The sequence below is a fragment of the Paroedura picta genome, chromosome 8, assembly GCF_049243985.1.
Source record: "Paroedura picta isolate Pp20150507F chromosome 8, Ppicta_v3.0, whole genome shotgun sequence".
NCBI lineage: Eukaryota > Metazoa > Chordata > Lepidosauria > Squamata > Gekkonidae > Paroedura > Paroedura picta.
Window position 1 is genome coordinate 4043159 of NC_135376.1, and position 60044 is coordinate 4103202.

Consider the following 60044-nt stretch of genomic DNA (forward strand, 5'->3'; position numbering starts at 1 on the left):
TGTTGTCAGCCGCTGCAAGCTCGCTGGCCAAAAGCAACAGCCTATAAATATAAACAAACAAACAAACAAACAAACAAAACATCACCAACCAGTTACTAAAACAGACCACGAGAGGGGACAAAGACAACTTTGGCTATCGAAAGTCCAGACTCCGGAAATTTAATGGCTCTCTAAGCGCGAATCCAAGTTGTTCAGAATTACATGGCTGCCCTCTGAACCGATTGTCTCGAGGGGGACAGCTCTGTCCCGCCTGCAGACCCGCGTCATGCTGGGAGATCTCCAGGCCTCACCTGGAGGTTGCCAACCCTCCTCCCTCCCTGCTGTGACACCTGACCGAGGCATCCTTCACAGGGGCTCCTTTTGCACTCTTGTTTACTGCAAGCCGAGCAGCTCATTCCCTCCTGGCACTGGGGGGGGGGGTGTATGTAGGGAAGGAAGGGATAGAGTTGCCACCTCTTGTCTCCCGGACAGGCTGCTATTTTGTCCCTTCCCCCCACCCCAGGCCAAACACCTGCCGCTGTCCATTGGCATTCCGGCCTCAGAGCCTCCGCGTGGACTTCCGTCCATTTTTCGGCAGAGACGCTCTGAGACGGAGGGCAGGGACGCGGCTCCAGCGACGTGGGGGCCGACATGTGGTTCACCCTGATCTGGGCCTTCGCCCTCCCAGGTAAGGATGCGGCTCGATTCTCTGAGCACCTGCGGGGACTCACAGGGGAGAAAAGCCCAGCAGTCGCTCCCTGCCAAGAGCAGAGCTGAACGTGGACTGCAAGTCCCACTCCCAAATTCCTGAGGCTTGAATCCCCATCGCCTTGGAAACTCCCTCCTCTGATTTGAGCATTTATTGTCAAATGCAAGGCGAGCAGGGTGCTGCAGGCGTTCCGCATTTACTCGGAGGCCCTCTTTTCTCCGGCACGAAAACGGAAACCGCAGCTGAGCCGGGGGTTGCTGCAGGCGGTCGCCCTGTTGGTCAGGAGCAGCAGAACAAAGTTTGAGTCCAAGCTTGTCTCTTGAAAAAAAAAACCCTCTGTTGCTCTTCGAGGTGACGCTGGAATCAGACTTGGGTCTGCGAGAAAAATCGCGGCAGGGCCAGAACTTCCACGTATCGCCGCTCGATTCTTCGGGTCTCTTGCATCAGGGCACCACGCCGGTCTGAAACGTCGGGAGAAAGCTTGAGTTTGGTGGTGTCGTTCAGACCGATCGAGTTTAATTCGAGGGAGAAGCTTTGTGCCGAGACTCAAGAGAAAGGAAAGAGTCCGGTTTGGGCGTTGACATCAGGAATCTTTTGGGATTCCACCTTTTCTGCTCAGCAGCAAAAAGGGGGTGGGGGCTCATCATGGGATGTGTCAATGCCCACTGTGACTGGTGGGGCACGCCGGCATCTTGGTCGTGCCGAAGAATATTGATGCAACTGCAGCAGCTGTGCCATGGATCCAATAAGGTGCACTTGCCTGGAGTGTATTTATTTATGTGTATCCACGAAAGCCCTCCCAGGGTTCATCAGAGCAGGTACAATGGGAACCCCGAAGGCCCCTGGCCCGAATTGCCAGTTCTGAGTTGAGAAATCCCTGGAGGGTGGGGAAGGATGTTAGTAGGGTACAATTCTGTGTAATCCACTCTCCCAAACAGCTGTCTTCTCCCTATCAACCCATATTAATTACTTCCAAAACATTCTCTTCTTAACAGCTTTGTCCACGCCTTGCAAACAGAGGGTGGGGGCTCCCCTGATGCAGTCCACCCGTCTCCTGTTGAGTCTTCCTCTTTTCCCGCTGCCTTTGACTTCTCCTAGCATTATTGTCTTTGCCTATGAATTAACATCCCCCAAAACACCCTTATCGCCACCAGCCTGGCTCAGGTCTTGCAAATGGAGGGCCCTTGGGGCATCCTTCAGGGAGACCCTCCATCCCCTTTTCCTGCCGCCTTCTGCTTCTCCTAGTAGTCCAGGTGAAGGAGTCCACCTGGTCTTCGACCATCTGTCACGAACCGTAGGCTGGTCCGGCTGGCCAGAAGGGACCCCCGCGTGGAGAACTGCTCCAAAGACTGTGGTGCAAAGAAGCCAGTTTCTATTGAAGGCATAGCAGGACAAAGCATGGCAGGAAGAGGGACATTGACAGAGACAAGCACAGATGGCCCCCTAGGGTCTATATATAGGAGGGATAGTTTAAGCGGGAGATATAGTTCCCATAGAGGAGGCTTTTGATCTAAAAGGCGAGAATTCCAGAGACATCCAGTCTGCTTTCTCTGCCATTCCTGGCATGAAATTTCCAACCCTTACTATGTGAACCAAGGATGAGGACAGGGCCTAGTCTGCATACAGTAGATAATGCACTTTCAATGTGCTTTCGCGGCTGGATTTTCCTGTGCGGAACAGGAAAATCTACTTCTAAAGTGCATTGAAAGTGCATTATCTCTTGTGTGCAGACTAGGCCTAGATAAGGGAGAGCTCTTTGCAGCGGGGGAGAGAGTCTCTACAGGTCATAAACCGTGGGATGGAGAAGGAAGGTACAGAAAAATGAAAGGAATGTAGGGCTTAGGGAGGGTTGAAGGACCTCCAGGCTCGTTAAACCTCTAAGTCAGGGGTAGTCAAACTGCGGCCCTCCAGATGTCCATGGACTACAATTCCCAGGAGCCCCTGCCAGCATGCTGGCAGGGGCTCCTGGGAATTGTAGTCCATGGACATCTGGAGGGCCGCAGTTTGACTACCCCTGCTCTAAGTTAACACTCCCGAGGAGACTGGCAGGGTGATTGACACCTGTAGCATCACTGAATTCTGCCTCTTATGAGACAGTCATCCCAGGAACTTAAATCTGCTGTGTTATCTACTGATTGATTTCCCATCTCTGGGATGAGCAATTCCTGGAGCTTAGGGGGATGGAGCCTGGGGAGGGAAGGGCTTGGGGGGCGGGTGGGGGGGACCTCAGGGGGGTACAGTGCCATAGAGTCCAACCTCCAGAGTGGCCATTTTCTCCAAGGGAAATGATCTCTGTGGGCTGAAGATCCATTGTAATTATGAGAGACCTCAAGCAGCACTGCTTTTTCTCCATCCCCTTGGCTGCTCTAGTGGCAGCTGCCCCTAATCTTCGGAACTCCCTGCCACTGGGTTTGCATTGCTCTTCCTTGCTGCCCGCCTTCTAGCATCAGCTGAACGGGACTGAAACAACACAACAACAACAGCAACAACAAAACCCCTCACAGGGTCTTTTTAATCAAGTTCACGTTGGAGAAATAATTTCTTGGCTACAGAGATCTGTTCCTCTGGAGAAAATGGCTCTGGGGGGCGACATAATCTGCTGAAGATACTCCCCTCCCCAAATCTGGCCCTCCCCAGGCTCCATTCCCCAAATCTCCAAGAATCTTCCAATCCAAAGTTGGCAATTCCACCCTGCCTCCTCGCACCCTCAGCTCCGTCTTGTCTCCTGACCTCTCCAGGCATCCTGGCCGCAAACATGGAGGAGACCCTCATTAAGCATCTCTTCGAGGAGAGAGGCTACAACAAGGACCTGCGGCCGGTGGCCTCCAGGGACGAGAGCCTCACCATCTACCTGGCGCTGACCCTCTCCAACTTGGTGTCCTTGGTGAGTTCTCGGACGGGCCGAAAAGGGTCCCTCAGCCCTCACGGGGTGGGCCTCGCGCAGGCCCCAAAGAAAGGCCGCCGACCTCTGGTGAATCACCAGCCAAATACAGCTACCGTGCAGGTGCTTCCTGATGCCCTGTTACAAACTCTAGATTTGCTTCCATTTTGGGGGGGGGATGAAAAACGTATTTCAGGACAGCGGTATCCGTTTCACAATCAAAGCTCCGTATTTGAATATAAATCCTGATCCACTGGTACAAGGTCAGACAAGCCAGCACAGTGAATGCCGCATTTTCAAAACGTTCTTCATCAGCAAGAGCAGTTTCCAAATTCAAAACATTCTTGCAGACGTGTGCGGCATGTTATAGAGATTTGGGTCGGACAGAGAAATGTCGGAGGTATTTGGGGTTGTTCCCTATGAAGAGTTCTGTATTTGCAGTTGGACATTACTATTCCTGATGAAGAACATTTCAGATCAGAGCAGCGTTAACCACTGGCTTGTCTGATATTGTAGCCCTGTATCAGTATTATGTTCAAGGTAGGGACCAAGCCTGTTGCATTCAGGAATACAACAGGTGCTAGATTTGGGGTGGGTGGGGGTGGAATAATTCTGCATATGGCCTCTCCCTCCCCCCAGGACCTGGAAAGGCTTCAGGCAGCTGTTAGAGAATTCACCGGCAGGGGTAGCTCTCACACGGAAGGGATCTGCAGCCTCTGAGCCTCGGAGGGATGTGGAAGGAGGAGGGGGTGGTCAGGGGTGGGGGACGGAAGGTGATTGGCTGGCCGCTGGACAGACAGGCAAGCCAGTTGGAGGAGGAGGCACTCAGGGGCGGGACAACGGCCCTGAGTGGGTGTTAACCGCTGAGTGGCACTTAAGACATGAGACTAGCTCCTCCTCCAAGGCCTTACCAGAAATATTATGTGGAACAGATACACTGTATTGATTGTTAAACAGATACCACTGTTTTGGAAAACTGTACATCGTGTCTCACTTCATGGCCAACCAGTTCCTCTGAACAGGGCAGAGAGGCCGAGGCCTTCCTAGGAACCTCAGAAGAGCCTTGCTGGATCAGACCAGGGGTCCCTCCAGTCCAACATCCTGTCTCACTTAGTGGCTAACCAGTTCCTCTGGAGGGCCAACAACACAGCATGGAGGCCAAGGCCTTTCCCTGATGTTGCCTCCTGGTTCTGGGATTCCGAGGCTTAGTGCCCCTGAATGTGGAGGTTCCCCTTAGAATCCATGGCTAGTAGCCACTGATAAGATTGATCCTCCACAAATGTATTGAATCCCCTTTTCAAGCTGTCCATTCCCGTGGGCATCACTAGATAACCATCTGCTTCAGATTGTCGACCACCTTATAGTCCCCATTCTTACATCACATGAGTGCCTTTAAATATTAGACCACTGAAGAAGTCCCCAAGGGGGGTTGAAACGTGTTTGATTACCTGGTCTTTTATCCATGCGTCAAAAGGTTTCGGATTGGTGCAACAGTGCGTGATAGACCTTGATGTTTTTAAGTTTTATGCGTGCACGTGTATTGAAATAAATATTTGCATTTTACTATTTCATACTTACTCGGCTGCTGCTCAACCTTTCAGGTTCCTAGGCAGCACGGTGTGTGCAGTCACATAATGGCCGCTAACCCTGCTGCTGCAGGAGCCAGCCACAAAATGGCCGCCATGACTGTCCGTCATTCCCACGGGGAAGAAGCTGAGTTGGTGGCTGCTTCTGTAGCAACATTGCTACAGATCTTCACTGCCAATCAAGTCTTCAGTGCCCAATCAGGAGTCTTGCTGGGCAAAAGCCTCTGCTGGCCCTGCCCATTTCTAAAAACGCTTGACCCTCCAGGGCAGGTATTAAGGGCCACTGTCAATCCCATATTGATGACATTTCTCCAGGCGATAAATCTTCTCTAACAGCCCGTGCACCGAATACCGTAAGACGAACATGGGACTGCTGATCTTTCCCATCCCATGTGTTTCCACGCTGGTTTCTGAGATTCTGAATTTAATCGGCTGCCTTTCTATTCTGTTCCAGAAAGAGGCGGATGAAACGCTGACCAGCTGTGTATGGATTGAACACGTGAGTAAAACCGTCCGCCTCTTAGGGCAACTTTGACTTAGTCATCCGTTTTTCAATAGCAGGGGGTGATAAAGTAGTATTAAAAAAATAAAGCTCAAAAGGCTGAAAGAAGTTTCTCGCTCCTAAATTTTGGGGGCTGGCTACTAGAGCCAAAGAAAATCAAGGCCCTGGGTTAGAGAATCAGACTGAGAGCTGGGAGACCCAGGTTCAAATGCCAACACTGTCACAAAAACAGAATGACTTTCAGCAAGTGTAGCTCAGTTTACCTGCTGTTGAGCCAGGTTGGGAGAGCGGTTAGGAGTGGCAGCTTCTAATCTGGCGAGCTGGGCTTGATTACCCACTCCTGCATCCAGCCGGGTGACCTTGGGCCAGTCACAGTCCTGTTAGAGCTCTTCTCACAGAGAAGTTTTTTCAGAACTCTCTCAAGTCTACCTACCTCACAGGGTGTTTGTATAAAAAAACCTCTTCTGCTTCTACTTCTTTTCCTCCATATGCAGGGTGACCTTGGGCCAGTCACAGTTCTCTCAGAGCTCTCTAAGCCCCACCTATCTCACAGAGTGTCTATTGTGGGGAGAGGAAGGGAAGGCGATTTGTAAGTTGCTTTGAAATGCCTTTGGGCAGAGAAAAGTGGGGTATAAAAACCCAGCTCTTGTCTTTTTCTTCACCCCTACTAGATGATGGTTGTGAGGATAAAAGGAGGTGGTTGTGAGGCTAAAATGGAAACGGGAGAGGCATCTGATCCCCTCCCTCCTCCCAGGTTTGCTGAAGGAAGGGGAGGGACAGAGAGATGGCAGGTGACATAAAATCTGGGCTGGCCTCTCTTTGGCTATCCACAGGGGTGGACTGACTACAGGCTGCAGTGGAACAAGACCGAATTTGGAGGCATCGATATCCTGCGCCTCCCGGCAGACATGTTGTGGGTGCCTCAAATTGTCTTGGAGAACAAGTGAGTCCCAGCCAATGCCACTTCCTAGAGGGGCCAATGTTTCTCTTTTGCCAGACCCTGCTCCTTATGTCATTAACAGTGTTGGATCCTTTGCTTTAGGATGCTTTAGGATGCTTTGGGCTGATCCTGCGTTGAGCAGGGGGTTGGACTAGATGGCCTGTGTGGCCCCTTCCCACTCTAGGATTCTAGGAGTCTATGATTCTATCTGCAGACGGTAGTTTCTCCGTGGAGGCCAGGCTGCTCCCTGGGAGCAATGGGGCCCTGGGAACTTTTCCCAGTTAAATCGAAGGTCCAGTTTGCTCAGTGTCTATAAGGAGAAAAATATCCAGACTGAACTAGGCCTTGGAGGGTGAAGATTCTCTGGGCTAAGTGCAGTCCTGGAATGCATCAGCAGAGGCATCCCATCAAAATTGCAAAATTTCCTAGTCCTGCTGTATATCGTATTGGCCAGACTGTACCTGGAGTCCTGTGTGCAGTTCTGGAAGCCTCACCTCAGAAAGAAGGTGCAGAGGAGAGGGAAGAGGAGAATCCAGGGCCTGGGGGACCCCCTGTGAGGAAAGGCTGAGAGACTGGGGAATGTTCATCCTGGAGAACAGGAGGCTGAGAGGGGACAGGATGGCTGCCTTTAAGTATTTGAAAGGTTGCCATTTGCAGGGAAAGGTTCTTGTTGGCAGCAGAGGACAAGACTTGCAATAATGGGTTTAAACTACATGTAGAATGGTACCAGCTAGATATTAGGGGGAAGAATATTGACAGTCTGAGTAGCTCAGCAGCGGAAGGGGCTGCCTGAGGAGGTGGGGAGCTCCCCCTCACTGGCGGTCTTCAAGCAGCGGCTGGACAGATCCTTCTCCTGGATGCTGGAGGCTGAACCTGCCCTGAGCAGGGGGTGGGACTAGATAGCCTGCATGGCCCCTTCCCACTCTGGGATTCTATGAGTCTAGTTCAGCAGTGGAAGGGGCTGCATGAAGAGGTGGGGAGCTCCCCCTCACTGGTGGTCTTTAAGCAGCGGCTGATCCTTTTCCTGGATGCTGGAGGCTGAACCTGCCCTGAGCAGGGGGTGGGACTAGATAGCCTGCATGGCCCCTTCCCACTCTGGGATTCTATGAGTCTAGTTCAGCAGGGGAATGGGCTGCCTCAGGAGGTGGGGAGCTCCCCCTCACTGGTGGTCTTTAAGCAGCGGCTGATCCTTTTCCTGGATGCTTGAAGCTGATCCTGCACTGAGCAGGGGGTGGGACTAGATGGACTGTATGTACCCTTCCAACTCTATGATTCTATCATTCCTAACTAATTCATATAAAGGCAAGATTCTCTGGGCTGAACTAGGCCTTATATAGATGAGCTGAACTAAGCCCTCTAAAATTGGGGATTGGGGATTGGGGATGGAGGGGGGGCTCCGACATATTGCTGGGTTGTTGGTTTCTGTATCGGTAGTTCTTGTCCATTTTAATGGGTACACCTGTAACCTGCAACGAGCCTGCTTGGTAGTGGTGGGTGACAAACAACAACAATGACGACGACAACAATAAGAATAACAATATACTCTGGGCTGAAATAGGTCCTATAAGTGTGAGATTCTCCAGGCTGAAACGGGCCCTATAAATATAAGCATGCCTGGGTTGAACATGGCTCACTCCTTGCCAGTGTGTTCTTGTCTCCCTCTGCAGCAATGATGGTGAATTCCAAATCACCTACAGCTGCAACACTCTGGTCTACGACACGGGCTACGTGTTCTGGCTCCCACCCGCCATCTTCCGAAGTGCCTGCCCCATCAACGTCAACTTCTTTCCCTTCGACTGGCAAAACTGCACCTTGAGGTTCAGGTGAGGAATTGCCACCTGCCCTGTCTTCTTATCTAATGCTTGGGGGGGGGCATCTCTCCACACATAGAGATTCCAGCAGGGCAAAGATCACAGGAGGGTAATCTCTACTTTTATTTGTCCTTTCCTGAGGATTTTCTGCATTCTTATTCCTTCACATCACCCACTCTTCAGAATCTCAGGCAGAGTTGTTTCCCACCCCTTCTTCCTAACTGGAGATGCCGGGGATCGAACCTGGGGCCTTCTGCGTGCTGGGCAGGTGCTGTGCCAGTGAGCCACAGCCCCTTCCCAGAAGACGGACAGTTACCAGTCTTCCCGGAAGTGGTTTTGGGGCTGGCGCTCACCGAATTTTTCCCTCCCCTTTTGCAGCTCGCTGATGTACAACGCGAAAGAGATCTCCTTGGAGCTCATGATGAAGAAAGATGACGAGACCAAGAAAAATTACGTGGTGGAATGGATCATCATTGACCCCGAGGGCTTCACAGGTATCTCTCCCTGCGGCATGGAACGTGGAGGAGCGGGGAATCTGGCTGCATGCGGAGGAGCAGGGAATCAAGCCCGGCTCACCAGATTAGAAGGGGCCGCTTTTGACCAATACACGTCCCTGCAAAGGGTCTTCAGCAGGCTACAATGGGAGAGTCTGCCCTTCAAACATCGTCTTGAAGGGAAGGGACCTCGGTCATGTGGTGGTCAGTTGTAATTCCCAGAAATCTCCAGGCCCCTCTTGGAGACTGCAAAACACCAGGGGGTTCCACAGTGTGGGTCGAAATAACACAGACCTTCTCAACCAGCGGTTCATGAAACAGCAGGGCTTCTTGACAGCCCTGGAAGGGCTCCCCAAATGGGGGAGAGTAAATTAATTTATATATATATATTTTAAAATTGTTAAACATTTATCAGGTGATATGACCATATATGGTCATGTCGACTCCTGCTCCCTAAATGGCCAATACTGAACATAAAGGAAAAGAAATAATAATAATAATAATAATTATTATTATTATTATTATTATTATTATTATATTATATTATATTATATATTATAATTATAATTAATAATAATTATTATTATTATATAATATATTCTATAAATATATAATAATAATGATAATGGTAACAATAATAATAATAATTATTATTATTATTAAGGTCAGTCACTTTGAAAAACTTAAGCCATCAGAACGAGGTGCCAGGTATTCAATAAACCCATTTTCCCAATCTTCTTCATTGATTGCTTGCTGTTCTGGAATACAAATATCATTCCCCATCAAATACTGTTTTATGTCTAAGGCATAAAAAGATTATAATCAACAGTAAGCCGTTTAAGCAATTTAAAGTGTACCTTTAAAAAAATTTGTTGCACATTTATCGGTTGATATGACCATATGGGCCTGGAGGGGGTGGGGAGGGGAGGGGTCCCAGGTGGGCGTGTCCACAGCTCTGCTTCCCACTTTTGTTTAATAGTTGGCTTCCCACCCATATTCTCCACCATCGGCTCACTTCTGAGGTTTCTCGAAGCCTTAAACCAGGGGTGGTCAAACTGCGGCCCTCCAGATGTCCGTGGACTACAATTCCAGGGAATTGTAGTCCATGGACATCTGGAGGGCCGCAGTTTGACTGCCCCTGCCTTAAACTATGTTTTAAGGGTTTCTCAATGATAAAAAAGTCGATAAAGGCTGCAATAGACGAAGAATCACGGTGCTAGAGAGGCCTGTAGAATCAATCCATATATACTCCACACACACGATCTTTTAAAACAAAAATATTATATTAAAAAATTTTTGGGGAGGAGTTTTAGTCACAAGGCACAGAAAGTGATTATGAATGACGTTTTGCCTTAAGAGGAAAGGGAAGGTGATTGTAAGCCGCTTTGAGACTCCTTCAGGAAGAGAAAAGCGGCATATAAGAACCAACTCTTCTTCTTTAGTAATCTCAGGGCTCTCTCAGCCTCACCCACCTCACAGGGTGTCTGTTGTGGGGAGAGGAAAGGGAAGGCGACTGTAAGCCACTGTGAGACTCCTTCGGGTAGAGAAAAGCGGCATATAAGAACCAACTCTTCTTCTTCTTCTTCTTCAACGCTGCGCTGTCATGCACACAAAGATGTGGTACGCTTTGTTTTGCCAGGCTTCTGCGTCTTCTGTGGACTCGAGGAACTACTGTGATATTTTTATGTCTTTATTTTTCAGTTTATACCCCGCCTCTCTCAGCGTGCTGGCTTGGGGCTGTCTCTGATACTTATATGCCTGTTTATAAAACACACATTTATATACATGTTTCTAAAACATTCATAATGAATACTACAAATATAAAATATTAAATCCATACAATCTTAAAGACAACCATTCCAGCTGTTTTGCTAATTGGTTGATTAGGAGTGTTCAATCCTTGCTTTCGGTGGGGAGGGAGGATATTGTAAAGGGAGCCCAGCTGATGATGATGTTCATTGGCCCAACCAAATGCCTTGTGGAAGAGGTCTGTTTTACAGGCCCTGCGGAGCTGACCTTACTCTATCAGGGCCCTTGGCTCCTCTGGGAGCTCATTCCACAGGGGCCAGGACTGAAAAGGCCCTGGCCCTGGTTGAAGCCAGATCTTTTAGACCAGGGAAGACCAGTTTGTGATGTGAAGTCCTTCCTTCTGGGTACCAGTGAGACATTGTTCCTGTCTGGGGGCAACCAATGTTTTACGACACAGTCTTTGGAACTGAAATTGTATTTTATCATTCTTCACATAGTTTATTGTGACAGTCCTTGAGTCCGCTGATTGGTATTGCTAAATTGCTCTCTGGGAGAACGTATTCAGAGAGGCAGTGCCTCAGATAATGAACATACGACAGAGGGTCAGTTGTAGAGCTACGAAGACAACCTGCTCACGCTGCCTCACTCCCACAATTTTCTCTGTCTCCCCCTTTCTCTGTCTCCCTTTCTCTCTGTCTCCCCTTCTCTGTCTCTGTCTCTGTCTCTCTCTTTCTCTCTCCTTCCCAGAGAACGGCGAATGGGAGATCGTCCACCGGCCTGCCCGCAAAAACATTGACCCGAACTTCCCTCCTGAGAGCAACAAGCACCAGGACATCACGTTCTACCTCATCATCAAGCGCAAGCCCCTCTTCTACATCATCAACATCGTCACGCCCTGCGTCCTCATTGCCTTCATGACCATCCTGGTCTTTTACCTGCCGGCCGACAGTGAGCAAAACGGCTTCCCTGCTGCTCCCGGAAGCACCGCACCCCCTTTACCTTCCATTCCCCTGTCTGTCAGGCCCAAACGGCAGATTCGGGTTTTTGCCAAGTTGGTTTCTTGTGGCTATGCAGGTGGCCTGTTGCCATGCAGGTGACCCACCCCCACGCAGGTGACTCGTGGCCACACAGATGACCCACGGCCACATGGGGAGACTGTGGCCACATGGGTGACCCATGGCCACACTGTTGACCCATGGCCACATGGGTGACCTACAGCCACACAACAGGTGACCCATGGCCACACCGATAAACTGTGGCCACATAGGTGACCCGCATCCACACACGTGATCCATGGCCACATGGGTGCCCCACGGCCACACAGGCTACCTACAGCCATGCAGGTGACCCATGGCCTCACAGCAGCCATGGAGAACAGCTTTAAAAATAATAGAGCTCAGATGAGCTTGGAAAGTCGCTGCACGCGGGGAAAGACGGAAAGGCAAACTCCAGCCTTTCCTCCCAAGTTGTTTTCTGGGGCGTAAACACCGGGAGAGGGCACAGGATACTCAAGATACTCAAGATACCCAAGAATTCCAGGGGATCCCCAGGTCCCACTGGAGGCTGGCATCCCTAAACAACTCAGAGGTGGCCAGCTTACCAAAGGCTAATACCCACCTGAAACTGGTCATCCACCTAATGGGTTGAATATCATGAGCAGCAGGCAGGAGTGGTTTAAGGATTCGAGGGCCCCGCAGCACCAGAGCCGGTTTAACGATTTGCAACACCCTAGCAGAGTACAACTGCAGCAGGAACAGCCAGATTGGGGGCAGAGAAGCCCTCCCCCTTTGGAAAGGGGTGTCACATCGAGCGGACTTATAGAGGGAAAGGGAGGGAAGGAAAGAGACTATGGCCCTGATCCATGGGGGAGGCACTGTGCGGGGCACCTAGAAACATGGGGCCCATAGCATGCTCTACATGGATCAAGCGGCCCTGGTGGCAGGCCAGGTTTGGCATCCTGAAAGCGTTTCTGTCCTTCTGTGCCTTCCAGGTGGGGAGAAGGTCACGCTGGCCATCTCGGTGCTGCTGGCCCAGTCCGTCTTCCTGCTGCTCATCTCGCAGCGCCTGCCGGCCACCTCCCTAGCGATCCCGCTCATCGGCAAGTGAGTCTCCCTCCGCCGGGCCTCAGCCAGCCAGCTGCCACTCTCGGGGCCGGGGCAGGGATCAAGAGCGGCCAGAACTTAGGAAACACAGAGATCTGGGAAAGGGCAGGAAAGCAAAGAGGAGAGGGGTGTTTCCAAAGGACCCAAAATGGCAGGCCTGGCAAAAAACCCAAATGCACGCATTTCTGCACCGAACGGCCCCAAATTGGACCCCGTTAGACCCCGCTTGGAAATCCTAGGGATTCCTTTGCGGCAGGGCAAGGGAGGGGCAAATTCGAGCCTGAAACGGAAGAAGTGGGTTTCAGTGCAGAAACGAGCAAAAAGGTGCAAATCTGAAGGATATCACTAGTGTGGAAACAGGCATGGAGATATTTTTTTTCCTTCTGCAAAACGACTAGAGGTCAAGGGCATCCAGTGAAACTGGTGGGCAGTAGGTTCAAGATGGAAACAAGGAAATGCTACTACACAAAGAGAGTGAGTGTAATGTGGAATTTGCTGGCAGAGGATGCCACAGTGTAGTTCAAATGGGCTTAGATAGGTTCATGATGAATAAGTGTACCAATGGCTCCTAGCCGTGGTGGCTGAGGGGAACCTCCACATTCAGAGGCAGTCAACCTCTGAATCCCTGAGCCAGGAGGCAACGTCAGGGGAAGGGGTCATCCTCTATGATCTGCTGTTGGCTGGCAAGAGAAGCTGGGTGGCCACTGTGTGAGACAGGAGGCTGGGCTTTTCTGATGTTTTATGAAGGCCTCAGTGTCTGTGTCCTGTTGTTGGTCCTCCAAAGGAACTGGTTGGTCACCGTGTAAGACAGGCGGCTGGACTAGATGACCTCTGGTCTTACCCAGCAGGTCTCTTCTGAGGTTCTTATGAAGGTCTCAGCTTCTCTGCCCTGTTATTGACCCTCCAGAAGAATTGGTTGGCCCCTGTGTGAGACAGGAGGCTGGACTAGAGGGACCCTCCCTGGTCTGATCCAGCAGGACTCATATTTATATGAAGGCCTCAGCCTCTATGCCCTGTGATTGGAGGCTGGAGGAAGGAGGCTGGACTAGAAGGACTACAGGTCTGATCCAGCAGGGTTCTTCTGATGTCCTTTAACTGGAGATGCTGGGGATTGAACCTGCAACCTCTTGCATGCCAAGGAGATGTTCTGCCACTGAGCCAGAGCCCCTCCACCACTGAAACATGTCCCTTTCCCCCCTGGCAGGTTCCTGCTCTTCGTCATGTTGCTGGTGACTGCCGTCGTGGTGGCCTGTGTGGTGGAGCTCAACATCCACTTCCGCACGCCCAGCACCCACATCCTTTCTGACTGGACCAAAGAGGTGAGCCCTGAAGGTCAGACGGAAGGGAATGGATCGAATGGGAGCCCCAGAAGAGTGGACTGGGGCAGGCTCACATGGGGAGGGCGAAAGCAGCTGTGCTGCAAGGAAGGAACACACTCAAATCTCATCTAAAGGTCTGTGGGAATTCTTGGAGATCTCCAGGTCCCACCTTGAAGCTGGCAACCCTGTCAACCACTGTGAGACAGACCTTCCCCTTAAGCCAGCCTTTCTCAGCTTTTTTACCATTGAGAAGCCCCTGAATCATTCTACAGGCTTCAAAAAACCCCAGAATTGGCGAAATTGTGTAGAATATGGCTGGAAAGCAGAGCTGTGGACACGCCCACCCGGGGACCCTCCCCTTCCCACCCCCTCCTGGCCCATCATTGGTCAATTGGAGTGGGCCTGAATCTCCAGGAGCTTCCCTATCTGGATCCAGCAAACATACACCTCTGGCCCCTGCTGGTGGCCAGCAGGGATCTGGCAACCTTACACTTCCTGGCTCTGGGATCCAGAGGTTTAGTGCCTCGGAATGTGGAGGTTCCCCACAGTCGCCAAGCCTAGAAGAAGAAGAAGAAGAGTTGGTTCTTATATGCCGCTTTTCCCTACCCGAAGGAGGCTCAAAGCGGCTTACAGTTGCCTTCCCTTTCCTCTCCCCACAACAGACACCCTGTGAGGGAGGGGAGACTGAGAGAGCCCTGAGATTACTGAAGAAGAAGAGTTGGTTCTTATATGCCGCTTTTCCCTACCCGAAGGAGGCTCAAAGCGGCTTCCATTCACCTTCCCTTTCCTCTCCCCACAACAGACACCCTGTGAGGTGGGTGAGGCTGAGAGAGCCCTGATATCACTGCTCGGTCAGAGCAGTTTTATCAGCGCCTAGTAGCTATCGATAGACTTATCCTGCATGAATCTGTCTAATCACCTGTTTATTTATTCCCGTGGCCACCAGGCGCCCACGTTGGAATCCCTCCCTATGTCAAGTGATCCCCCAGTAACCCTTTCCCTGCCCTGCAGCTGTTCCTGGAGACCCTGCCGCGCCTCTTGCGCATGTCCCAGCCGTCCGAGAGCGAGCCGGAGGCGAAGGAAGGCCTGCTGATCCGGCGCAGCAGCTCCGTCGGCTACATCATCAAGGCTGAGGAATACTTCACCGTCAAGTCCCGCAGCGAGCTCATGTTTGAGAAGCAGTCTGAGAGGCATGGGCTGGCCAGTCGAGTCACCCCTGCAAGTGAGTTTTTGGAGTGCCTCTCAACCGGCCTGGGACAGGTGGGAGGGGGAGAGGCACTCTGTTTTCCAGCAAGCTCCACCCCGTCTTGTGCTATGAGTCGCAAAGAGCCCGATAGAGCTGTTTGTCCAATTCGCCAAATTGCTATTTTGCCGAATCGCCGAATCGTCAAATCAACGAATCAGACAAATGTGATTCGGACATTTAAAGCAGAGGCCTGTGTCTATTGGGACTGGATTTGGCTGATTCAGGTACTTTTCGGCTTATCCGAACCAAATCGCACATTACACCAAATGGGACCACTGTTCTCATTGGGCGCAGACCACCTGGGAAGATCGAAGTGAGCTTTCACACATTATTTAATTTGTCTACTGCCCCTCCCAGATGGGCTCGGGGAAGTTCACAACAGTACAATCCCACACATCATTATCAAGATGACAATAACAAAAATCCAATATGAAAATACAGGTTAAAACCCCCATCCCGGCTCCCCTCGCCTGCTTAACTCCCTCCGCCTGCAACCCCAGGGTGGAGATGAAAACGGTATAAATACATAAATAGGGAGGCCATGGGGGAAAGGAATGGGGGAGAACTGTAAGCTTCAAACAGCCTTGGCTTCAACCATTGGCCAGGCAGAAGACCCTGTGGAACTTTGACATTTCCATCAGAGGTGGTTGCCTTGCTTGCCATAGCAACCCAAGTCCTAACCAGGCAGGTCCTGTTTAGCTTCCAATATCTGATGAGGTCAGGCTAGCCTGAGCCATCTAGGTCAGGGCTCTCTAGCCAGAACTTTTTGACCTTTCCTTCTTCCAAGAGCTCAGGGCTCCTGTATCCTCACAACACTTCCTGTGTTCTGAGGATACTTCCTGTATCCTCACAACAGTCCTGTTGGGTAGGTCGAGTGATGGTGACTGCCCCAAAGTACCCCCAGAGAACATTCCTGTTTCTGTAGATCTCCCAACCATGGCCTGATGCTGCAGCCCCTCTCCTCTGTCCTCTAGGACCAGACCCCCACAGTGCAGGGGACGTTCAGGAGCAGCTCTACAATGAGATGAAGCCAGCCATTGCTGGGGCCAATTTTATTGTGAAGCACACGCGGGACAAGAACGACTACAACGAGGTGGGTGGGCCTGTGAGGTGCACGGTGCGCCTTGACGGGTCTCATTTGGATTTCAGATGACGGCAACCAAAACTGACAAAGCAGCTTTGACAACGCGAGGAAAATAAAATATCCCTCCCCCCCAGACACAGACAGAAATGTTTAAATATGCAAAGAGGGTGGAGCCCCAGAATACGAGTTATACGATAGTTTTATGATGAATAGAAACAACTATGTATCGTAAGAGGAGGGAGTCCTAACTGCCTGGCTGCCTAACTGTTGCCTGCAGTCATTCTGCCTTTGTCCTGTTTGGACTGATCCTGCGTTGAGCAGGGGGTTGGACTAGATGGCCTGTATGTCCCCTTCCAGCTCTATGATTCTATGATTCTATGAGGCATACAAGCAGGAGGGGAAACCGTGTGGTTCAATTAATTTGCCGTTACAGAAGAATTCCTGTGTTCCTGTTCCTACCAGAGGTTAACATTAAACACAAAGAGACATTCTTGTCTTCAGAGACTTTGATTTAATCAAAACAAGACTAGACTCCCAGGTAAAGTCTAGTTTCGCTGTGTGACTTCTTCAGCTTTGACTCGCAGGTGATGTCTAGTTTCGTTGTGAGACTTCTTCAGCTTTGACTCGCAGGTGATGTCTAGTTTCGCTGTGTGACTTCTTCAGCTTTGACTCGCAGGTGATGTCTAGTTTCGCTGTGAGACTTCTTCAGCTTTGTAATAATAATTGCACACGACCAATAAATTCAAACAGAGCACAAGGTCTGTGTTGTGCTCTGAAGACAAGAACGTTTCTTCTTTGTCCACTGCTTCTCTATGTTTGATTCAAGACCCTTTGAGTTTGCTGCCCCGGAGGGAAGTGGGCAGCAGGAAACGAACCACCAGGCACCACCAGGTATTGGGAAGGTCAATGTGATTTGTGGCTGCCTTATCGGACATGTCCAAGGTCAAGGGAAGGTCGGAAGTCTTTAAGCCTCTTCTGATTCTGTTTCTCCCCCGTGCAGGAGAAAGACAACTGGAACCGCATTGCTCGAACAGTGGACCGCCTCTGTCTCTTCTTGATCACACCTGTCCTGAGTCTGGGCACCTTGTGGATTTTCTTGATGGGATCCTACAACTACCCTCCCCCCTTGCCTTTCGAGGGGGTGTCATTCGACTTCCGGGAAGAACACAAACACTTTGTCTAGACCTGGCTCCCCTTGCGACTTGCTGGGAGGGCCGTGGCCCCCACTCACTAACATCCTTTCATCTTCTTACCTGAGCAGGGGGCTGGGCAACGGAGGGGAGAGCAAATCTGCTCTCGCTTCCCCCAGTCACCCCCTACCTTCCAGCATGCAGGATTTCTAAATTATTTCTGTGTCTGTCTCATAACTTATGGCGTAATAAACACTGTCTTTCCCAGATAATGGCTCCCATAATATATTTACACACAGAACTGTTTTCTACTGAATCAGACCCTTGGTCCATCAAAGTTAAGTATTGCCTACTCAGGCTGGCAGCCGTTCTCCAGGGTCACATCCTCTATTGCCTGGTTTTATCTGGAGATGCCAGGGATTGAACCTGGGGCTTTCTGCATGCGAAGCAGAGCTTCCACCACTAAGCCATACCCCCACCTGCAAATATCTGGGGTCAGGGGAAGTAGGGGGATGTACAGGAGAGTAGGTTGTTAAGGCTGGCCAGCTCTGTGTTGGGAAATTCCGGCTGTTTTGGAGGGTCCAGACTGGGGATGGTGGTGTTTTTTTGGGGGGGAAGGAGTTCAGCCGTTATGGCAGGTCAGAGTCTGCCCTCCAAAGCCACCGTTTTCTCTGGGTGAGCTGATCATTATGGTCTGTAGATCAGTTGTCATTTTGAGAGAACCACAGGCCTCGTCTGGAGTAACCCCCAGTTACAATTTACATGCCTGGCTGTTCCAGAAGAGAGAGGGCTATTTCGGGAGCACCCTCTCCACACACAATTTGAAAACGCCTCTGGTGAAAGAGCTCCTTAAGTTCAAGAAAGCCTCCTGAGATGGGAGGAAGATGCTGTTCTTTCAGAAAGCTAATTCCAGGAGAAGGAGAAGGAGAAGGAGAAGGAGAAGGAGAAGGAGGAGGAGGAGGAGGAGGAGGAGGAGGAGGAGGAGGAGGAGGAGGAGGAGGGGGTGGGGGAGGAGGAGGAGGAGGAGGAGAAGGAGAAGGAGAAGGAGAAGGAGAAGGAGAGGAAGAAGAAGAAGAAGAAGAATATGAAGAAAAGAGAGGAGGATAGATAGGTCAGTAGGATATGTAGGTAGGTAGGTAGATGAGAGACAGACAGACAAGTTGCACAGTTCACATTGGTGGTAGAAAGTCTCAGGCCAACTCTAGTGACCCCTGATGGGGTCTTCATGGCAGGAGACGTTTCCAAGGTGGCTAGCCATTGCCTGCCTCTGTGTAGCAATCCAGGGCTTCCTCAGTGGTCTCCCGTCCAATCTGGCTAGCTTGGCCCGTCCTGCTCCAGACCCACTTGTTGTTACCCTACATCAGGCTTTCTCAACCAGGGTTTTGCCATAGCCCCTTGTAAGTCCCTTCCTGGACTGTGGGAGTGTCCTGGTGATGTCACATCCAGTGGGAGTGTCTGGGTGATGTCACTTCTAGTGACGTATGACTTCCGGGGGCGTGGTGGGAAGGTGTAGCCTGCTGACATCACTTCTGGGGGTTTCTCAACGCCTGAAGAATGTTTCAGGGGCTTCTGGATGGTAAAAATCCTGCCCTACATATTATACCTGCATTGGATCTTAAAGCACCGGTAGGTAGGAGGACAAAGTTTCCACGACTACCCTTAGAACTGATTTCAAGGAATCCTGTGGATTTTTCCGGAAACGTCTACACGATCCCGGCAATCACCTGCAGATCTTCTGGCACGTTGCATGCTTCAGCTAGCCTGCCAAGATTGCTGACACCAGCTAAGCCTGAATAGCTATTTTTAACCCCATGGCTGTTCCAGCCAGCTGCTGTGTGGGGAAAGGAGGTCAGAGGGTCAGGCCTCAGGCAGAAGAGGCCAGGCCAAAGGAAGTGCTCCTTCTGGGGGCCGGATCCCATTTCACAGGAAGCTGCAAAGGCCTGGGCCTTCCTGGAATGCAGACCTCAAACAGCTGGGCCTTCTTCTTTTCTGGGCCTTTAGGGCCATGGGGAGCTGGTGGGAGAAGCTTCCCTCCAGGTTTCAGCAACGGGGACCTCTCTGATCGGCAAGCCGGGTTGACAGCTGCAGGCTGGGGAATTCCTGGAGAAAGTGGGTGTGGGGGAAGGGAGGGGCTTTAGGGTTATAGAAATGGCGGCACGCAAGGGTGGCCAAACGTGGGCTCTCCTGAACTGCATGGACTACAGATACGATGAGCTCCAGAATGCCCACAGAGGTCAAGAGAGTCACAATTTGGGCACCCTTGCCATAGAGTCTGCCCTGAAAACCAGACATTTTCTCCAGGAGAACCAACCTTTGTGGTCTGGAGAGAAACTGTGTAATTCCAGGCGATCTCCAGGGTGTATCTGTCAAGGAATGAATGAATGAATGAATGAATGAATGAATGAATGAATGAATGAATGAATGAATGAATGAATGAATGAATGAATGAATGACAGCCTATCCTTCTCTGGGGCTCTGGGTGAGGAACAACATATTTAATATCCTAAACTTTAGGATATTGGACTGGATGGTTGGACTAGATGGCCCCTTCCAACTCTATGATTCTGTGATTCTGTGAAAACAATATAACATTAAATCTACAGTAGATCCCTTAAATAATTACAAACTGACTCCTCCTTCTAGGCTCTAGATTTCTATATCTATATGGCTCTAATTTTCAGATGCTGATGTCAATTTGGCTGGTGTTTTGAACAGGGAGGCCAAGAGTACGATGCCGGCTTAGGTCTCAGCCAGAGGCCTGGTGGAACAGCTCTGTCCTGCAGTCCCTGCGGAACTCTCCAGATTCCCGCTGGGCTCTGATCTCCCCAGGGGACCTGTTCCAACAGGTGAGGGCCAGTACTGAAAAGACCCTGTTCCTGGGTGTAAACTGCACAGAGCTTTTATTCCAACCCCAGATCGATTCAGTCCCTGCCCTCTACACAGAATGCGATTTCCGTTTGGATGTGGGGCGATTTAAATTTTCCTTCTGCAGCAAGAAGGATTGATCTGGAGTGACCCTACCTTTATTGTGCAATATCTTGGAGTGCTTTTAATGCTCAATATATTTTAAAATCTGGATTGGGAAACCAAGCTCTGTGGTAGAGAAACTCTGATAGGCCACACCTGGTCATGTGACACGCTTGCCTTAAAGGAGAAGCCCCTAATTTCTCTCAACTTCTGTCGGTCCTGGATTTTTCCTCCCTCCTCTGCCTTTTTCGATCCTCTCCCCCCCCTCCAAGAAAAGAAAGAGGCTCTCTGCCTGGCTCCTCTCCCCCCCCCTTCAAGAAAAGAAAGAAAGAGGCTTGGCTCCCCTCCTTCTGAACTACCCTAACCATGTGCAGAAGACTTTCCTGTTTCAATGGGGGGGGGGGAGGAAGACCCGAGTTCAAAGCGATCTGAATTCAACAGGATTGACAATGGAATAAACAAAGTAAGTGCAGACTATGCCCTGGTTGAGACCAGGCCTAGTCTGCACACAATAGATAATGCACTTTCAATGCACTTTAGAAGTAGATTTTCCTGTTCTGCACTGGAAAATCCAGCTGCCAAAGCACATTGAAAGTGCATTATCCTTTGTGTGCAGACTAGGCCCAGTTTGATATCTTTGGGGCTGGGAATCTCTAGCAGGTTTTGCTCTCTAGCTCTTAAATGCTTGGGGTGGGGGGACATATGGGAAGAGACGGTCCTGTTGAGATGAGGGTTGATATTTTGGGTTTTTAAAGGTGACAACCAAAACCTTGAATTTGATCCAGTCTTCAATCTGGAGCCAGTGCCGATTCAAATATGTGCACTCCGCTGGGTCCGTATGAGGACCCTGAGATTCCCTCTCTGTACACCCTGTTCTGTTTGGCCCTCCAAGGCAGGGGTAGTCAAACTGCGGCCCTCCAGGTGTCCATGGGCTACAATTCCAGCGAATGCTAGCAGGGGCTCCTGGGAATTGTAGTCCATGGACATCTGGAGGGCCGCAGTTTGACTACCCCTGCTCCAAGATATCTAAGCAGTCAGGGGCCAACTCACATCTATGCTTGCTGATGTGTCACTCTCAGGTTCCCCCCCCCCCCCCAGCTTGTGGGTTTGTTTCTGACATTCCTTCTTTGGTACGCTGCCACCAGCTGGTCAGTTTTGGAAATTCCTATCAAGACAGCCAGTGGGGTATAATACCATAAACTCCCCCCTCCAGTAGGGCTCTCAGCCCTACTCTGTGGGCCCAGTCTAGCCATAGAGGTCTTCTTTATTACTGAAGAAGAAGAAGAGTTGGTTCTTCTATGCTGCTTTTCTCTACCCGAAGGAGTCTCAAAGCGGCTTACAGTCGCCTTCCCTTTCCTCTCCCCACAACAGACACCCTGTGAGGAAGGTGGGGCTGAGAGAGGAGGGAGAGGAGGAAGAGAAGATTTGGTTCTTATATGCCACTTTTCTCTACCACAAGGAGTCTCAAAGCAGCTTATAATGGCTTTCCATTGAGAATGATGATAGGTGGAATTTGCTGATAGAGGATTTAGTGATAAAAAGAGAGGGGAAAAAACAATTTGAAGAAGGGTTTAGATAATTCATGGAGGATAAGTTTGCCCATGACTACTAGCCATGGTGGTTGAGGGGAACCTCCATATTTAGAGGCACTAAGCTTCTGTGCTTTAGGATGCTTAGGGCTGATCCTGCGTTGAGCAGGGGGTTGGACTAGATGGCCTGCATGGCCCCTTCCAACTCTATGATTCTATGATTCTATGATTCTAATCCCAGAGCCAAGAGGCAACATTGGAGGAAGGGAGGCCTCGGTCTCCAGACCCTGGCTGTCCAGAGGAACCGGCTGGCCACTGTGTGAGACAGGATGGTGGACTAGACGGGGATGCTGAAACCAAATCTCCAGCCTTTCCTCCGGGGAACGAATCCCCGTCCGTCTGTCTCCAATGACCACCATGCGACCTCAAGGCCTTCCCGGCAGAAATGCCTACAAGCCAGCTTAATGGCGGACTGAATTTTTCCTCGCTCCTATAAATAGGGACCCCCATCAGCCTCCCTAATCCCATTGGTGCAATGGGGCTGAGAATCTGGGGGGCGGCTGGCATTTGCCTGGCGCCGGCTCCCTCTTGGAAGATGCTCACTCCAACAGGCCCGGACCAGGCTGGTGCACCCAAGGGGCTGGCGGGCACAGCTCATTCTGCCCCCCCTTGCATTGTTCTGCCAGGACCATCAGCAGAGAGACAGCTGACAATGCATGGGCTGGACAGCTGGTCCACAAAGGGCCTGGCGGGAGGAGGGAGGGCGGGGTCCTGGCTTAAAATAGCCCCCCAGACCCTCCCAAGAACACACACAGAGCCACTCCTGGGGGAGAGGGAAGGACGATGGCCACTGGCACCATGGGCTGGCTCCCCCTGGCCCTGATCCTCAGCTTCCTTGCAGGTAAACCAGGCTGGGCCAGAAATACGTACGGGTCCAAATTGAGGTCCATTGAATGGGGGAGAGAGCAATCCCTATGCAGGTCTACTCAAAATGGAACTGGAGACTATTTGGGGGAGTTACTCCCAGGAAAATATTCTGAGAATTGCTATCAGCATGCTGGGGGGGGGGGTCGTTGTTTCGTGCGTTCGTTCCTTTGTTTGACCATTCCTTCCTCCCTTCCTTTGTCCCTTCCTTTCCATTTTCAAAAGAGAAGCAATATTTTGAACCGGTTCCCACTTCTGGATTTACTGCATTTTCAGGAACCCCTTTGCAAAATAACTCTCCATGACTTTCTAACCTTCCGACCTTCCAATGCAGAAATTTTGCATCGGTTCATACTGGGAAAATGTATATTGTTTATTTCTCACCTTTGGCATTCAAACCATATTGCACCCCACCGAGCAACAGACTTGGGTTGTATTTCTGCACCTTCTGTACACGGACAAGCCCAATTTTTTTGATGAGCCCCACCCCTCCCATTTCACCATTTCCCCTCCTTGCTTCGCAGTCTGGCCTGCGAGAGACCTGCGACCCACCATTGGGGCCCTGATCCACAGTGCGAGAAGCACCAAGTAGCAGATTGTCTAGCCACTCACTGCACAGGTGGGGTCAGGTGCATCCATGGCAGTGGGGCTTGTTGTGACCCCCCAAGTCGTCTTGGAAACCCACTTCCACGTGTTCGGTTACAAAGAAGAGTTCGGAAGGGCCACTTAATAGAATTTTATAGCTCCTCTTTTGTTTGCTCGGTAATTTTGGCTTTCAGAAATGACTGGGACAAATGGTGACGGAAGCTAAGCGGGGTCAACATTTGGATGGGAGACCACCAAAGAAGGCAGTAGAGAAAGGCAAGAGCAATAGGCCCCATAACCCCAAAATGGCACCCGAGGCCTGAAGAAGTACAGGGGGACTAATCCTCCAAACCCCAGGGTCTGGACACATTATTGGGGAAGGTCTTGGGTTCTATACCCTGTTGTTGGCCCTCTGGAGGAATCAGTTGGCTGGACTAGATGGACCAGGGGTCTGATCCAGCAGGGCTCCTCTGAGGTTCTTATGAAGGCCTCAGCCTCTCTGCCCTGTTGTTGGCACTCCAGAGAAACTGGTTGGCCCCTGTGTGAGACAGGAGGCTGGACTAGAGGGACCCTCCCTGGTCTGACCCAGCAGGGCTCTTCTGGGGTTCTTATGCCCTGCTGCTGGCCCTCCAGAGGAACTGGTTGGCCAGTGTGTATACTTTTCACAGTCAAGCCTCCCTTGTTCCGTCATAAGTTGCACAGCAGTGTCTGCAAACATCTCACCGGCCACCCAGAGCAAAAGAATCTGAGACCTTAAAATTATAATGACAGACCGTGTGGCTTCAATGGGGCCAGCTGTCCGCTGCATCTTTCAGCAAGCTTGTGGGGTGCTGGTAGAGAAGGGAGTCCTGCCTACCCCTTGCCCATTTCAGAGCCCCACTGTGGCCACCCACCTTCATCCAGCAGTGGCAATTACCCCTAATGAAAGCGATTAGCCGGCATTTTTCCTGCCAGCTTCCCTTTCAGGTGGGATCCAGCCTTGGCCTGGAATGCTAATAATTTGATAATACAAAGGATTAAAAAAGAAGAAGAAGAAGAGAAATCATTAGTAAGGTAATGATCTGTAGACAAGACGGGGATAGATGGCAGGCAGCACCGAGGGGCCTATTTATTATTAATCAATTACTATTTGCGGAATGCCTAATGGCTCTCTAATTAAATCCTCATTGGAGCTGCGAGATAACGCGGAGGTAAGGATCAGTCGGGGTCTGGGCTTTGGGGGAGACGCGGCAAAGGTTTACGCAGATTCGGAGCCAAGAAGACAACTTTTTCCTGTCTCCGATAGTCTCCCCATGAACTTCCTTGACGGTAGTTTCGGGAATTAAAAAAGGAAGCATTGGGGAAAATTCGTAATTAACATAGACTGTCTGCTACCCACAAGTTCCAGCATTGTCTACTAGTTTACGTGGAGTTAAAAATTAGACCAATTAGACCGATTCTTGAATGAAATTCAGTAGGGACAAAAGTAAAATTCTGCATTTAAATAGGAAAAACCATATATACCAATATAGGATGGGGGAGACTTTCTTGGCTGTAGTATGTGTGGAAAGCATCTAGGAATCTTAGTAGACCATCCATTGAACAGGAGTCAGCAGGGTGACTCAGTGGCTAAAAAGGCAAATGGGATTTTGGGCTGTATCAAACGGAGTATCGTGTCCAGATCACAGGAGGTGATGGTACCGCTTTACTCTGCTCTGGTTCGGCCTGACTTGGGAGTACCGTGTTCAGTTTTGGGCACCCCAATTGAAGAGGGATGGAGACAAACTGGAACATGTCCAGAGGAGGACAACCAAGATGGTGAAGGGTTTGGAGACCAAGACGTATGAGGAAAGATTGGGAGAGCTTGGTCTGTTTAGCCTGGAGAGGAGACGACTGAGAGGGGATCTGATAACCATCTTCAAGTATTTTAAAAGACGCCATATGGAGGATGGAGCAGAATTGTTCTCTCTTGCCCCGGAGGGATGGGCCAGAACCAATGGGATGAAATTAATTCAAAAGAAATTCTGTCCAAACATCCGGAAAACATTCCTAATAGAGTAGTTTCTCAGTGGAACAAGCTTTCTAAGGAGGTGGTGGGTTCTCTATCTTTGGAAATGTTTAAACAGAGGCTGGAAAGAAGAAGAAGAAAAAGAAGAAGAAGAAGAAGAAGAAGAAGAAGAAGAAGAAGGACAAGGACAAGGACAAGGACAAGGACAAGGACAAGGACAAGAAGGACAAGAAGGACAAGAAGAAGAAGTAGTGTTGGTTCTTATATTGCATTTTTCTCTACCCGAAGGAGGCTCAAAGTGGCTTCCATTCGCCTTCATATTCCTCTCCCCACAACTGACACCCTGTGGGGTGGGTGAGGCTGAGAGAGCCCTGATATCACTGCCCAGTCAGAACAGCTTTCTTAGTGCTGTGGAGAGCCCAGGGTCACCCAGCTGGTTGCATGTGGAAGAGGAGCGGGGAATCAAGCCTGATTCACCAGATTAGAAGTCCGCACTCCTAACCACTCCACCAAGCAGGCCCATTCTGCCACACAGACCATTTAAGCTCCTCAGTTCCTCCTCCTTCGCCACAGTTCCTCACCCCCCCCCTGGGATTTCTGCCTCCAGGTTGCCCACCTGCCGTCTTCTTCCTCCAGGGGCCCTAAGCCGGAACCAGGAAGAGAAGCTCCTCCAAGACCTGATGGCCAACTACAAGCGCAACCTGCGTCCGGCCAAGCAGGAAGGGGATGTCATTGACGTGATGCTCAAGCTGACCCTGACCAACCTCATTTCCCTGGTAAGGAAGACTCCCTTCTCTCCCTCCTGCCTTGCCCCCAGGGTCCTCGTGCCAGAGGTCGAGCACAGTGGGATGTGGGCCTGCGGACGTCCAGCCGGTGCTGGGAGAGCCCTTGGGGTTACAACTGACCTCAAGGTGACCGAGATTAGTTCCCCCGAGGAAATGGCTGCGTTGGATAGTGGACTGTGTGACATTACACGCCACTGAGGTCCCTTCTCTCCCTCCACCCCCTAAGTCTCCAAATTTTCCCCAACCCAGAGCTGGCAACCCCAGAGGATGTCCTAGCTAGACCCAACAGGGTCTGAGGAACTCTGGGTTAGGAAATACCTGGGTGTTTTCAGGGGGTGGAGCCCAAGGAAGGAGAGGGATAGTCCCTCATTGGGGTCCAAGGCCATAGCATCCATTATCTCCAGGGGGAACAGATCTCTGTAGCCTGGAGATGAGTTCTAATTCTGGGAAATCTACAGTCCCCAGCTGGAGGCTGTCCACCCTACCCCCCTCCACAGTCTGTGAAGCTAAAATACCTGATCGGGGGGGGGGGGGGGGGTTGCAGGTTTAGGAATTTGCAAAATGCCAGCAGGCATTCGACTGAGGTTAATACAACCTAGAAACATCTGGCGGTCCCCCTCGTTTCAATGCCTTCCATAATCTGAACATTTCTGACCTCCCTAGGGGCTCTGTTAAAGTTGGTGTATTGAAATTGTTCAGCGAGTTAATTATGGTAGCCTGTTAAACCTCTATTTAGTGCAGGAATTGTTATTGATATATTGTTGTTACTGTTATTAATGTATGACCTTCTACGTATCCCACAATGTTCCCCTGTAAACTGCCCTGGGCAATATGGGAGGGCGGTATTAAAATCTAAGAAAATAAATATTATTGTTATTTTATTATTATTATTTAATTTCTAGACCGCCCTTCTCCCAATAGGCCTCAGGGCGGTTTACAACATAAATAGTTAAAACACAATAAAATCCCCATAAAAACCCCAATTAAAAGTTACATATAACATATCACATAACATATAGCGGCGGTGGTCACAAATAAATAAATGGGCAGGGATGGAAGGGGGTGAGGGGTGAGTCATAGTCCAACCTCCACACCAGCTCCAGGAGAACTGGTCTCCCTTTTCTGGGGCTAAACCGTAATTCCAGTTACGTGGGAGAGAAACCCGGTTCTGAGTGCAAGGTTCAGCAAAATCGATAAAACCAGTGATCCAAAGGAAGCAGGCGAGAATCCGAGATGAAGCGGCTTCCAATCGCCTTCCCTTCCTCCCCCCCCCCCACGACAGACACTCTGCGAGGGAGGTGGGGCTGAACGAGCCCTGACAGGACTGCTCAGTGAGAACAGCACCATCAGGACTGTGACTGGCCCTAGTGACCCAGCAGGCTGCACACGGAGGAGCGGAGAATCAATCCCGGCTCTCCAGATCAGAAGCCGCTGCTCTTAACCGCGTCGCCGACGACAGGGCTGAAACACAGATCTCTGTCCCCGCAAGGCTGGCACAGCTCTTTTGAAACTCTCCACGCTTGTCAATTGACAGTTCTCACATTTCCCTTGGTTCATGCATCACCATTAGGCAGCTTGGTACCTCTGGATTGTCTAGGACCTTAGGGCAGTTCTGACCCCATCCTGATGGGCTGGCTAACCTCTCTGACAAGGGGGGATTGTCCTAGAAAGATAGAGTTTACTGTCTGAGCAACCTCCTGAGAACGGCCCTTCAGATGGTTCGCCTCCCCACACAAGCACATTCGTAAACCTGCACAGTTTGCAATAGACTGTTTTGTACTTCTTCTCTTGCAAAGGGAATTCAGGCCGTCTACGGCAGGGGTAGTCAAGATGTGGTCCTCCAGATGTTCATGGACTACAATTCCCAGGAGCCCCCTGCCAGCGACAGGTTGACTACCCCTGCTCTAACTTTGTTCTGTCTTCCTTGGAGTTGACACCACGTAAGGCAGGGATAGTCAACCTGTGGTCCTCCAGATGTTCATGGACTACAATTCCCAGGAGCCCCTGCCAGCGAATGCTGGCAGGGGCTCATGGGAATTGTAGTCCATGAACATCTGGAGGGCCACAGCTTGACTACCCCTGGTCTACGGGACTCTCTCACTTGCAGCTAAGGGCAGACTCAGGGCTTCTGGTCTCTGTGAAGCTTTGGTCAAACTCCAAACTAAAGCATATTCAGAGACGGTACTAAGTCTATTTTCTACGGCTCCGCGTGGGTACGGGGACGCACACACTTGCTCTGACCCGGTAGTAATAACGTTGCCAACTCCAGGTTGAAAATTCCTGGAGATTTGGGGGTGGAGCCTAGAGAGGGCGAGATTTAGGGCAGGGATGGAGCTCAGCAAGGAATAACATCATACAGGCCACCCCGCCAAGCATCCACTTTATGGAAACAGCCTTGGAAGATCAGATGTAACAATAATAATTAGTGGCAGTGCTATTTCTTATATCTAGTTTCCTCCATATATCAAGCGACTCAAGGCGGATTCCATCAATAGGATTATAATAAACTCACATCAAAGTCAAATGTAATAATAATAGGTAGCTGTTATGTTAAGTGCATTAAAATCTAAAATGAATTTATTTAGTAGAAGAAGAAGAGTTGGTTTTATACCCTGATTTTCTCTATCTGAAGGAGTCTCAAAGCGGCTTCCAATCGCTTTCCCTTTCCTCTCCCCACAACGGACAGCCTGTGAGGGAGGTGAGGCTGAGAAAGCCCTGATATCACTGAGGAAGAAGAAGAGTTGGTTCTTATATGCCGCTTTTCTCTACCCGAAGGAGTCTCAGAGCGGCTTACAGTCGCCTTCCCTTTCCTCTCCCCACAACAGACACCCTGTGAGGGAGGTGGGGCTGAGAGTATCCTGAGATTACTGCTCTGTGAGAGCAGCACTATCAGGGCTGTGATGAGCCCAAGGTCACCCAGCTGGCTGTATGTGGAGGAGAGGGGAATCAAACCCAGCTTGTCAGAATAGAAACCGCCACTCTTAACCACTACACCAAGCTTTCTGAACCAGTTTCTTGAATGGGTGGAGTTAATTAATTCTGGAAATTGGCAACCTTCAGTAGTATAGAGTGTGGGAGATTTATTTAACCTTGCCCCAGAGAGCCCTGGGAACCGTAGTTCTTCAGAGGCAAAGGTTACCTCTCAACTGTAAGGCTGCAGTGCCCAGCAGAATGTAAGCCAGGAGACAGGGAGAGATCCTGTTTACAAAATCCAACTCCCATCTATCGCAAGAGTTTAGGGGACATTTTTCGAGGGGAGGGTGGCTTGGTGGCAGGCGGCTGTCCAGGGAAATATGATATTACTGCTGTCGACTTGTTTCTTTCCCCCAGAACGAGCGAGAGGAGGCACTCACCACCAACGTCTGGGTCGAGATGGTAAGTGAAAAAGACAAGATTCTCCCGAGCTTCCTTGAGGTTTAGCATGAGGTTTAGGTTTAGATAGCATCGTTTGGCCTTTGAAAATAATGGATAGAAATGGACAGGATGCTCTTGTCTGTCTGGGGATGAGGGGGGACATGACTGCTCTCTTGAAAGGTTGTCCCTTGGAGGAGGACAGGGAGCAGTTCCTGTTGGCAGCAGAGGAGAGGACCCACAGTGATGGGTTTAAACTGGAGAATGGTACCAGCTAGATAACTGGAAAATAATTTTAAAAGTCTGAATAGTTCAGCAGTGGAATGGGCTGCCCAAGGAGGTGTCCCACACTGCTGGTCTTCAAGCAGTTGCTGGAGAGATCCTGAACATAGATGCTTGAGGCTGATTCTGCCTTGAGCAGAGGGTGGGACTAGATGGCCTGCAGGGCCCCTTCCCACTCTGGGATTCTAGGAGTCTAGTTCAGCAGTGGGATGGGTTGCCTGAGGAGGTGGGGAGATCCCCCTCACTGGCCATCTCCAAGCAGCGGCTGGACAGATCCTTCTCCTGGATGCTTGAGGCTGATCCTGCACTGAGCAGGGGGTGGGACTAGATGGCCTGCATGGCCCCTTCCCACTCTTGGATTCTATGGGTCTAGTTCAGCAGAGGAATGGGCTGCATGAGGAGGTGGGGAGCTCCCTCTCACTGGCCGTCTTCAAGCAGCGGCTGGACAGATCCTTCTCCTGGATGCTTGAGGCTGATCCTGCACTGAGCAGGGGGTGGGACTAGATGGCCTACATGGCCCCTTCCCACTCTAGGATTCTAGGAGTCTAAACCTGTTTTCCTTTCCTAAAAAATGAGTTTGAGAAGTTTGGCTTGCCTACTGGATTCCAGCTTTGCAAGAGTTTAGTTTCTTCTAGTTTGCTCTAGGAACCTTTTTTGAAACTCCTATGGATCTTGTTCCACTTTTGGTTCATTGGGGGATTAGAGGCAGGGTTGCCATCTCCAGGTTAGGAGAATCCTGGATGTCTGGGGTACAATGCTCTAAAGTCCCCCTCCAAAATATCCATTTTCTCCGGGGGAACTGATCTCTCTCATCCGGAGATGAGCTGTAATTCCAGGAGATCCCCAGGTCCCAACTGGAGGCTGGCATCCCTAACCTCTTGAGGTCACTGGCCCCACCTTGCCAAGCAGAAGAATGTTGTATTGTGAATCCTACTTTTCCATTTTTTTGTTGCCAGCAATGGAATGATTACCGCCTGCGGTGGGACCCGGATGCCTACGACAATATTGAGCGTCTTCGGATCCCATCCACTTCTGTTTGGCTGCCAGACATCATCCTGGAAAACAAGTGAGTCCTCATAAAGACAGCTCTTTGCTGCTGCTTCTTGCCCTTGCCTGATGCTGGACTAGGTGGACCCCTGGTCTGACCCAGCAGGGCTCTTCTGATGTTCTTATGAAGACCTCGCCCTCTCTGACCTGTTGCTGGTCCTCCAGAGGTACTGGCTGGTCACTGTGTGAGGCAGGAGGTTGGACTAGAGGGACCCTCCCTGGTCTGACCCAGCAGGGCTCTTCTGATGTTCTTATGAAGGCCCCAGCCTCTCTGCTCTGTTGTTGGATCTCCAGGGAAACTGGTTGGCCCCTGTGTGGGACAGGATGTTGGACTAGAGGGACCCCTGGTCTGACCCAGCAGGATTCTTCTGATGGAAGAATGATGGAAGTCACTTTGTAGGGGAAGGTGGAACAACACCCAGTTAGATAAATAAGCCACTAATTATCCTTTCAGGGGAGGAGGATGAAAAGGGGGATCCAGCTTTTGTGATATCTTTCTCTTCTCATTCTGTGCAGCATTGACGGGGTGTTTGACATCACACTCTACACCAATGTCTTGGTGTCTCCAGATGGGTCCATCTATTGGCTGCCTCCGGCCATCTATCGCAGCGCCTGTGCCATCGTTGTCACATACTTCCCCTTTGACTGGCAGAATTGCTCCATGGTCTTCCAGTGAGTCTTGGCGATACTGCCAGGCTATGGTCTGGTGGCAGGGCAGAGTCAGGAGGGCCAGAAATGGAAGCACAGGTTCACTGTGTGGTTGCCAGCTCTGGGCTGGGAAATACCTGACAAGGGGTGGATAGAGAATGTGGAATTGGATGAGGAGAGAACCTCAGCAGGAGGAGGAGGAGGTCCCCCTGGTCCACACCGCTTTCCAAAAATACTTGGTGGACACCAGAAATGGTGTTACCATGTTGGGGACCCCTGACCTAGAGATATCTGATACAGCTTCAGGATGGGGTGGTCCTTACTTTGCCCTTCCCTGTTTGCAAGGTCACAGACCTACAATGCCCACGAAATTAATCTGCTGCTGGCAGTGGAAGAAAACCAGATGATTGAATGGATCTTCATTGACCCAGAAGACTTCACAGGTAACTGCGCCCACACCTGAGCCAGAAGGGAAGTGGAGAAGTCCGATTGCTTCCCTTCAGGTCTGTAAAAGAACACAACGGTTGCACAATTGCCTTGTTGGCTCCAGCCAGTCTGTCCTTCTTTTGTCCAAAATTCTTCATGATGCTTCTGGAAAGCTCATAGGTTGACTAGGAAGGCTCCAGGCCTGTCATGCTATCCGTTCCCAACATCTGGCCATCCAGAAGCTTGTTGAGTTTGGAGACTCCACAGAGGTATAAAAGTGCTTGACGATAAATAGGGTGACCCTCCTCCTTCAATCTGGCCAATCTTTTCTTCTACAGTGATCCAAACTTGTAGCCAGTCTTGTGGCAACGAATGGTACAGCCTGATATCGGAAGCTATGCAGGGCCGGTGCTTGGGTGGGAGACCACCAAGGAAGAATCTGCAGAGGAAGGCACAGGCCAATCACCTCTGCTTCTCCCTGGCCTTGGAAGCCCATTAATTGGGGTCACCATAACTATTGGGAGAGTTTAAATATGCAAGAGAGTGCCTCATCGAACTGCCCCGCTAACTGCTTTTATTTCACCCTGCCAGTTGTGGAGGCTGGCAGGGAGGAAGTGTGCTCCAAGGAGCCAATCAGGACAATGGAGGTGAGTATTTGAAAAAGACCAGGAAGTCCCTGATCTAACTATGTAAATCAGTGGTCCCCAACCTTTTTTCGGCTGGGGACCGGCAGGGCAATTGCCCTGCCTGCGCAGCGCGCATGTGCAGCTGAAATCATGCATGTGTGGCACTTTGCACATGCGCGAAAGCGCTGCGCATGTGCAATTTTGGCCGCGCAGCACACATGGGCGCATGTGCGGCTGGGCTGCGCATGGGTGCATGCGCGGCTGGGCCGCACATGTGCAATGCATGGCGCGGCCCTGATTCCCTCTCCCCCCCTCCCGCAGTAAGAAGCTTCCCGGGCCGCAAGCTTGCGGCCTGGGAAGGTTTTTAGTGCGGGGGGGCGGGGAAAGGGAACCGGGGCCCGGCGCCCTGGCCTTCGCGGCCCAGCACCGGGCCGCAGACCACAGTTTGGGGACCACTGATGTAAATGACACATCTCCTCTGAGGCCCCCTGTATGATATTCTTCATATGCTGCCCAATCATGCACGTGAAGATGCATGTTTTGCATCTTCCAATATTTGCATATTCCAATAATACCTTGGATGTGACATGAGAGCGCATAGATACATATTAAGGGCACCCAGACCCACCACCCCAGGTGGCTGCCCCTTTGGCCTTGTGGTTGCGCCACTCATGTTTCCACAGAGACCATGGTGACATTTGGCAGTCCAAACAGGAGAATTATTAGTATTGGTTTTCTCCCCGTTGTTCTGCCTGTCTCTTTCTTCCCCTCCCAGCCCCTCCCTGAGCTCACTCCTCCATTTAAGCAGATTGAACCGGGGACGCGGTTGTCCTGCACGGCAGCTACCACCATCCTCCATCAAGTTTTAATAGCACATTGAAAGCCCAAAGTGCAGTCGGAGCGGGGAGAGACATGTGTTTTTTCATTACTGGGACAAGCCAGTTCTTTTACCCTGGTAAACATCCATTGCTCTGCCGGGCGACAGGGGGAACACGACGGTGACACCGGCTTAATAATGTGTCATGCTCGGATTTGCCTCGCAGCTAAGGGGGAACAAGCAAGAAAAAATGTTGGGTTTCTACAGTAGTGAGCAGGCTGGGGACGGTTTGGGGGCACAGCACCTCGGCAGGATTGCCTCAGCAGGCTGCCAATCCCAGCGGCTGGCTGAAATCCCCTTGAAATGGAAGCTGGTAGCAGGCAGAGTATAAATTTACTGGCTCGTGCTGATTTGGGTAAACCCAAAAGGCTCCTATCCCTAGATAGACCCCTGGATCTATTTCCCATCAGGCTGTTCGCCTAGCTGCCTTCCCAGGGGAGATGGAACAGGTCCTTCCATCTATCTGGATGAAGCTCTGGTTTGGTTGCAACTTGTTGTTGGATTAGAATCACAGAACTGGAAGGGAACTCCAGGGTCATCTAGTCCAACCCCCTGCACAATTCAGGACATTCACAACTACCTGCCCATCCCCAGTGACCCTGATTCTAATCTCAGATGATGCCCCCCTCCCCAAATTGGACTGCCTGGCCAGTCTGGCCTGGCAGAAATTCTTCTCCATATCGCAAAGTGGCGAACAACATTTCCCTGGGCGTGCAAGAAAGGGGCCACGAGAAGGGCCAACAAGAAGAAATTAGAAGCAAGATATAAATTTGTTCAGGACCGCTTCTTCCATTTGAAATTGAGGAGGGGAAAATTAATATAGAGCTGTTCTACAAAGGGGGCCCATATATTAGAGTGTACGGAGAGTAGAATCCATTGCAAGATGTCTACGGACAAACGCCACAGAGGGAGGGGAATAAAGGAAAACGAAACACCGCTGGCAGGCCTGTTGAGCCCTTGGAAAGTATCCAAAACGGGACAGAAACAACTGCCTTCATTGAGATCGACCGAACGTCACTCTGCAATCAGCAAGTTCTTATATTTCACACCATCCTGCCGCCCCTCCTACGCATACCCACAAACGCACAGGCACAAGATTTAAAAGCTGGTCTCTGAGTGAAAAAAGAATCCAAATAAGAATAAGGATTTGGAATAAGGATTTGTTTCCTGAAAACAGTGAGGAGCAGAACCACTCAACAAAATAGAAATGGAGATTCTCAAGTGCGTAAAGGAGTTTGTGTTTCTGAGGAATGTTGGCTCCGTGGAGTCAGAGACCAGGATGTAGTCTGCACAGGGCTTTTTATCCGGTCCCAGTTCAAATGAGTCCCTCCCGTCTACACTGAATTCGATTTGCATTTTGATTTGGGGGCGCTTTAAATGTACGTGCCAGGCAAAGGTGGCTTCTCTCCTGTCCGTGTGGTTTTGTCTTCCCACAGAGAACGGGGAATGGGCCATCAAACACCGCCCTGCCAAGAAGATCGTGAACGCCGAGCGTTTAACGCCGGACGACATTGGCTACCAGCAGATCATCTTCTTCCTAATCATCCAGAGGAAGCCGCTCTTCTACATCATCAACATCATCATCCCTTCTGTCCTCATTTCCTCTGTGGCTGTGCTGGTCTACTTCCTGCCGGCCAAAGGTCAGCATTAGGTGTTGGCTTAGGTGCAGGGGCAGCCAAACTGTGGCTCTCCAGATGTCCATGGACTACAGTTCCCAGGAGCCCCTGCCAGCGCATGCAGAAAATGGCTGCTTTGGAGGGTGGACTCCACTGAGGTCCCTCCCCGCTCCGAATGCCACCCACTCCTGGCTCCACCCCCAAAGTCCACCTGCCTCCACCCCAGAGCTGGCAATCCCAAATGTGGGGCTGCCCTCTGATCTAGATTTCCCCCTTCGGTTCTTACTTGTTTCAGTTCATGTCGAGTAGGGGCATTCCCACCTTAACTCTCTTTCCTCTCGTATCCCTGCAGCTGGCGGCCAGAAGTGCACCGTGTCCATTAACGTCCTTCTTGCCCAGACTGTTTTCCTCTTCCTGATTGCAAAGAAGGTCCCCGAGACGTCCCAGGGGGTCCCGCTGATCGGAAAGTAAGCATTTCTCACTGGGGTCTCCTGCCTAGGCTTCCTGGGTGACCCGTCATGATGGGTACTATCCAATTCCCAGCTCTCGATCTTCTCTCTAGCCAGGTCAAAAATAAGTGGCGGGAAATGCTATCATGTTGCGCCATCACTTCCGGACACTCTAGGCATCCCCAAATCTCTATGGTGAGTGAAGAGGAGATGCAAATCCTCCCTGCCCTGTGGTTTCTTCTCCTGTCCTTAATAAGGCAAATAGGGCTGAGACTGGGGATGTTGGGGGTGCCTCCCTCTCCAGTTTGAAGTGAAGCAGCCCACACATTGGTTTATTTACTAGCAAGAAAGTCCATTGCAGCCAGGAATACAATGGGCACTAGGACCCAGGGGACACCGGCAGGCGCAGATCTCCCTCTCCCTTGCAGCAGTAGCCATAGGAGGTAATCAAGGCTTGTTTGTGGTTTGGCAGGGCTCTCTGTGTCTCTTTCATGGGCTAGCTACTGCAGTGTCTGAGAGCAAAGTGTCTAGCATCCGGAGAGGGAAGGCGGGAGCTGTAGGGGCAGGGCCAATCAAGGTGCCGCTAGCTTTGCTGGCTGCACCATGATTGGCCCTATTTAACTCGGACACCACGGACACATTCCACCCCCGTGGCTGTTTCACAAATATTAATAGGAACAATGAATAATGATATTTATATACCGCCCTCCTCGAAGGCTCAGGGCGGTTCACATGAAACAGAACAGAAACCATACAGATAACTTAGATTAACAATAATGAATGAAGTGAAACCACAAGTAGAAAAAAATGTAATAGGGATGCCAACTTCCAGGTGGGACCTGGGGATCCCCCGGAATTCCAGCTCCTCTCCAGACTGCAGAGATCAGTTCCCCTGGAGGAAAGGGCTGCTTTGGAGGGTGGGCTCTTATGGCATTGCCCCCCACTGGTGTCCCTGTCCTCTATCCCCAAATCTGCAGGAGTTTCTCAACCTGGAACTGGAAACCGTATCTAACCCATCCCCGGCTGGTAGTCAAGGGGAGGGGGGACCTGGAAATAAATCTAACAACAAAAACAACAACAACAACAACAATAATAATAACCCTAGAATGTAGCCATTGTCTGCTGATGCATTTGCTGAATATTCTTGGGATATCTGTTGACGGTCTTTGACATCCTGTGCTGCTTGAGTTTGCCGTTTGATATTTGAGCCCAGCTGTTGGAAAGAATTTGCTAAAGACGTGCATTGAAAGGTTAAGCGGTCAGTTAGCTGGCTGGCAAGGACTGTTTTGTTACCGGACACCGTTGGCTGACCCAAAGCAGGATCTAACCTTCATTGTGTTTCATGGTCAGCGACGCATCAGCAGTTGTCAGAATTGGACAGCCGGCATGCAAGGGTATCACAGTCTTAAAGCATCTGATAGCTGGTGTGCAGCTGGGTTTTATGTCTGAGATGGAGGTGGGAGGGTATTTAATGGGAGATGCTATAGGGCGGCTGACAGACTGTGGGGCTTCTTGCCTGATATTTTGGAAGATGGGCTCTAGGGATTTGAGGACAATAGATACTGAAGCCCAGGGATTCCCAGCCTGGGCTGATTCTGCGCTTACTTTGTTTTTTCCATTGTGGATCCTGTTGAATTCAGATCAATTCGAACCTGGGTCTTCTTCTATTCCACCCGACCCCCCAATTGAAAGTGTTCTGCACTTGATTAGGGAAGCTCAGAGCGGGAGGGCGGGGGGAGCCAAGCACAGCAGGAGTCTCTTTAATTTCTTGAACGAGGGCGGGGGGATTGGAGACAGCAGAGGAAGGGGAATACATCCAAGAGGCAAATCTCTGCTGAGAGAAGTTAGGGCTTATGGAGCGCAGTCACTTTAAGGGAAGCCTTGCAACTGGGAACCAGGAAGTCTTTGAACTGACGCCCTGGCCAATCTTGGAAGACTTGTTTGCTACAAGGCACGAAGAAAGAAGTTAATTCGACAAAAGCAGAGATCTGCATATTTACTGATGCTGATTTTTGAAATATCGAGGCTTATATCCACTTCTGGATATAGCGGGGGAAAGGTGGGGTCACTCCGGATCAATCATGCATGTGGCAGAGCAAAAATTTAAAGCGTCCCAAATCCAAATGAAAACCGAATACAGTGTAAATGGGAGAGATTTATTTGAACCAGGAGTGGGTAAAAAGCCCTGTGCAGACTACACCAAGGAGTCCACGATCCCCCAGGGGTCCATGGGAGCTCCAGGAGGGGTCTGCATCCTTTCCCCCCCCCCTGCCTTAATGGACTTGGACACAAACTAGGGAACTGGCCACCTCTACTTCAGGGGCTCGATGGGCAGGTCGTAGGTGTATGGATCAAAGGGGGAAGTTGGTTGTAGCATGGTATGGGGGGGGGGAGCTCTGGCCTTTCTTCCCAGTCTACATGAGGTGGAGTCAATGTAGCAGTAGTTAAGGTGGGTGGACAAAAGACAAGGAAGATGAAGGGTGCATGTAATTATGTCACTTCCGGGGGCGTGGCAGGGAGACATGGCCAGCTGACATCACTTCTGGGGTTCCTTGAAGCCCAAAACGTTATTTCACAGGTTCCTCCACAGTCAAACGGTTGAAAACGGCTGTTTTACCACATTAAAGTCCCTTTAGTGATGCCAGCCTCCAGGTGAGACCTGGGGATCCCCCGAAATTACAGCTCATCTCCAGGCCACAGAGATCAGTTCCCCTGGAGAAGGTGAACTGTGTGGCATTAAACCCCGTTAGAGTCCCTCCCCTTGGCAGGTTTCACCCCCAAAATGCCCAGAGCTGGCAGCCCTGGATGTTTCTGCCTCCACCCTCGAATCTCCATCCCTGATCTGGCGGTGGCAACTCTAGCTGGAACCCTTCTTCTTCTCCCCACAGGTACTTGACCTTCCTTCTGGTGGTGACGATTGCCATTGTGGTGAACGCCGTGATTGTCCTCAACGTCTCTCTGAGGACCCCCAACACCCACTCCATGTCAGAGAGAGTCCGGAAGGTACTGGTCGACAACTCTGGTCCCACACAGTTCTGCATCTCCTCTCTGTTACGCAAGTGGACAATTTGGTCCTAACTTGGAAGCACCATGCCAATGAGGGATGTAGACAAACCGGAGCATGTCCAGAGGAGGGCAACCAAGATGGTGAGAGGTTTGGAGACCAAGACCCGTGAGGAAAGGTTGGGAGAGCTTGGTCTGTTGAGCCTGGAGAGGAGACAACTGAGAGGGGATCTGATAACCATCTTCAAGTATTTAAAAGGGTGCCATGTAGAAGAGGGAGGAGAGTTGTTCTCTCTTGCCCCAGAGGGACGGGCCAGAACCAATGGGATGAAATTAATTAAAAAGAAATTCCGTCTAAACATCCGAAAGAAGTTCCTGACTGTTAGAGAGGTTCCTCAGTGGAACAGGCTTCCCCGGGAGGTGGTGGGTTCTCCATCTTTGGAGATTTTTAAGTAAAGGCTGGATAGCCATCTGACAGAGAGGCTGATTGTGTGAAGGTTCAAGGGGGAGGCAGGTGACAGTGGATGAGCGATAGGGTTGTGAGTGTCCTGCATAGTGCAGGGGGTTGGACTAGATGACCCGGAGGTCCCTTCCAAATCTATGATTCTATGAGGGATTGTCAAAGGACCAATCCAAGACTCTAAATCTTGAACCAGATGGACCAATCATTGGGGTATGTTAAGGGCCAATCAAGGCCCTTGGCAGACTCCCCAAATTGTATATGTCTGTGTCTCCCCATCCCTTGAATGTCCCCTTCCCACTCTATGATTCTATAAACCACCACTGGCAGATCTTAAGTAGGGTCAGTACATGGACAGTGGTCCGCTAAGGCAGGGGGAGTCAACCTGTGGTCCTCCAGATGTTCATGGACTACAATTCCCATGAGCTCATGGGAATTGTAGTCCATGAATATCTGGAGGACCACAAGTTGACTACCCCTGCGCTAAGGAATAAAAAGGCCGAGGCAGAAAAAAAAATTCCCCAGGCCTAAAACACAGCCAGGTACACAAAATATATTCTATAATTGAAACTGAATTATTTGTTCAAAGATGCTAAAATGTCATTTAGAGCTTTCCACCACCAGAACCCCTGCTGGAGGGACTGATAGACAGAACGGCAGGAATGTGGTTTTTAAATGATATTTTCTCGCCTTTGAATGTATAATTAAATTATACACTATTTTTTGTTTATTGGCCCTGCGCACCTCGCTGTATTTTAGTTTTGTGGAGGCTTTTGTCTCACTCTTTTTGGTTCCATTTCTCCTATAGGGTTGTTTCGCCCCCTCTTCTGGTGGCAGAGACCACCAAGGAATACCCGGTTCCCTGCTCCAAGGCTGCCAATGGCCAACGACCTTGGAGCATCTTTGACCTTGAAACCCCCCTGGGGTCTCCCTTGTTGGCTGCTGCTAGAAGGAGAAGAGTTGGTTCTTTTTTGCCGCTTTTCTCTACCTGAAGGAGTCTCAGAGTGGCTTTCAATCGCCTTCCCTTTCCTCTCCCCACAACAGACACCCTTTGAGGTGGGTGAGGCTGAGAGAGCCCTGAGATTCCTGCTCGGTCAGAACAGTTTTATCCGTGCCGTGGCAAGCCCAAGGTCACCCAGCTGGCTGCATGTGGGGGAGCGTGGAATCAAACCCGGCTCACCAGTTTAGAAATCCGCACTCCTAACCTGCAAGGCCAGTTTTCCCACCTTTTGCTGTCTCCCTTTCCTCTCCGGCCCCCCCCCCCAGGTTTTCCTGTGCACGCTGCCGCACTACTTGGGCATGCACACGCGGCGCGATACCCAGCCTGCCAAACCTTGGCTCGTCCGGCGCCGGAGTTCGCTGGGCCTCATGGCCAAGGCCGACGAGTACATGCTGTGGAAGGCACGGAGCGAACTCCTCTTTGAACGGCAGAAGGAGCGTGTCGGGCTGATGAGGTCCTTCTTGGCCAAGATCCGTGAGTCGCCGGCTGCTGAGAGCACTTTTGGGCCTAAGATTTATTGGTTGGTTGGTGGCTTGCTTTCGTTGGGCTTTGCTCCCCAATGGAGACCCAAACCGGCTCGCAGTGTTCTCCGCTCCTCCCTTTTCCCCCTCACAACAACCCTGTGAGGTAGGCGAGGTGGAAAGAGTGTGCTTGGCCCAAGGCCACCCAGTGGGCTGAGATGTCACAAGTGGTTTGTATTTCACAGGTGGTCTCTGGCCCACCTTGCACAGCACCGCAAAGAGTGATGCAGCATCCCCCAGAATCAAGGGCAATATCCTGACCGGCCCTCTGTACTCTTGACAGTCCCTCCTTTCTTTCTTGCCCCCAGGAGGAGGCTTGGAGAACGGCTGTCCTCAGGAGCTTTGCACCAGCCTCCGGCACGCCGCGCCAGAGATTCAGGCCTGTGCCGACGCCTGCAACCACATTGCCAAGACGCTGCAAGAGAAGAACGACTTTGACAGTGTGAGTGTCCTTTGGGAGGGACCCGGTGGGCTCAGGCTGGATTCTGGAGATTTGGAGTGGGAGAGGGATCACTTGGGCACGAAATTGGGGTCACTGTGGGTGGGCAGGTAGTTGTGAGTTCCTGCATTGTGCAGGGGGTTGGACTAGATGACCTTGGAGGTCCCCTCCAACTCTAGGATTCTATGAGTCTAGGCTCTCCCCCCCCCCCAAAAAAAAGCATCCATTTCCTCCAGTGGATGCTCCACTGGAACATCCACCACTCCATCCTGATCTCTCCAGCCCAGGGGTGAGGTGTAATTCTGGGGGATTCCCAGGTCCTGCCTGGAGGCTGGCATCCCTATCCGAGGGCCAGGGGGGTGTAGGAATTAGAGTGCTGGGTGGGAATCCCTCCTTGTCCACAGTCTTTGCTGAGTGACCTTGGGCCCTTCACTCACCCTCTCCTACCACGCAGGGCTGTTTGAGGAGGGATGGAGAAAGGGAGGGGGTTTGACAATGGGAAAAATGTTGAGAAAGGCTGGTACAAGGTATTAGATCACAAAATATATAGATTTCTCTTTAATTCAGAGGAAATTCTCTCATTGCTGCTTGTAAGTACGAAGAAAAATCACAGCAATGCTGAAGAATGCATTTATTTGCCGGGGATCAAAAGACAGTTCTGAGCTTTTGCCTCATAGATAGAATCATAGAACCGTAGAATTAGAAGGGGTCCATAGAGGCCATCTAGTCCACCCCCATGCTCAGTGCAGGATCAGCCTCAAGCATCCAGGAGAAGGATCTGTCCATCCGCTGCTTGAAGACGGCCAGTAAGGGGAAGCTCCCCACCTCCTTAGGCAGCCCCTTCTACTGCTGAACTAGACTCCTAGAACCCTAGAGTGGGAAGGGGCCATGCAGGCCATCTAGTCCCACCCCCTGCTCAGTGCAGGATCAGCCTCAAGCATCCAGGAGAAGGATCTGTCCATCCGCTGCTTGAAGACGGCCAGTGAGGGGGAGCTCCCCACCTCCTGAGGCAGCCCCTTCCACTGCTGAACTAGACTCTTAGAATCCTAGAGTGGGAAGGGGCCATGCAGGCCATCTAGTCCCACCCCCTGCTCAGTGCAGGATCAGCCTCAAGCATCCAGGAGAAGGATCTGTCCAGCCCCTGCTTGAAGAGGGCCAGTGAGATTCAAGTGGGCCACCATGTGGGTCTGAAGCAGCAGAAAGAATTTAGAGTCCAGTGGGACGAGCTTTCATGAGGAAGTGCCCAAGGAGTGTGCATGCACACGAAAGCTCATCCCTTGGATAAAACTTTGTGGCCTGAAAGTTTCCACGGGGCTCCAATTTTTGCCTCGAACGGTTTTTGCCAGTTTCCCACCTGGAGGCTTGGCAGCCCTCCCTCGCCCCTTCCCTTCCCTTGCTCCCCCATCCGATGCCCTCCATTCTGCCCCTTCTGTTTCCTTGCAGGAGAACGAGGAGTGGATCCTGGTGGGGCGGGTCATCGACCGCGTCTGCTTCCTCGTCATGGCCTCCATCTTCATTTTCGGGACCTTTGGCATTTTCCTGATGGCCCGTTTTAACCAGGCGCCTGATGCGCCCTTCCCGGGGGACCCAAAACCGTACCTGCCCTTGGAATGAAGGGGTGGGTCGGGGGGGGGGGGGGCTCTGGAAAGGCTGGTACTGGACCATTTCATGAAGGCTTTTCATGCCAGGGGGCAGAATCCGGCCCTTCACCTGACAGTCCTGCCGTTTAAGCTGGCATTCATTTACCTGCCCTGATGCCTTCCCTGCACTCTGATCTTTGGAGGGTCACATGGAGATATCTTGAACCCGTGCAAACATGAATGTCTGAAGCTGCCGAACAATGAGTCAGACATCAAGGTCATTATTGCTTACTCTGGCTGGCAGCTGCTCTCCAGGGTCTCAGGCGGACGTCTGTCCCGTCCCCTCCTTCCTGGTCCTTTTCACTGGAGATGCCGGGGATTGAACCTGCGGCCTCCTGCATGCCAAGCAGAGGCTTTACCACTGAGCCAGCCCTTCCTCCCTTGGGCCAGCAAGGTCGCTATTGTCTACCCAGATGGGGTAGCAATGAAGGAAACAATTGCCAACTTCTAAATCGGTGGTCCCCAACCACCGGGTCGGGCCGCAAAGGCTCTGGAACCGGACTGCAGCCCCCGCCCCCCGCAGTGAGAAACTCTCCAGGCCGCCAAAGTGACCAATTAGCTTGAGGCCCGGCAAGCTTCTTTTTGCGGGGGGGGGGGGGGAGAGGGAAGCGCGGCCGCCAGCACAAATGCGCATGCACGGCACTTTCACGCATGCGCAGCAGGTCCATGCATGCTTGTTTGTGGCCACGCATGGCGCAAATGTGAATGCACACACCTGTCGCGAATGCGCACACCTGCTGTGAATGCACACACCTTCTCTGCGCCTCATTGCAAAGCAGTCTTCCCTGATTGGCCAGGGTGTCAGTTCAAAGACTTCCTGGTTCCTGGTTGCAAGGCTTGTCTTAAAGTGACTGTGCTCCAAAAGCCCTAACTTCTCTCAGCAGAGATTTGCCCTCTTGGATGTATTCCTCTTCCTCTGCTGTCTCCAATCCCACCCCCACCCCACCCCCCCTGTTCAAGAAAATAAAGAGACTCCTGCTGTGCTTGGCTCTCCCCCCCCCCCCCCGGCTGTGAGCTTCCCTAATCTTTCTGTTTCAACTGGGGTGGGGGGGGGGTAGAGGAAAACCCATGTTCAAATCAATCTGTGTTCAGCAGGATCCACAGCGGCAAAAACAAAATAAGTGCAGAATCAGCCCTGGTATGATGGAGTGGAATCACGGCATTGGTCCAGGGGGACTCAGCCTGCCCTGTTCAGGTAAAGGTATATACAGTCCTATGTAGCCCTTTGTTTTTGGCACCGGAGCGTTCAGGATTCCACTCATCTGCATCTGTTTTTTTTTTTCTTCTGCTGCATCTCAATAAAAGCACAAAAATGGTTTCCCAGTCTCGTGTGGCTTGGGCTGACGTCATGCTAGGCAAAGGGACCCTATCAGAGGCCTGCAGGGCTACCGGTGCTGGGAATTGAACCTGGGACTGTCCTCATGCCCCTGAGCCACAACCCTAATGAAGTCCCTGCCGCCCCACCCCCTAAACCTCCAGGTATTTTCGTTTTCCAAGGTGATGGTTTGAAACCTCTGCAAAGGCAATCAGATCTCCGATGGCCAATCAGAATCTCGATCTACCCCGCAAGGCTGTTGTGTGGATGGCGCCCCGCCCCCGGGCCAAGCTGCTTGCCCTGCCGTGACCCCTGTAATAAAAGGGTCGTTTGGCCCCCAAAGGGGTCCCGACCCCCAGGCTGAGAACCACTGATTCAAGCTAATATCACCTGATAAATACTTAGGATATCTTTTACAAAATTAACTCTTCACCCATTTGGGAAACCCTTGCAGGGCCGTCAAGAGAGCGCCTGGTCGAATGCTGCAATTCTGTGCAAGATCCCTCTCCCCCAACATGTCAGGACGCTACAGATCCTTCAAACGCCTTCCCCCCCCCCCCCCCATCCCCGGCAGTATCCAGCCTGCCCAGCAACACGGTTCCGGGTTTCTCTGGCAGGCAGAATTATTCCGATTGACGCTGCCTGTTTGGCTGAGTGACATTTCCTTTCCGCGTCTTTGCAGTGTGCCTTTTTATCGCTCCGGAAGCTGCCTCCAACATCTCAAGAGCAGGTTAATTGGAAAAGCAAAGGGACGCGCCAGCCGCCTCGTGCAGAGAGATCGGGCGTATATATTTCTGATGTAAAATAAGTAAATAAAATCAGTCCTCCCCTCCCATCCAGTCACTCCAACTGCAGAACACAATGAGACGCCAGGGAGAGGAGCTAGAAAACAGGGGCTGGCTCCAGGGATGCCAATCTCCAGGTGTGGTCTGGAGATCTCCAGGAATTCTAACTGGGGAACGTGGCTGCATTGGAAGTCCATCGTCTCCACCTTTGCCCTCCGAATCTCCAGGGATTTCTCACCTGGAGTTGGCAACCACAGCATGCACCCAGCAACAGGCCATCCATCTGAATGAACGTTAAAAACTCCCCTTTGTCCCACCCACCCCGGGCTGGCTTCGTAGCACGTCTTGCGTCCTGTTTGTTGACCTCCACGTTTGGCCGCGTTCTCCTTTTCCACTCCGCTGGCGCCATTGTCCTGCGCACCGCGGGGCAGATCCGGGCAGTTGCTGCGGAAACGCCGGAGGGGAACGGGAAGGTCAAGCCTTGTGTGGGCTGGGGGTGGTGGAGCCAACCGAATCCTCTGCAGCTGGACGGCCTCATTCTCTATGGGCCCTGGGTCTTGGTTGGGTCCTGCAGGCCGAGGGGCCGAACCGTCGGCCTCCGGAGGTCTCTGTGCTCTTGAGATGCCTGTGATCGATGCCCAGCCCTCGCCCTTCGGACACCTCACCCGCGAGAGGCACATCGAGTCTGTTTCCAGGCCACCGAAAAAGAAGCAGGACTTCTTGGAGGCCGAGGAAGTATCCCCATGCCCTCCGGCAAGGGCCACAAACAGCCCGTGCAGTACCTGGGGGCGTAGCTGCCGTGTTGACGCATGGACGGATTCCCAGGTGGGGGCTCTTCCAAGTGGGTGCCAGGGACCCCCGGCTTTGCCCGTGGGGTGGCCAGGCTGCCCGGGTAGACTGAGCCCTCCACATCCACCGGGTGTCAAGGAGAAAGAGGACGGCTCATGCTCTGGACTGCAGGTTTTGGCTGGTGTCCGCCAGCTGTTCATCACCTCCAAGGCTGAGCTCCACGGTAAGCCCGGTCGCCAGGCTCCAGGTGGGGCCTGGAGATCGCAGAAATTATAGTTTCTCTCCAGGGATCAATTCCCTTGGAGGAAATGGCTGCTTTGGGGGTGGGTGGGCTCCGACCCCAAATAGCCAGGAATTTTCCAACCCAAAGTTGGCAACCCGAGGGCCTGTTTGGACAGTTTGCCTTGCTCCGTCTTCTCCTGCCAAATATCTTCTCACCGTTTCATTTGCAGGGCCACGGGGGTTGATCTGCTCCTCTGGAGAAAATGGCGGCTTTGGGGGGTGGAGTCTAAGGCACCCTACCCTGATGAGGTGGCTCCTAGGATTCCCAGGTTCCAGGTGGGGGCGGGGACTGCCCAGTTGGGAGCCCTTCCCCCCGCGAAAGGCCTATCAGGATTCTTTCTTTCTTTCTTTCTTTCTTTCTTTCTTTCTTTCTTTCTTTCTTTCTTTCTTTCTTTCTTTCTTTCTTTCTTTCTTTCTTTCTTTCTTTCTTTCTTTCTTTCTCTCTGTCTCTGTCTCTGTCTCTGTCTCTCTCTCTGTGTCTCTCTGTGTCTCTCTCTCTGTCTCTGTCTCTCTCTGTGTGTCTCTCTGTCTCTGTCTCTCTCTATGTGTCTCTCTCTCTGTGTGTCTCTGTCTCTCTCTCTGTCTGTCTCTGTCTCTCTGTCTCTCTCTCTCTGTCTCTCTCTCTCTGTGTCTCTGTCTCTGTCTGTCTGCCTGTCTCTGTCTCTCTGTCTCTGTCTCTCTCTCTCTCTCTCAGGGTTTTAAATTCAGTACAATATTTACAAGAAATTGAAAATTACTCCCCTCACTCAACGAAAAGCAAGCGAGAAGACGGAAATCAAGGCAACTTGCCTGTGTCACTTGGAAGAGGTGAAAAAACATCGGTGACACGGGGGGAGGGACACTCTGGTTCTGGAGCAAAACTTTATACTTGAGGGCGAATTCTACCACCGAGGTTCTGCCTATAAACCAGCGTGTTTATAAACCCAACATGCCTAGGTCAGTTCAGGGTGATGCAGGCACGACTGGTTTATTTCAAGCTTCTTGGCTTCCTGCTTCCAGTAAGCCCCCCACCCTCCCCTCCCCTTTCTTCACGAAGCTGTTTCAATTCTCAATAAAGCTATTTAATCTCTGAGCAGCTGGGAGCATCTCTCCTCTGCATGTTTAAACTCTGCCGACAGGCCGTAGGTCGGATTCCTCACCGCTAGCATCCAGCGGGTAAGCTGGGCCCATGACCCAAATTTTCTTTTATTGAGGGACCAACTGTCTTTCTTTGACCCGGTGCAATTGGGACCGCAAAGCAGGCCGGTCCTCATGAGCCGGCACCAAGCGGACATCGGGTTTTTCTGACCACATCCCCTTTTTCTTACAGGGGGGTCCGGCCCTTTGGCCAGACGAGGCTACGTTGTCGGCACTGCAGCCCACGGAAGAGGCCCGCTGCTCGTGACCGAAGAAGGTAAAGGGACCCCGTTGGCGCTGCAGCTGCATTTTGCGTAGCAGGAAGAAGCTTTACTTTTCTTTGCAAGGAGAGGATGAGGGGTTCGCGGACCTCCGGGCGTCCACAGGAGTTCTGTAGGGGCTCCGTGGGAGCTGGTGGGGTATTAGGGCAGGGGTAGTCAAACTGCGGCCCTCCAGATGTCCATGGACTACAATTCCCAGGAGCCCCCTGCCAGCGAATGCTGGCAGGGGGCTCCTGGGAATTGTAGTCCATGGACATCTGGAGGGCCGCAGTTTGACTACCCCTGTATCAGGGGGTCCGGGCTGTGTTCCGAGCTTCTTTCTGGCCTACACTAGGCAGAGCCACCATCGTAGTAGTCAAGGTGGGGGCAGGGAGAAAAAGGAGGGCTAAGGGTGCAGGTGGTGATGTCATTTTGGGGGGTGTGGTGGGGGCATGGCCGGCTGACTTCACTTCCAGGGCTTCTTGAAGTCTGCAAAATTATTTCAGGAGCTCCTCCACGGTCAAAAGTTTGAAAAAGGCAGCTCTGGAGAGGGGCTGCCAGCCTGGGTAGACGATACTGACTTTGGCAGCCTGAGGGTCTGACTCAGCAGGAGGCAGCTCCAGGTGCTTCACCCAGACCTGCTAGAAGAAGAAGAAGAAGAGTTGGTTCTTATATGCCGCTTTTCCCTACCCGAAGGAGGTTCAAAGCGGCTTATAGTCGCCTTCCCTTCCTCTCCCCACAACAGACACCCTGTGAGGGAGGGGAGGCTGAGAGAGCCCTGAGATTACTGAAGAAGAGTTGGTTCTTATATGCCGCTTTCCCCTACCCGAAGGAGTCTCAAAGCGGCTTACAGTCGCCTTCCCTTTCCTCTCCCCACAACAGACACCCTGTGGGGTGGGTGAGGCTGAGAGAGCGCTGATATTCCTGCCCGGTCAGAACAGTTTTATCAGTGCCGTGGCAAGCCCAAGGTCACCCAGCTGGCTGCATGTGGGGGAGTGCAGAATCGAACCCGGCATGCCAGATTAGAAGTCCGCACTCCTAACCACGACACCAAACTGGCTCTCTCACTACACCAAACTAGGATGCCCACTTGCTGCCACTAATTCTTTCTCAGCCTCAGCGATTGCACAGAGCTGTTATGGGTTTAAAATGGAGAAAAGTGGAGCTGGGTATCATGGCCCGGACTTCTGGGAAGAGAAGTGGGATTCAAATGAACTCGCCAGGTCTCCGGCCCTCTTGAACCTGTGGGCACTTCTGGAATTATGATAGAGCACAGTACAAAATGGCTGCTGCAGGCGTCAGAGCCAGCCACAAAATGGTGGCCGCAACTCACCTTTGGTCCCACAGGGGAGCTGCCAAAGCAAGGGTTTTAAAAATCTGCACAGCCAATCAGATCTCCACTGGCCGGTCAGAAGCCAATCAAATCCCCCGTGGCCAATTAGGAGCCTTGCTGGGCAAAAACCATTTGGCGGGTGTCAGGAAAGGTGCCCGTGGGTGCCGTGCTGGGACGCCTGAGGTAGAAGACAGAAACGAAGGAAGGGAAGAAGAGAAAGATGATAGTGGGAGGAATATATAGTAGTTTAATGCTTTGGAAGGAAGTGAATGCTTTTCCAATATTTCAAGAGAGCCATCCTGTCCCCTTTCGACCACCTGTTCTCCAAGCTGGGAATGACCAAGCCCTTCAGCCTTTCGTCACAGGGCTCAAAGAGAGGCTGAGGGACTTGGGAGTGTTCAGTCAGGAGAAAAAGAGATCAAGAGGGGACAGGATGGGGAGCTCCCCCTCACTGGTGGTCTTCAAGCAGTGGCTGGACAGATCCTTCTCCTGGATGCCTGATCCTGATCCTGATCCTGCACTGAGCAGGGGGTGGGACTAGATGGCCTTCATGGCCCCTTCCCACTCTAGGATTCTAGGAGTCTAGTTCAGCAGTGGGATGGGCTGCCTAAGGAGGTGGGGAGCTCCCCCTCACTGGCCGTCTTCAAGCAGCGGCTGGACAGATCCTTCTGGATGCTGGAGGCTGATCCTGCACTGAGCAGGGGGTGGGACTAGATGGCCTGCATGGCCCCTTCCCACTCCAGGATTCTGTGATTTCTATGAGAGGTACAAATGAGGAAAGGGGCCAGTGAAGCAGTGGGAAAGGAGAGAGAGGAGAAGAGCACGGGGGTAAGACCAAGAACAGAGAAACTGTGGTTTGGCCGAGAGGAAAATATTGGCAGAGCAACACTGGCCAACCAGGAGAACAGCCACTCATAAATGGGAGCCAAATACGTAAAGCTGCTGAAAACTGAGTCCAGCACAAAAACACTCCAAAAAAACACCGGGGAATCCATGACCGGAAAACGAACTAAGCTCTGAAAGGAAGGAAACCAATGGACACACACAGTGAAAGAGAGGGAGAACATCTTTAAACCGCCTGTGGCGCCACGGGCGCCACTGACTATATAATTCGGTAAGGGGGGTAGAGGTGGGATTAGTCCGTGATGAGGAAGGGTCTGGATTGGACCCTTCCTCACGACAGACAATCGGAGGGACCAATCGGCAGGCACGAAGCGCCTGCCGATTGGCCCCTCCGATTCCCAGCTCGCAGTTCCTCCCGGCCTGCAGTTCCTCCCGGCCTGACGCGGCGAGAGGCGCAAAGCGCCTCTCGCTGCGTCAGGCCGCCGACCCAGGGAGCCCCCGATTCCCAGCTGAAGGAACTGCGAGCCGCACACAGTGCGGCTCGCAGTTCCTCCCGGCCTGACGCGGTGAGAGGCGCTTTGCGCCTCTCGCCGCGTCAGGGCGCCGATCCAGGGAGCCCCCAGCAGTCGTGCAAAGCGCGGCTGCTGGGGGTTCCCTGCCTGGCGGGCTGACGCGGCGAGAGGCGCAAAGCGCCTCTCGCCGCGTCAGCCCGCCGCCAACAAAACGACCTCGCCACCACCGACAAGCCCGCCGCCGACCAGCCCACCGCCGCCGCCGACCAGCCCGCCGCCGCAGCCTGAGGTAGGACCTAGCGCCCGCTGCATTCCCCTGCAGCGGGCTTGATTACTAGTCTGTACATAATAGGCCATGGTCGGTATTGCCTACTCAGGCTGGCAGCCACTCTTTTACACCTAATCCATTCAACTCAATATAGGGCTGCAGCTCTGGAGGGGTAACCGGGGATGGCTAGGGTTTAGGAAGCAAAGGGATCTACACAGGATCTAATGTCATGGATCCCACCCTCCACAGCAACCCATTTGCTCTGTGGAACTGATCCCTGTAGCCTGGAGGCTGGAGAGCCACCTGACGGAGAGGCTGATTCTGTGAAGGCTCAAGAGGGTGGCAGGTGACAGTAGATGAGAGATAGGGTTGTGAGTGTCCTGCATAGGGCAGGGGCTTGGACAGGGGTAGTCAACCTGTGGTCCTCCAGATGTTCACGAACTACAATTCCCATGAGCCCCTGCCAGCAAATGCTGTCAGGGGCTCATGGGAATTGTAGTCCATGGACATCTGGAGGACCACGGGTTGACTACCCCTGGACTAGAGGACACAGGAGGTCCCTTCCAACTCTATGATTCTATGATTCTATGGAGGCCATTTGTAATCTCCTCTCCTCCTTGGCAGCATACAGTCAGTGCTGCTTTCACCTGTGTGGCCCCAACCGCTCCTGCCACCTGTTCCTCCAGGACCGCGAAGGCCGGGTCGCCCTGTGGTTCTGCAGACCTTTCCGGATGGGCCTCGGCTGCCTCGGTTGCTGCTGCCCAATGGAGATTAGGGCTTTCACCGGCGATAACCAGCTTGTCGGCACCGTGCGCCAGAGGTAGTGGCTCTTTTGGTACAGATGTGCCTGCTCAGGTGTATGGGAGCGGGGAGATGCGTGAACATGTGTGTGCGGGGCCAAGGAATCCTTCAGGAAGTTGCTTTGTTCCTGGCTACTGAAGGAGGCACTGGCTCAGTCTTGCAGGGGGGTGCCATTATACCCTGGGGGCGTAGCTCGGGGATCGTGGGGTTTGGGAGGGGAGGGACAATGGGGTACAATGCCACAGAGCCCACCCACCGAAGCAGCCATTTTCTCTAGGGGTAAGAGGGAGGAAAAAAAACTGACAAGATGGCTGAGAATAACACTTGAATGACGCTTCTTTCATTGTCAGCCAGGACAAGTTCCGGTATAACCCTCGTTTTCAAAGGCTGAATTCTTCCTCAGTGGCTTTGAGTTACTCAACGTCCCAGAAATTCTTTATTCGGTGGGCTTTGGCCCCGTTGATCCCCCCACCCAGGATGGACTGGAACCATTGGTCCTACTGATATGCAATAACTCGATCCGTCGATGACTGGATGAAAAACAGTTTGTTGGAGAGATTTCTCAAAGCCACTGAGGAAGAATACACCCCTTTGAAAAGGAGGGTTATTCCGGAACTCGATCTAGATGACAATTAAAGAAGAATTACGATATTCTTAGCCGTCTTGCAAGCTTTTTTCTCCTTCTTACTTCTTTGGCTGACAGGTCTTTGCCGGGTTGTATTTTTTCACCAGGTCCTAGGGATGCCAGCCTCCAGGTGGGATCTGGTGATCCCCTGGAATTATCGCTCATCTCCCGACTACAGAGATCTGTTCCCCTGGAGAAGATGGATGCTTTGGAGGGGGGACTCTAGGGCAGGGGTAGTCAAAGTGCGGCCCTCCAGATGTCCATGGACTACAATTCCCATTAGCCCCTGCCAGCATTTGCTGGCACGGTCTCATGGGAATTGTAGTCCATGGACATCTGGAGGGCCGAAGTTTGACTACCCCTGCTCTAGGGTAATGCACCCCTAGGCATCACTGACCTCCCCAAGCTCCAACTCCAAATCTCCAGGCATTTCCTGACCTGGATCTGGCACCCCTACCTCCCCATCTGGAGTTGGCACTTTTATTTATTTATACTTGAATGTATAGACCACCCCTCCCTTTAAGAAAGGCTCTACACAGGCACCAATCCCTCCACCTCTCCTCTCTGTGACACCTGCAGCTGTAGCATCTTCTCCCACCTCCTGGAAGTGCGTGATGCCTGCGGGTCGGCTACCATGAAGATCCGTGGCGTTGGAGCTCGTTGCCGCTGCTTCACCCGTCAGGAGTTCCAGGTAAGGAGATCCATCGGAAAGCAGTTGTCCAGGAAGAAGGCACTCCATGATTTCGGGCGATCAAGCTACAACTGAGTGGAAGGGTCATGCCGATAAAGAATAGGGGAGATTTTTTGAAGTTTGTAATGAAGAAGACAAGTTGCTTCTTAAATGCCGCTTTTCTCTACCAGGGAATTGTATTGTAGTGGCAATGTCAGAATGTCTTTGGATACTTCAGTTCTGTGACTGGAGTTCTGAACAGGCAAGGACAATCTTTAGAATCCTAGAGTAGGAAGGGGCCATAGAGGCCATCTAGTCCCACCCTCTGCTCAGTGCAGGATCAGCCTCCAGCATCCAGGAGAAGGATCTGTCCAGCCTTTGCTTGAAGACGGCCAGTGAGGGGGAGCTCCCCACCTCCTTAGGCAGCCCATTCCACTGCTGAACTAGACTCCTAGAATCCTAGAGTGGGAAGGGACCATCGAGGCCATCTAGTCCACCCCCTGCTCAATGCAGGATCAGCCTCAAGCACCCAGGAGAAGGATCTGTCCAGCATCTGTTTGTAGATTGTCAGTGAGGGGGATCTCCCTACCTCCTCAGGCAGCCCATTGCAAGCCTGAACTACTCTGTGACTGTAAACATTTTTTCCTAATATCTAGCCGTTCCTGTTCTACAAGTAGTTTAAACCAATTGCTGCGGGTCCTATCCGCTGCTGCCAACAGAAACCTTTCTCTGCCCTTCTCTGATAACCTTCCAAAGACTTAAAGGCAGGGGACAAGGAAGTCTTTGAACTGACCCCCTGGCCAATCATGGAAGACTGCTATGCTACAGTGTTGGAGGCACCAGGCAACAAGTTAATTCGCAAAAAGCAGAGAGCTGCACATTTACTCATGGCGGTTTTTGAAATATCGAGGCTTATATCCACCTCTGGATATCGCGGGGGAAAGGCAGGGTCACTCCGGATTAATCATGCATGTTGCAGAGAGAAAATTTTTAGCGCCCAAAATCAAAATGGAAATTGAATTCAGTGTAGACGGAAGGGTTGGCAGTGGTTAAAAAGCCCCGTGCAGACTACATCCAGGTAAAAGCCTTCCTCAAAAAATTGCCCTCTCCTTGGGCACCACTCCCTAGTCTCCTGTCCTGAGAGGCCTAAACCATCGGCATAAGGAGGGGGGGCAATTTCTGGCTTAGCACACTGTTGAAGAAATGGAAGGGGGGAGCCTTGTCTTCAGTGAGCTCAGGAAGCAACTCGCCTGCCCCTCTCAATTCTTCTTCCTCCAGGTTCTTTCCTCTGAGGGCCACGCCGTCGCCAGCATTTGGAAGAAGTGGCCGGGCTTCCAAGAAGAGTGCAACATGGATCATGATTTCTTTGGGGTCGATATGGGTAGGATGAGCTTCGCTTCCTCTTTCCCCTTATAGCTCTGCAACGGCAAGAGATTTCTTCTGACTTATGGTGACCCCCTGCAAGGGGCTTCCAGGACAAGGAAGAAACTGAGGTGGTTGGCCATTGCCTTCCTCTGCAGAGCCTTCCTTGGTGATCACTCTTCCAAGTCTTATTGTGACCCCAGCAGGTCCTAGGCAAGGGAGAAGCAGAGGTGGTTGGCTATTGCCTTCCTCTGCAGAGCCTTCCTTGGTGGTCACTCTTCCAAGCCTTATTGTGACTCCAGCAGGGGGCTTCCTAGGCAATGGAGAAGAAGGGGTGGGTGGCCTTTGACTTCCTCTGCAGAGCCTTCCTTGGTGGTCACTCTTCCAAGCCTTATTGTGACCCCAGCAGGGGGCTTCCTAGGCAAGGGAGAAGCAGAGGTGGCTGGCCTTTGCCTTCCTCTGCAGAGCCTTCCTTGGTGGGCTTCCCTTCCAAGTACCGACCCAACTTAGCTTCTAAGAGCAGACAATATTGGGCCCTCCTGTCCCACCTGCATCCCCGTGATGCCTCAGGGAGGCTAAGATCACACCGGGGAAGCTTTGGATCCAGCCCAGGTCCTGTTCCGTTGTGTGTTTTCTGACTGATGATCTGTTGTGATCCCTTTGGCAGCTGCGGCAGACCTGAGCAATGAGGACAGAACTTGCCTTCTGGCTGCAGCATTCCTGCTGGTGAGTCAGCAACCTGAGGGATCTTGACCAAAAAGCCCTTCTGGCCGCATGACCATTCCCCCACTAGACATCCAGAGACCTCGCTGAGACAACATCTAGAGATTCAAATGAGTAGCCGTGTTGGTCTGAAGTAGCACAATAAAATCAGAGTCCAGTAGCGCCTTTAAGACCAACAAAGATTTATTCAGGGCGGGAGCTTTGTTGGTCTTAAACAGGGGTAGTCAAACTGCGGCCCTCCAGATGTCCATGGACTACCATTCCCAGAAGCCCCTGCCAGCATTCGCTGGCAAGGGCTTCTGGGAATGGTAGTCCATGGACATCTGGAGGGCCGCAGTTTGACTACCCCTGGTCTTAAAGGTGCTACTGGACTCTGATGTTAACATCCACAGATGTTTCGGCCGACAATGGTGCCATAGTGCCCTCTCCTGGCTGCTCTTGGCAAGCGCAGGCCACTGTGACGGCCATGTTGAGCACCTTTGACGTTGGCCATCTCCTCCACCATTTCACACGTGTTTCTCTGGACTGATTTTCGGACCAAGAACTACCAGCTGAGTAGTCTTGGCGTGACGGAGAAGAGAGCATCTAGTAACGAGGGACGGAGGAAGCTGTCTTCTGCAAAGTTGCATCCAGTCTGGTCTACTCAGGCTGGCAGGAGGTCTCCAGGGTCTGAGATGGAGGTCATTCATACCATCTATGCCCGGAGCCTATGAGCTCTAGAGCAGGGGTAGTCAACCTGTGGCCCTCCAGATGTCCATGGACTACAATTCCCATGAGCCCCTGCCAGCAAATGCTGGCAGGGGCTCATGGGGATTGTAGTCCATGGACATCTGGAGGACCACAGGTTGACTACCCCTGCTCTAGAGGAACCAGAGATTGAACCAGGGACCTTCTGCACGCCAAGCCAAGGCTCTGCCAATAACCCACAGCTCATCTCCAAACAAAAACCCTGGGTCGATCAGGGGCAGAGTTGTCTACACAGACTGGAAGCGCTTGAGTCTGGAGTTACATTGTCTACAGCTTGAGCTTTTAAATCTTCAAGTATTTAAAAGGGTGCCATGTAGTGGATGGAGCAGAATTGTTCTCTCTTGCCCCAGAGGGACGGACAAGAACCGATGAGGTGAAATTAATTCAAAAGAAATTCCATCTAAACATCCGGAAGAAATTCCTGACAGTCAGAGCGGTTTCTCAATGAAACAGGCTTCCTTGGGAGGTGGTGGGTTCTCCATCTTTGGAGATTTTTAAACAGAGGCTGGAGAGCCATCTGACGGAGAGGCTGATTCTGTGAAGGCTTGGGGGGGGGGGGGCAGGTGACCGTGGATGAGCGATAGGGATGTGAGTGTCCTGCCTAGTGCAGGGGGCTGGATTAGATGGCCTGCATGGCCCCTTCCAACTCTAGGATTCTATGATTCTATGAAATTAATTCAAAAGAAATTCCGTCTAACATCCGGAAGAAGTTCCTGACAGTCAGAGCAGTTTCTCAAAGGAACAGGCTTCCTTGGGAGGTGGTGGGTTCTCCATCTTTGGAGATTTTTAAACGAAGGCTGGAGAGGCTGATTCTGTGAAGGCTCAAGGGGGTGGCAGGTGACAGTGGAGGAGCGAAAGGTTTGAGCTTGTCCTGCATAGTGCAGGGGGTTGGACTAGATGACCCAGGAGATCCCTGCCAACTCTATATTCTATGATTCTATGAGTCTATCAATGCTGGGGTTTGAATCTTGGGCAACAAGGACAGGGGCTTCTTGAAGTCTGGGCCCACTGGTGGACTTCCTAATGGCACCTGAGTTTTAGCTGCTGCATTTCACAGAATGTCAGCCATTGGCCTCATCTGACATGGTTTCTCTTCTGTTCTTACGTCTAGGGAAGTGACACTCTGGATTCCTGGTGCTTGGGGTGTGGGGGGCTTCTGGCGTTCTGGTCTTGCTGGTGGACCTCCTGTTTTGGCCACTGCATGGCACTGGAGGGGCCCTTAGCCTGACTCAACGTGGCTTCTCTTACATTATTATCCCAAGTTTGCAACTACCCTTCCCTTTTTTTTTAAATGAACGGCTCTCTTCTCTTCTTCACTTTCACCAGGCCGCTGAGCTGCTGCCTCTGGGGTAGTTCAGGGAAGGGGGAGATGTGGAGGACAGGGCCCCGTCACGGTTGGACTGCTGAGATAACCCGCCTGTTCTCCTTTCATTTCCCAGAACTTCATGTTCTTCGAAGTGAGCTGAGGGGAACCTTTGCGGCGGAAAAGCAGGCTTCGCCTTCCGCCAGTCTTCCACCTCACCGGCGGGGACCCCTTTCGCAACGGACAACTCCTCGCAGGTTCTTACTTCCGAGACACATCCAATCGGGACCCCCCTCCTTCCCATGGTGGAAGGGTGGCCTTCCACCTCTCTCTAGGCCAGGGGTAGTCAAACTGCGGCCCTCCAGATGTCCATGGACTACAATTCCCAGGAGCCCCTGCCAGCGAATGCTGGCAGGGGCTCCTGGGAATTGTAGTCCATGGACATCTGGAGGGCCGCAGTTTGACTACCCCTGCTTTAGGCCTTCCTTCCACATCTTTTGACTGTGCATTGAGGAGAAATCGTTCCTGCTGCCATGGAAATAAAGCAACAGAGAATAGGATCGCCTCCTTTGACTGCCCGCAGGAAATGACGGGAAGCCTTGGGAACGCCAGACCCCCAGAGGTGGCCGTTTCCCTTGCTGTAAAGGGGGGGTTTGTGTTTTTGAGGCCAAACTCTCACATCGTTCTTCGGCTATCTGTGTCTTCTTCTAGACCAGTGGTTCTCAACCTGGGGGTTGGGACCCCTTTGGGGATTGAACGACCCTTTCACAAGGGTTGTAGCAGGGCAAGCAGCTTGGCGGGGGGTGGGTGCCATCCACACAACAGCCTTGCGGGGTAGATCGAGATAAGAGTGTTTGTCTGTCTAGAGCAGCGGAAAAGAGTGAGATCGGCATGGGGGGACAAGAGGCAGGACTGAACTGAGAAACCCTGTAAAAAAAACCGAATTTATATCCAATCATGAATAATGGATCTTCACGACATTGGTCAATTTTGTTCTTTTTTAGAAAGTCGGCAGGGCCAAGTGGGACTACCAGCCATTCGCTTGCTCGTGTGGGTTTTTAAACATGTTGCTCTGGACATTTAGGGGATGACTGAAGGTTAGCCATGGTGGCCATTTTGTGGCTGGCTCCTCCTCCTACAGCAGCCATCTTGTGACTCTTCCCACCATGCTGTGTCAGGATTCCGAAGCTGCCTGCAGATCCCAAAAAGTTGGAGGTTCCAGGATAGAATAAGATGCCTTAAGCCACAAGGAAAGGCAGGGCATAAAAATTTTAATCACATCAAAACAGATTGGTTGAATAGATTCCTAAACTAACAATACGCTAAAAAGAGCAGCCGAACAGACTTGAATGCTCCCGAAACAACAAAACCAGGAGGAGACTGTCATGAACCCCGGTCCCTGACCCGAGTTTCACCTGAGTTCTCCCGGGGACTCCCGGGCAGTGGCCATGAAGCCATAAATCGCCTGTTGGTTCCTGTCTTCCCTTTGCATATCAAAGCATCTAACTGCCAGAACACCTTATCTCATCCTGCTCTCAATGACCTTGCTAGAAGCTGCGAAGTCTCAACACTTGTAACGTTTCAGATCAAAGCAGGGACCAGATGGCCCTGCTGAGAACCCGTGCACTTTCCGGCCTTTGCATCCCTCTTCCCCCCTCCCCTATTTGGTCTCCTGTATAGGTACCCCTTGGGGGGGCTATGGGTCCTTTGCCAAGAAGGCTGTTCACTGAACTCTGCCTGCAGAGGCCTTTGTAGTAGTCTTTTGAATAAAGCTTCCTTTTGGAATTCACCCACCCTGCGGTCTCGAGGACTGGCTTTGCAAGGACTCGACTCGGGTGTCTTCTGCTTGGTTCCTGACAGAGGCGAAATTTTGGCTCCACTCGGTTGTGACATTTCGGGAGCATCCGTGTTGGTGAAGCACTGGGAGGAAACGAAACCCGACTCAAGACGTCCCCAAGCTGCGTCTCGGCTGAAAGATGAGAACGCCACGGGACAGCGGTGTTCTCAGATTGAACAGCGGGCCTCTTCCTTTGCGCGCGCGTGGACGCCAAGCAGGAAAGCAGATGAACCAGCGGCGGCACGTTCCTCGCCCAGCTGGGGCCCAAAGCAAGACTAAGTCCTTAAGTGCTGTCATTTGCAAAACAATTAATGCAACATGGTGGGGAAGGAGGCCGCAGCCGGCGGTTTAAGCTCCCTGAACGCGGATATCGCTCGTGCTCCCAGCGCCGGAGAGCTATTATGACGGAGAGCAAATCTCTCCCCGCGCTCTCAAATAACCAATATTGGAAACAGTCGGGGGCAGGCGTTTATCTGAATAATAAATGTCAACACGGCTGCGGAGGCGGGCCTGTAACTAGCGGAAGCACCGACCGCAACTGGGAAAGGAAGAGACGGAAATGAAGGTGCCGAGAGGGTGGTGCGTCACAGGCAAGTGAGGCATGGGCCAGGGGGTGGGGGAGGGAACACAGCTGGCACATAAACCATGGCTGCTAGGATTCAAGATTTGCCAAGGGGCGGGACGAAGCCTGGTCTCAGTGTCTACGCCTTCTTGTTGGAACTCCAGAGGAACTGGTTGGCCAATGTGTGAGGATGCTGGGCTAGATCGACCCCCTGGTCTGATCCAGCAGGGCTCTTCTGGTGTCCTTATGAAGGCCGCGGCCTCTCTGCTCTGTTGTTGGCCCTCCAGGGGAAATGGCTGGCCACTGGGTGAGACAGGAGGATGGTCTAGATGGACCCCTGGTCTAATGCAGCAGGGCTCTTCTGGTGTCCTTATGAAGGCCTCAGCCTCTCTGCCCTGCTGTTGGATCTCCAAAGGAACTGGTTGGCCACTGTGTGAGAGGATGCAGGGCTAGATGGACCACAGGTCTGATCCAGCCGGGATCTTCTGGTGTCCTTATGAAAGCCTTGGCCTCTCTACCCTGTTGTTGGCCCTCCAGAAGAACTGGATAGGATATTGGACTAGATGGACCTCTGGTCCGATCTAGTTGAACTCTTCTTAGGCTCTTACTGAAGAGCCATGGGTGCTCCTCATGGCTTTTTGTACAGCATCAGGATCGTAGCCCATAAGAGGGAACTTCCTGTATATTCAGGATCATCTTGAGTTTTAGGTGGTATGAGATCCTCTGGTACAAACCATGGAATAAGCTTGTTTTCTCCAGCTTTCACAAAATGTTGTGTGTCCTGGGACCATCATACCTGAAGGGCCACCGTGTCCCGCATGAACTCGCCTGTACACTTCAGTCATCTTCACAAGCTGGGCTTCAGTCACTCCAGTTAGATGGGTGGCCCCTGGAAAAGGGCCTTCTTAGTCACGGCACCAAACCTTTGGAACAGCCTCCCTAGAGATTCCCACAGACACATGAAGCCGCTTTCTACTGAGTCAGACCCTTGGCCCAACCAAGTCAGTGCTGTCAACCCAGACTGGCATCAGCTCCTCAAGGCCTCAGGCTAAAGTTCATCCGTCATCCTCTAATCGGCGTCCTTCACTGGTGGGCAAAACTTTTTCGTTTAATCCAGCATATCCCCAGTACTGGCCCTCCTGATCTGTTTGTGGTTTTGATTGAATTGTTTTATCATTTTAAGCGCATTTCTAACTATTTAAATGTTCTAATTAAAA

The 60044-nt window shown here is 51.7% G+C and overlaps 3 protein-coding genes across 3 annotated transcripts; all 3 read left to right on the forward strand.

Moving 5' to 3' along the window:
* The first annotated feature begins 545 nt into the window (after window positions 1-545).
* On the forward strand, window positions 546-17794 carry CHRND (cholinergic receptor nicotinic delta subunit). Its single transcript, XM_077348110.1, has 12 exons — window positions 546-667; window positions 3427-3572; window positions 5610-5654; window positions 6491-6600; window positions 8265-8420; window positions 8787-8902; window positions 11399-11599; window positions 12642-12753; window positions 13958-14072; window positions 15084-15294; window positions 16293-16411; window positions 17403-17794. The coding sequence occupies exons 1-12, from the start codon at window positions 631-633 to the stop codon at window positions 17583-17585; spliced, it is 1551 nt and encodes a 516-aa protein (XP_077204225.1). The 5' UTR covers window positions 546-630; the 3' UTR covers window positions 17586-17794.
* A 5056-nt stretch (window positions 17795-22850) lies between these two features.
* Window positions 22851-42668, forward strand: CHRNG (cholinergic receptor nicotinic gamma subunit). The gene is made up of 12 exons (XM_077347806.1): window positions 22851-22929; window positions 26161-26300; window positions 29640-29684; window positions 30899-31008; window positions 31506-31661; window positions 31983-32080; window positions 35003-35206; window positions 35535-35649; window positions 38520-38634; window positions 40361-40568; window positions 40924-41057; window positions 42498-42668. Exons 1-12 carry the CDS (start codon window positions 22872-22874, stop codon window positions 42666-42668), a joined length of 1554 nt encoding a protein of 517 aa, XP_077203921.1. The 5' UTR covers window positions 22851-22871.
* A 2518-nt stretch (window positions 42669-45186) lies between these two features.
* Window positions 45187-56994, forward strand: LOC143842849 (phospholipid scramblase 3-like). Its single transcript, XM_077348111.1, has 8 exons — window positions 45187-45806; window positions 47175-47258; window positions 50822-51017; window positions 52203-52314; window positions 53572-53674; window positions 54323-54381; window positions 56565-56763; window positions 56908-56994. The coding sequence occupies exons 1-7, from the start codon at window positions 45338-45340 to the stop codon at window positions 56589-56591; spliced, it is 1050 nt and encodes a 349-aa protein (XP_077204226.1). The 5' UTR covers window positions 45187-45337; the 3' UTR covers window positions 56592-56763; window positions 56908-56994.
* Window positions 56995-60044: the final 3050 nt, after the last annotated feature.

Excerpts from the sequence above, each read along its gene's own strand:
- CHRNG (XM_077347806.1), top strand. The coding sequence starts at position 22,872 with ATGGCCACTGGCACCATGGGCTGGCTCCCCCTGGCCCTGATCCTCAGC. Across the intron at positions 22,930-26,160 it reads GATCCTCAGCTTCCTTGCAG|GGGCCCTAAGCCGGAACCAG; the intron begins GTAAACCAGGCT and ends TTCTTCCTCCAG. Across the intron at positions 31,009-31,505 it reads GACATCATCCTGGAAAACAA|CATTGACGGGGTGTTTGACA; the intron begins GTGAGTCCTCAT and ends CATTCTGTGCAG.
- LOC143842849 (XM_077348111.1), top strand. The coding sequence starts at position 45,338 with ATGGGCCCTGGGTCTTGGTTGGGTCCTGCAGGCCGAGGGGCCGAACCG. Across the intron at positions 51,018-52,202 it reads GTCGGCACCGTGCGCCAGAG|CTGTAGCATCTTCTCCCACC; the intron begins GTAGTGGCTCTT and ends TGACACCTGCAG. Across the intron at positions 54,382-56,564 it reads TGGCTGCAGCATTCCTGCTG|AACTTCATGTTCTTCGAAGT; the intron begins GTGAGTCAGCAA and ends TTCATTTCCCAG.
- CHRND (XM_077348110.1), top strand. The coding sequence starts at position 631 with ATGTGGTTCACCCTGATCTGGGCCTTCGCCCTCCCAG. Across the intron at positions 668-3,426 it reads CTGGGCCTTCGCCCTCCCAG|GCATCCTGGCCGCAAACATG; the intron begins GTAAGGATGCGG and ends TGACCTCTCCAG. Across the intron at positions 6,601-8,264 it reads CAAATTGTCTTGGAGAACAA|CAATGATGGTGAATTCCAAA; the intron begins GTGAGTCCCAGC and ends CTCCCTCTGCAG.